Here is a 72,089-nt window from a genome sequence, read left to right as displayed (position 1 = left end):
AAAGTTGAAATTTGAGCTTGAGCTGGTCTATTAAATTAAAATTTAAATTTATAGTTATTTTAATACTTAGTTATAAGTTGATATTAAGACTAATTATGAAGATATTAGTATTCATTCAAATGGGCCTATCTGGAAGAGCGGGCTCATTTATCATATTTCGTGGGTTTATTTATACTGTATAAGAAATTTGTTTATTATAAACGCTATAATACGGCTCACATTAAACAACCAAACGACCAAGCGCCTAAGCAAGCTTACGTAGGCAGTAGGCTTGAGCTCCGTTCCTTTACAAACCGAGCTAGTTTAGCTCTGCTCACTTACAAATACGTCTATATCCAATGAGCTTCGTGGCATGGTCTTTTTGAACGGTCGTCGACCCGGTAACCACTTTGATGAAAATTATACATTTACTAGAGGTGCTTACAATTCAATTATACCGATTTGATGAAAATTATAATCCGTAGAGCTATCTACAACTTTAAGAGCGAAAAACAAGGGCGGACCTATGCTTAGGCTACGGGGGTCGGCCGACCCCTGTGAAAAAAAATGTTTAGTGTCATATATATGATAAATTCTAACTGACCCCTGTAAAATTTCAATCCCGACCCCTGTAAGATAATGAAAATAGAAGAAAGAAAGATGGTCTGAGAAAAAATGGAGTGAAAAGATTGTTCACGATCCATATGTAAATTTTTCCAACCAAAGAGTTTGTTTTGAAAAAGATGATGAATTTTGCAATTTTTAAATTTTAGTCGTTGTAGACTAGGGGTACTTTTGTAATAAAAACAACTATTAAAAAGTATTGTTACACAAACATTAAAATGTCTTACACTTTGCAATCTTTTTTCAAAAAAAAATCTTTTAATTAAACTGAAACATTTATTAGATATTAGGATAGTACCCGTGTTACACACGGGTTGAAAATAGATAAATAACAAAATCAATATAGACAACCATAAATTTTCATAAATAGAAAACCATATATTAACATTAAGATAGCCTAAACAAAATATTAGAGAGTAACATTGTTTACATAAAAAGTTAATAGTTATACAAATTTGTCTATATTAGTAAAGTTATGAAAATATTTAACCGTATTATCCTAGTATGAACTTCAAAATTTTCTGTCCAATCGAGTTTCCGATTAGTTTTTAAACTGTATTATCTAATTTCAACCAGTGTTTAACATACCAACATGATTAAGTATTAAACTAAAATGTTAATGTATGCAATAATGAGTTAACGTTAGCATTAATATCTAGAAGATTATGTAAAACTAAAAACAAAATATCTGAATGTAATTATTACCATAAAAATATAGACAATCATAAAATTTTACGAGAAAACATTTAGAAAATCATAAAATTTAATATAACTTTATAACCGCAGTCATTGAAATTCAGATGGTTTTTTAAAAAAAGCAACAAACTGGTGATTAAAATCATAATATTTTTTCACTGTCATATTAAACAAACATACATAATAAACATAACTTAGTAACAAAACTATTGATTATTCAAATTGTCATAATACAAGCTTAATACTAAAACAAACTAAATATACACATAAAAAGGAGAGACCAAAAGAAGATCTAAACATGTCGAAGTCAAATTTACCAACCATCAACTTCTTCAAAATTTCACCCAAAAAAACAAATTACCTTCACAACCTGACAAACAAAATAAACGATTATGGAAGTTTATTGTACGTTTTTGGAAGTTTCTAGTTATGAACTAAACTAATAACTTAAACAGAATAAGTGTTACTGAATAATAAAAGTAAAAATTTAGAGTAATCAACTATATAACTAAGTTACTGAATTAGTGTTACCTTAAATTTAATCTTCAGATTCCAAAGAGTTTAGAAGATCATCAAAATTTGACTCATAGTTCTCACACTCTAACAAGTATTTTACCTTCTCACTAACTTCATTTTCCAAATCCAAATGTACCCTTTCTTTTCTAACATTAGCAAGCTTCAAGTGATTCAAATCTTTTAAAAGAAACATATCATTAGATTCTAATATTGATTTAGGATAGTACTCGTGTTACACATGGTGGAACATATTTAAAACATAATATATATGTAACATCATATAAATTTAATGAAATGCAAATGTTGTACTTATAAATAGATTATACTTTTACATGAATTATAAGACATCATAACTTATTTGAATCAAATACAAAAACATACAAAGACTAAAAAAAATAAATGAAAAGTTAAAATATTGTATAACTTATACCATCAGTATAATAATAAGCAAACAAAGGAAATTAGTCTCCAAATCAATAAAAAAATTCTACAATGTTGATTCAACAAAACTTCTATCTCAATGTTGATTAAAAAGATAAACTCTATCTAAGACATTTATTACATATCAATAACTGTAATGTTTATCACTCTAAGATAATACATGTGTTTATTTACACATCAATTTTAAACATTTATTACACATAAATGTTAAAAGATGTTAAAAGATAAACAATATATAAGACATTTTTTTTTATAAGTATATTAGTTTGAGGCCTGTGTATTACACGCGTAATTGATGAAAATTTTGTACTTTAACCATTAAGTGAAATATAGTTGACAAAATGATCATATATTTTATACAGTTACAATTTACATTAAAATTATAGAAATTACATAACTAAGATTACACAAATATGTTACAAATAAGTAAAATAGTCCTTATACACTACATTTGTGATTGCCCGTGTTTATCACAAATCAAATATTTAGTTCATGCATGCTTATAACTTTTAATAAGGTAGCATATAGGTATGTTTATAACTCTTGATATAGCCACGTATAATTATCCGTGTGATCAATAAGATTCTTCAAGTACATACCAACCCTAGATAAATGATATTATATCCATGAAACTAACAAAAAAATGTTCTCACACATAAAATATCATACATGTTAATCAGTTAATATATATAATGTCATTTGAGATCGTGTGCTCATGTTTATCCCAAAACATGATTATCCAAAAAACCAGATTACCTGAACTTTGATGATATAGTCATCCTTATAATTTTTAGAATTTGAAATTGATTGATCATGATAAATTTGGTGTCATTAATAGTCTGTGTATGACAAATATTTACTTGATTTTATATTTTTACAATTAACAATTGTATAATTAAGCAACATATAAAACCAGAAATTAAAATATAGCAAAATATTTTTTTTTTCATTTCATATGAATGAAAAATGACAAAGACATACTAACCTTAAAGTCATATTCAAATAAAAGTGATTATTCTGAGTTAGTAGAATAATAAAAGATTTAAAGTTGCATAAAGTGAAGGTATTGATTCTTATTTATAATTGTTGAAAGTAACTGATAAGGAATGTTTAAATTTTGAATACTAATCCCTTGTCATTTGTTATTATTATGGTAGTTGTTGGGATATTTAATTAATCAATATATATATTTTAAAAACTTATAAAAAAAACTAAGATTTCGAATTTGTTGGAAGCATGGTAAATGACTTTTAACCGGATTAACTATTTTTTTAAAATTAATGTGAAAATATATGTTCTAAAGCATTTTGGTCTGAATTATAAAAGAAAATATTGAAAACTAAATATTGATTTCTTATTTCTAAAACTCTTTATACTACACAAAAAATCATATAAATAAATGACATATACTTCATATTGTAAATCGGTATACATATAGATTATAAATATATAATTCAACTTCAATAATTTAATGCTAAACACCAAGATATATAATAAGTATTCTCTATGTTTGCAATATTTATACAAAACGTTTGGAGAAAATTAAGAAAATACACATTTTCCCGAGTTTAAATGCATATGAGAAGATTTTAAATCCAAATTTAAAACCAATCTTATATAAAAAATTATGCTCCGTTGCTCGAATCACAGTTTAAAAAACAATTTGTAACAAACATGTAACGTCAATTTTAATATTTCCTTATTTTCTTATTTCACAATTAATGTTAATGAATGAATCAATTAGGATTTACATATAATAAAAACAAACTTGAATTCATGTATTGACATAACTTAAAAGATAAAGACCATATATTAAAATAAGTGAAAAGTATATGAGGAGGGCTATGAGAATGACAAATGACAAAAATAGGTAGGCTTTTATTAGAATAGATAGATTATAAAATAATGTTGCAAAACAAACTATTATGACAATTAAAAAAATAAATTTAGTCTTTCATAATACTATAATTAATTGATATTTACAATAAAGTTTTAATCAATTTTCAATAACATGTTAATTTTCATTCAAGTGTGTTTGACATATAGTTAATTCTAATATATATCATTTAGGAATTAGCCAAAGCTTTCTCTTCCATTTTTTATAACTCTTTTGTGGATAAATTATGTTAAATAATTATTGAATACATATAATAATAAATAAAATATTCGAGAAAACAAATATTTAACATTAGGTTGGCCTAACCAAAATATTAAAGAGTAAGATTGTATACATAAAAAATTAATAGGTACACAAACTTGTCTATATTAGCAAAGTTATGAAAATGTTTAAATCGTATTATTATCCCAGCATGAACTTTCAAAAATTTCCGTCCAAAAACAAAAGCATTTTGCTTTAGAACCTGAAAAACAAAGCAAACCATGCAACCTGATTAATTATGAAACGAAAATGTTAATATATGTCATAATGAATTTATGTTAACATTAATATCTAGAGGATTATGTAAAACTAAAAACAAAATGTGTGAATGTAAGAATTACCATATAAATATAGACAATCATAAAATTTCATAAGAAAACATTTTAGAAAGTCATAAAATTTAACATAACTTTATAACCACAATCTTAAAAATTCAGATGTTTTTTTTTAAATGCAACAAACTAATCATCAAAATCATAACATTTTTTCACTATCATATTAAACAAACACACATATTAAACATAAGTCAGGATAGTACTCGTGTTACACACGGTGGAACATAATTAAAAACATAATATATGTAACATCATATAAACTTGATTAACTAATTTAGAAATGGTTACAAAAATTAAAATCAAATTGGTTAATTTGAAAAAAATTTAAATATAGATAATTTATTTTACTAAATAATATAGATATAATTACAAAACTTAATGTCAATCCTCATTACATTTGGTGATATTTTGTCCTTTAAATGCCACATTTTGAGAAGTTGTGAATTTCTGACCGAATTATTTAGAAAACTCTTTTTCCTTATGGGAATAATATGAATAAATTAAGAAAATATTCCATGTTCATTAATAGTTATGTTACAAAAAAAAATGTATAAAAACAATAACATAAGAACTTGTAAAATATATACTTAATTTTTCCTTATGGGAATAAATAATCGTTATTATTGATATCTAGATTAGAGCCCGTGTTACACACGGTTGAAAATATAAAAACAATAACATAAGAACTTGTAAAATATATACTTAATTTTTTCAAACACGGGTCATAGTTCAATATGGTTCCAAATGAAGTATTTGAACTAACAATATATTTCAAACCCGGGTAATATTTAAAACGAAAGTACGAAATAATTCGTAGTAGTTGTAGAGATTATAATATTAGATTTAAAATCAAAATAGATTGGAAGATAATTTTGAATTTCGAATTGTTAATGTTAAAGTCTATAACTTAATTTTGTAAAGTTCATATAAAGGTTGAAAATTATAGTCAAATCATTATTCATTATCATTATTATAAAATAAAGTCTAAATCATATACCAAAGATGTATACAATTACCGGAAAGTTAATTTGAATTTGAATTGGGGGAAATAAATTGAAATTGCTTATTGTAAATATTGTAAATTATAAACCCATCTCTAACATTTGGCAACTATTGTAAATTATTGTAAATAATAACGAACTTATTAGAACATAATATTTGAATAGATATTAGAATATAATTTTATAAGATAAATATAAATAACAATGAACTTTAAAGTATAATTTTAATAATGTCTAAACTAAACATAATATGAATGAGATATTTTTGTAATTTATGAAAATACCATCCTTAACACTATAATCAAAATTTAAATGTATATAAGTTATTATTGTAATATATTCCATTTAAATGTTAGTCAAATCATTATTATGGATCATTACTTATAAATTAAAGGTTAAATTATATAAAAATTTTGACTTGCATTGCATAATAGATGTTGAAACTTTATTCTGTTTCGTGGATTTATTTTAGGAAGTAGTACTTTTAAAATATTTAGAAGGAAATTTGAATTTGTAATAGTATAAACGCTAAGTTGTAATTTTATAACAAAAATATAAATAATAACATATTTGTGAACTATAATTTTAATAATGTGTAAATTTAACATAATCTGAATTAGAATTTTTTGTTCACATAAATATAATATTGGAAAAACAGTTGGATATACAAAAATGTCGGAAATTATAAACATGACATTAATATGTTAGTCAAACATATATATTCCAAATAAAAATACGATTTATATAAACAAGACAACTTCATCAAATAAAAATACGGTTTAAATATGAAACATGTTGATATATATTCCATGTAAATGTTAATCAACCCATTATTATAGACATTATCAAAAATTCAAATTTAAATCATATACCAAAAATGTAGAGAAATACCATAGACAAATTCGAGACCTTCATTTACTTATTTATGTAAATTGTAAATTAGTCAACTTATTATTATGCATCGATTATGGACAATTAATTTTAGAGAACTTATAATTTTTGAACTTATGACTAATTAATTTCAAAATAAGTTTTTATGATATAAAAAACTATATTCAATTACGGTAAATTCATATTAAATTTGACTTTGATGAAATGATTTTAAATTAATTTATAATTCGTTAAGATTGATTAAATTTGACTTGGGTGAAATTTGACTTGTAATACAATAATTATATTATAAATAGTAGTAACAAAGTACTATAAATATGAGTTTGACCATCATAACTTATTTGAATTTGAATTTGTACCATCTATAAATCACAATCTCATCTAACAAATCAATCAATCAAATACGTTATAATATTCATGTTAATTAGGTTATTTAAACAAATTAGGAAAGTCAAACTAAATAAATTGTATTAATGAGATACCTAATTGAGTCATTTGATTTTAAGTTTAAAATATATGGTTTTTCATATACCTTTTTTAAGTAATTTTTGATATATTATTATTATCTAAATTTATGATAAAAATTTTTCAAATTAACTTATACCAAAAATAAATATAAGAATAATAGTTTTTATGATATATAGTACAAATTAGTTACTTATTTATTTAATGATAATATAAATAGAAATGATTTGAAATTAATGTAAATTATAATATGGAAAATGGATGAAGATGTAAATTTATAATTATTACCTATTTATAAAATTTTATGGTTGTCTATAAGGATTATCTATTTATGTCAATTATGAAAGTGTAGAAATAAAATGGAAATTAAGGAAAGTCAAAGAATATAAAATGTTTTAATGGGATAATTAAATTACAATATTTATGTTAATTATGAAACTTTAAAATCGGTTTGTTTATAAATTAAGGAAAGTCAAAGAATATAAAATGTTTTAATGAGATAATTAAATTACAATATTTATGTTAAGGAAGTTATTTAAAACATTAAGGAAAGTCAAACAAAATAAATGGTATTAATGAGATAATTCATATCGACCATTAAAACACGTCGGAAAAAAAAATTTAGATAAACTAATCTTGGATCTCCGATATACAATCGTATTTTATTTTTTATAAACAAAAGAAGATGAATATACATGAATATTAACAAATTAACAAAATAAAATATACATCAACATTAAAATTAAAATCTATACATACTATAAACTCATAATCATTCCGTGAAATTAAATTATATGAGTCGGCAATTGTAAGGCCCCGACACCGGTGCCTCACATTTGGGTGTTGGATTTACTCATCAACATAGCTCTAATCATCAGAGTTAATAAAAACATTCGCGGAATATAAAACTTTCACAAACATTACATATTAAATCTTAACTTGTCTTAAAACATTCCTGTTTTTCAAAACAAGAACATTTAAATATAAAACTTTATCAGTCTTCAGATGCCAGACCCTTATTCTTCTGCCATGTGTCCCCGCTCAAGCCAGCTGTCTCACTCTACTTACCCGCGTGCATACTAAAAGTCAGCTACGCTGAGTGAGTTCTAGTTAATCAGGCAACATACAATTCGTTCTCATACATCTTTACACGTATCCGAAGACACGTATTAATTCTGTAACTCTGTATAATTATCCATAAGAGGAACGCCACATAATATCAAACAAGGGAATCAGTACTACTACCCGTACTGTATATGTTTTCCATTGAAGGAACAATCTATATATATTATACATAGAAGGAACACTCTATATATTATCCATAGAAGGAACACTTTACTATCTATAGAAGGAACGCTATACTATCCATAGAAGGAACACTATACTTTCCATAGAAGGAACACAATACTTTCCATAGAAGGAACACTACACTATCCATAGAAGGAACATTATACTATCCATATAAGGAACTTTATATATTATCCATATAAGGAACACTATCTATAAGTTATTATTTAATATCCATGTAAGGAGCTAATCACTTCCCTTGGCAATACGTGCAATATCCGAAAATCGTTCACGTACTGACAAGCATTTCATTCTCATTCAAGTCATATATAAATAACATATAAATCATACATGGCATACACTTACCATTTAAGGTAAGTTTATTAATTATCACATCGAGTATGCACACAGCCCCGAAAAACATAACAAAGAATGGGGCTAGAAACTCACCTGATTGCGGTTACGTTCACTGTTAATGGTTGTCCTTCTCTTTAGCTGTGCACGACTAACTGTATAACAATTATACGTATCAATTAACTATCACTACTCATATTGTCCTTTTACTTTAGTTATTACCCACAACGAACGGGGGTCCGGGGGCAGCACCCCAGGCAGCGGGGTTCTAAGGGCGGCAGCCCCTAGCAGGGTCCAAGGGGCAGAGCCCCTGGCTGTGGTCTAGCTGCCATGTCATCTTGGAAAAATTTTATTTACATTAACTGTCTTAACACATTTTCCATTAGGATTTTAATTTATTTTCAAATTCCTTAACTCATTCTTCATAACGAATTAAGTCTGGTTCGCTATCCGATTCGTTACCGAACTTAACTTAAGCGAACTTAAGGTTCAGCGAACTTATCAAGAGGCGAAGTTAATCATTCAGCGAATTTAATCCTTCAGCGAAGTTAATCATTAAGCGAACATATAGGGCGAACTTGATTGGCGAACTTGCTGCGCGCGAACTTAGCTGCAGCGAACTTGCTTGCAAGCGAACTTGCTTGCAGGCGAAGTTGTCGCAGCGAGCTGCTGCTGCTGCTAGGGTCAGTTTACCGATCCAAAACATGCGTTTTGTCACCCTTAGTCCGCTCGTTTATGGCTCGGCTTTAGTCCCAGCCATTCCCTAGTCTGATTGCGGCCCAAACTTGACCCGTTTGTAACATAAAGCATGAAACTTTAAGGCTAAACGTTTAATACTAGGTCTATGGTCCATTTTAAATGAGCCGCACCTATTTGCAGGTCCATTAAGTTCGTTTTTAGCATCAAGTTCACAACTTTACGTTTCATTTACACCCAATCTATTCTCGTTCTAAGTTTCACGACTAAACGTTTATAAAAACGCAAACCTTAAGGTAAAATACATACCTTTACGTGTTCGTTTGGTCTCGATTAGCTAGGTTATGAACTTGAATCTTGTATCTACCTTGTGTATTGAAGATTTATCTCTATCGGGCTCGGTTTTGGTCACGGATCTCGCTCCTACCTCTCACGGCCGTATACAAGTAGTGGTGTGTGTGTGTTTTTGAGTGTGTAGAAAATAAGATGGAGAAAATGAGGATTTAGGGTTTTAGGGTGGTTTAAGGGGTATTTATATCCCTTAAGGCCCATGGACCTAAGGCCCATTACCCCTAATCCATCTTACTTAATCCAAGTCCATGATCTTTTATTAATCACTAGCTAATATTATTTAACGCTCTTCAACTTAACGAAATGTTTCTTTATTTAATATTATAATATTTGGGATGTTACATCAATTACCTGAATAATAAAAAAGAATATTAATATTGATATTTTGGATTATTTTAATTATATATAACTAATAACCGAAAAATTTAAAAGGTGTTAAAAGATAAACGAAATTTAAAGATGTTACCGGAAAAAAGATTGTATAAGCCGTGACAGTCACCGGAAAATGTTACCGAAAAATATTACCTGAAATAATAAAAAAGAATATTACTATTGATATATGGAAAATGTTATCGAAAAAACTTACCGGAAATACTAACCGAAAAAATGTAACAATGGAATATAAGATTTTGATTAACAAACTAAAATGAAATCTTCAGCAAATTAAATGGGTAAATAACCTGAAATAGTGTAAAGCAACCATTGTTATAGGTATAAAACATAGCCGGAAAAAACTTACCGGAAAAAACTTACCGGAAAATCTTACCGGAAATACTTACCGGATAAACGTAACAAAGGAATATAAGATTTTGATTAACAAACGAAAATGAAATCTTCAGCAAATTAAACGGGTAAATAACCTGAGATAATGTAAAGCAACCATTGTTATAGGTATAAAACATAACCGGAAAAAACTTAACGGAAAATCTTACCGGAAATACTTACCGAAAAAACGTAAAACGTCCACATATCACCTTTAGGCCCGTTTATGATTTACAACCTAAACTGATTTTAATAAAATCAGTTAACAATGAGAATAAACATAAAAAGGTTAGAAGAGACAATAACCGGAAAAAATAATAAGGTTTCCGGAAATAAATAGATAAACAGTAGGAAGTTTATTATAAAATACAAACTTACCGGAAAATTGATACAAATGTTGAATGATATTCGCCGGAATATATTAATAGGTGAAAGAGAGAAAATGTTGAATAGGGTAAAAAATTAAAAAATGTTATGGTTTAAATATAGGTTAGTTGATGAGTTGGCATGCTTAAGAAAGGTAATGAGTGACATGGCAATGAGGTGGCATCCTAAGTGGATACTCTAGAATGGTGACATGTGGAAATTGCTCCTTACTTTAATAGTATGTATAGATAAATAGAATGATAAAAACTTTCAATATTTTTTTTCTTTTTGAACGTCACCTTTGTTTTCCATTGATTTTTTTGTTAGGTTAGGTTATCGAATGAATGATGAGAAGTGAAACAATTGTTTTATTTGTTTAGTTGAGAAAAACTTGCTTAGAAGTTTAGTTATGTGTTTTTAAATGACGTTTCACGTACCTTTTATTATATTGTATTTTGTTTGATTTGATTTTATTTTTTTGTATGACCCGACTAGAACAACCGAATCGGATAAAAAAAATTGATACCGATTTGACCCGACCGACCAGAATCAAAAAAAGTTATATACTGATTGGTAACTGAGCACCAACCCAAAAAAATTCCGACTCCTATGAGAAAATTTTTTGAATCCGTCACTGACTACAAACCAATTTACAAAACGTAGACTTGGTCGCATGCATTGACTTTTCAAACTTGGTCCAAGTCTTGATTTTGACTTATCTAATTCTTCTTGCAACAACTAAATATTCAATATTTTGCCTTACGACCAACTACTTATAGGGGCTGTTTGTTTTTTGGACAAAACCTCTTCCAGACCACTTTTCGTTTCGCCGCGCAGAACACGCGTAGAGGTTGTGGTCTGCAGTGTGTTTGTTTTCCCGAAGTCATTTCATTAAAAAACCTCTTCCAGGCCTCTTCTCCTAGAAGTGTTGTGAATGCTACTTCTCACCTCTTCCAGACCTCTTCTCCTTTGTTTTCCGGTCGCCGCTCCAACCCATCCACCGCCGCTGCCGCGGTGGTGACCGGACGTCGGTGACGGCAGTGGTCTGTGGACGGTTCAGTGGCGGGGGTTACGACGGTGTACGGTGGTGGCTGTGGAATGGGGTAGCAATTAGGGACGGTGGTGGTAGGTGGTGGTTAGGTGGATGGCAGTGGAGATGGTTATGGCAGTGGTGGATAATGACGGTGGTGGTGTTGTGGCGGAGTGACGGTGGTAGTGACGGATTGTGGTGAGGGTTGTTTGGTGGCAGAGCGACGATGGCGGTGGTGGTGTTGGATTATGGCGATGGGTCGTCGGAGAGAAGAAGAACACAGGAGAGGAAGAAGAAAAGTGGAGAAGAAGAAGAAGAATTATTTTATATATAAAGTTATTATGAAAATAAATATACAAATATAATTATAAATATATAAAAAATTAATTAATAAATATTAAACGAACCGTTTTATATGGTCTTGTGAGATTAGATTAGAATAATTATAAGTTTTGGTAGTCTGCAGATGTTAAAAAACAAACAGTCTTCTTATTGCAGATTGCAGAGTTTTGGTCCATCTCTTCTGCTACATATGTTGGCAGATGTGGTTTCACAGACTTCTGACATTTTACCTCTGAAAAACAAACAGCACCATAATTTTTATTTTTTTAATGTCATTTCTGAAGAAATATAACAAAAAGGTAAATTATGATCGAACATTAATAACAAAGATATTACGGAAATGTTATAAAGTTTGTAACATGACACGATTTTTAATCATGAAATGATTAAATTTTTGTGACAATGAGTGTTCAAGGGACCCAACCTACAAAAAGTTAAAACCATTTTAATTGTTTTGACCAACTTATTTGACTTGTATATATTTCCATTTATAAAGCATGTACTAAATTAGCTCATACAATACTCTATTAGGCTAGGGGTATAGAATTTAGGAGATCGTTGAAACAAACATTCAATGAAAATAAAATAACAAGAATAAAAATGAAAAATGATAGAAACTGAACTTTCATTACAAAATCGTTTTGTAGTGATTATAGGTGACAATCTTGACCTAAACCTTTTCAAATATGTCTATTTGAGATGTTTTAAAATTTAAATGAGTTGGTTTGTGTAAAAGATTTTAACTAAATGGGTTAAAAAGAGTCATTTGAAATTTCATCTTGTTATTTTCAAGTCAAAATGGGTTGACAAGTTCAAAGAAATGAATCGATGTGAGTTAGTGTCCTAAATAAATGTGGCATGTTTCGGATCGGAACGAGTTTCATACAAGACAGGTTTCTGCATGTAACGGGCTTCAGATTGGAACGGGTTCGGTTCAGGTTTCAAGCCAACACAAGTTTTCACACAGGATGGGGTGGGTTTTGGTTTCTTTTGTCTCTTTTTGGTCGATTCCGGACTCGCTTTTGTCCGTCACGTTTTTGTTCGGTTTGAATTCTTTTAGTTTCGTTTTATTTGATTTTTTCGATTTCGATTGATTTGGTTCAATTTTGACTTTTTGTTTCATTTTCGTTGATTTTTTCAGTTTCGGTTTGATTATCGTTTTTTTATAGAACGAGGACAACGTAGGAAACATTTTAATGTTTTTACTTTTTTTTGTTTATGATTTATATTTTGTGTTATGATTTTTTGAGTATTATTTTTAAATATTTTTAGAGGGTTTTTTGATCTTAATAGAAAACCCATAAAAAATTATAACTCAAAATATAAATAGAAAAAAAAAATCTAAAAAACTAAAATGTTTCGGTTGTTATCCTAAAAAAAATTAAAAAAAAATCGAAACCCGTTCCGACCCTAACCTATTCCGACCCAAACCAAAACAACATTTTTTAATTGACATGTTCTAACCCAAACTTATTTTGACTCATAACTCATTTCAACCCATGACCCGTTTGACCTAAGCCAACCTATTTGTCACCTCTAGTAGTGATTATAAATGTCAACTCATTATATACCTGATGAAACGGTGTCACCATTAACTCATCACTTATACATCACGTAATTTCCACTATGCACGTTTTAAGTGCGTTATAATTTCTTTTTGGTAATCATTACAAGTGCATAACAATATAAATTTAACAGTCACTACTAAATATATATGTATAAATTATTACTCTCCTTGAGAGTTACATTTAGAAAAGAACAGTTTCAAAGCACGGGCAACAGTAAGTTACAAAAATTAACACAAGAATATAAAAGAATTTCTCTGGCACGTCACCACAAACGCAGTTTCCCTGATACGTTTCTAGCGTTCCGTCTATTTACCAAACGTCACGGAGGTACCTTCCCGACATTTGTAAATTCTTCACGTAGAGTTCTGCCTTTGACGAGTCTAGTGATCCCTGAAATCAACGAAGTTATGGTTGTTAACATTAGCTATAAAGCTAGGCGTATAGACAAGAATTTTCATTTAACATAATACTATAATAGGATACTATCTTTCGATCAAAAGTTTAAACATGTGAACTGTATGAAGTGAAGAAGAAACCCACGCACAGTGGCATATTCGTAACTCTGAGAATTAATTATTTACACTATAAGAAATGTACTAGAGTAATAATTATGCTATAAAAAAATATACTAGAACAATAACAATTACGCTATAGTTTTATGAGTAAGCTAGTTGCACTTCTCTTGTAGCATACGAAAATGCCACCGTGTAATTTTGTTTCTTCACTTTCAATAGTTTGTGCGATGAGGGTGTACATGATCCTACCCACCCACACACACATATATATATATACACACAAAAACAAACCAACTAAACAGATAAGCAAATGTAAGAGCAATCACATCCCATTCTTTATAATCTTTTAGATCTTTAAATTATGCGGAAAACATGAAAAAAAAACTCCCATCCATTATATGGATTATATACATGGGCTGAATAGTAATTTCTTATATTTATACCATATAATTCTTTTGTGAGCGCGAGAGAAAAATAAACATAAAAATTGATTAGAAGTGAATTATTTAATTAAATAAAGATAATTAAAAGGAACGAGATGTGGAGGTTTTTTTTATAAGATTAATAAAATTTTAAGGTTAAAGTCGATATTTAGTTAAATTATATAAATAAAGATAAAGAATAAAATGTGACCGTTCTAATGGGTCAAAATTGCCGCTCGTAGAACAAATGTCCAAATTGACCTCAACTAATGAAAAAGAAAGGTTTGTTGGACCAATAAAAAGGTAAATTTAATTTGGTGATACACAAAATCACTGTCATAGTTAAAAACGACACCTCAAAAGATGGTGTCCATAAAACAAGATGGTGGGCCCCAAAGTGTTTTAACACCATAAAATTATTTATATCTGTCACCATCTCAGCCAACTCCAACCATATAATAAACCTACCCATCCCATATGTATGTATATAAATAAACAATATTTAATGAACACAAAATAACTTTTATAAAAGTTAAAATATATATGTGATGATTAGTACCTGTTCTTGCACAATGGTGTGTAGGGTCCGATGTACATCTTTGGCCATGCCTTTGGCATCACCACATACATACAAATATGCTCCTTCAGAAAGAAGGTTCCAGATATCTGAAGCCTGCAGGACAAATTTGCATTGTAAACATATATTAAAAAAAAGATCTATGTGAATAAATAAAAAAAAATAAGAGAGATTATTCACCTTATCGTTCATCTTGTGTTGAACGTATTCCTTAGTCGGGCCTTCGCGGGAGAAGGCAACAATTAGCTCGGAAAGAGCACCCGTCTCGACAAAGTTGTTAAGCTCGTCTTCATATATGAAATCCTGAACGGGTCAAAAATATAAATATGAATTAGCTACAAGGAAACGGGTCAAATGGGCTGCCAGGGTTGAAAAATATAACTGTTATAATCATATTTGACCTAATTCGTTATTAAAAAAAAATGGAATGACTAAATTCAAGTAGGCTAGTAAGCAAACCGTCGCAAACCGTCCCGTAGAGTGTTTGTTTATTTAATGAATGAACAATGAGCAACCATGAAAACACGCCCCATTCGTTTATTAATGTTCGTGAGCAGTTGTTTTTGTTCACTTATTCACGTTCACCTCGTCTATATGCGTTCATTTACATATTCTTTAAATTTATTTAACTATTGAATTTAACAAATGATCGAACACATCCATTTTCTTCGTTTGCATTCATTCATTTATGTTCGTTTTGGAATATTAACAAACCGAACACGTTCATTTTCTTAAAAAGCATACAGGAACAAAGAATCTGTTTGTTTAAGTGTTGGTGTTCATTTTTTTGTTCGGTTAATGTTAAACAAATGAACAAAACCAAGCACCCCGCTTATGCTCGTTTGCATGCCTAACTTGACTGGGATAAACATACCACTTTGCGATTTCTGCAACCGAAGAACAGAACAGATGACCCGAGCTCAGTTCCAGCTTCCTTCAAAGCCAACCGTTCTTGAAGAAAACCTCTAAACGGAGCCAATCCCGTACCAGGGCCAATCATAATAACTGGAACCTTTGGGTCGGAAGGTAGTCTGAAATTAGATGTTCTAACATATATAGGGGCCCAACTGCAGTCTTCACTTTCCGTCATAGGCACCGCGTTCTGTAAACAAATCATAAATTTTAAATATACTAAGTAAAAGCTGAAAAGTGATGGCTTTGCCCCTGTGGCTTGCCCTCTTTAACCATTAAAAATCTTTTAACAAACTGGCCCTAATCCAGTTAAATTTTGCTGTTAAGCAAGCTCACGTGCCCCTCACATGAGGGGCATTTTAGTCTTTTTTTTCCACCAAGTTTTAAACACCCATTGATTTAAACCCTAGCACGGTATAGGGTGCTTATAACTTGGCAAAAAAAGGACTAAAATGCCATGTGAGGGGCAAGTGAGCATACAAGCGAAAAATCTAACTGGGTTAGGGCTAGGGGACAAAATAATTATAGAATATAAACCTCATGCCCTGATTTGTTAAAAAAAATTTCTTACTAAAATGGCTAAAGAGAGCAAACCACATGGACCAAAACCATATTTTACTCTAAATAAAAATACCTTCATCCAGGTTGAACAAACTCCTTTGTGAATACGGCCAGTTGGCGTTTTCTCATAAACTAATGCACAAGTGACATGAATCCTATTTGGTGCCATCCTGTAATACAAAACAATACAAGTGTATTGATATCAAACTGTGTCTCATTTTTTATTTATTTATTTTTTTGAATTGATGATTTACTTACTTTGGAGAGGATGAAATTGAGTAGTATCGGGGCTGTAAACGAGGGGCAACAGATGCAAAGAAAACGCCAAGTGGCGGCTTGGCTGATGGGAAGGCTTCCATTACTTCTAAAAGGCTTCTTTGGCTTGCAACTATCCATTGAGAATATTCATCCTGAAAATCATTGAATAATATCAATCTCCACATTATGAATATAGACATTGTCAAATTAATGCCTTTTAAGATAATAATTTATGAAATGAAGTCGAACCTTTCCAGCAGGAGATGCAAGAAACTTCAACCTTTCAGCTTCATCGGGATCAGTGGCATGTGCAGCTAGTGCAAGCAAAGCTGACTGAAATTGGATTAATATATTAGAAACAGGTCAAAAAAGGGTCACTTCTTCTGGCACGGGCCAAAACAAAAACGGGCGAGTGAGGTTGGATTGAGTCAGAATGACCTTTTTGTCCATTTAAAAAAAATAGCTACAACTTTTACAGAAACAATGGAATCTTTGAACAAACACTATTTTAAAAGGTAGTGTTTTCACGAGTCAAAAGAAGGAGACTCAGGTTGAGCAGCGGGTCAAAAAAAGGTCTACTTTTACACTGACCAAATCAGTGAGCCATGGTCGGTTTGATCCGCAAGCAACTTTTTTCCCCGTTTAAAAAGAGTCACATTTACAGAAACAATGTGAATCTTTGAATAAACATTGCTTAGAATGTTGTGTTTTCACGGGTCAAAACAGAGCAATTCAGGTTGGATGTGACCCCACAAACGACTTTTTAGCCCATTTAAAAGAAGTTACAAACTCAAAAAAACAATGTGAATCTTTGAGCAAACACCATTTAAGAGGTTCTGTTTGCACGGGTCAAAACAGAGGGGGTAATACCTTTTTGGGAGAACTCAAAACATCAGCATAACGAGACAACGCTTTTCTCAAAGTACATGGAGGGAAAGGAGGTGGCAAGGAGGCCCCGCCGAGTGGCGTCCCGTCATCTTTGTCAGTGTGAATAGAGAAATAAGTGTCAGGTGATACACCCACTAATCTTTCAGCCTCGTCCACAACTTCACTCAAGTTTTCACAATAAACTCCAACATGGTCCCCAGTTTCATATCTGATGCAAACAAATTCGGTCATGTGAGGGGTTGATAATAAGTTTATCATCCATTCGTAACAAATTATCAGATACCCCTCGAAGAACTTACGTTAGTTCGGTATTAGATATATCAAATTCAAGATGAATACAAGACCGGTCAGATTGAGGGCTATGAAGTTCCTTTTTGACAGCAACATTGGATCTTCGATCAAGCACAATTATGTCAGGTACTCAGGTTTGGAAGACAATCAAGTAATAATAAGATTAGATAACAAATTAAAAGTTGAAACTGTTATGATACCTGCATGGATGTTGAGCATCGTGAACAGTATGACCATTTGTCATACTATTATCTTCAGAAAACATGTCTGGTTTCTCATGAAAAACAACACGGTACTCGGAAACTGCAGCTGTGTAAGGAGTGGCAACACTTGTATCATCTTCATCACGAAGTATTTGATCCAACTCAGGCCACACTAACTCTTTCCTGAAGAAAAGTTCAATGCGATATTAAAACTCACCATTACATGCAGTCATTGTTGACTACTAGTTGAACTTTTACAATTCAATACAAACATCAAAAAATGTATTTCTTTAAATACCATGCAGTGAAGTCATCTTCAATACATTGATCATCATCTCCAAGGCCAACAGGAACAAGACGCTTAGCACCTGTAAATTGTAAAGCATATACACATTGAATTAATTAAAGCATTTAAGTAACAAAAGTTGCAGACAAATGCAAATTATCATCTCCTGTATTATAAACTGGATAAGTAATGGCATACCCTGTTCAGCAAGACCTTCATCAACCACCTTTGCAATCTACATATCACACGAAGTAAATAAAAATAAGCTAGATATAGCATATCATGTAACTGAACATTTATAATGTTAATAATAGTTCTTAGGTATAAACATACACAACATGATATTTAGCATTAACTGCTACCTTGTTAAAATGTTCATATTGTCTGTTGCCAAGGCCAAATACTCCATACTGAAGCTTATTAAGCCATTCTCCTTTCGGCTCGCCCTGCACACGTAACAAAAAATTTAAAGTCAGCATGCAAAATTCTGGTTAAATACAATAATGGATCTACAAATCGCACGATGTTTACCTCAGCAAACCATTTATAGAATCTAGCAGCGTTATCTGTTGGCTCACCATCTCCATACCTACAAAATCAAGATCATAATCCAAATTCATTTAATAAATACTCATCTACCACCTCCCCTTATTATATTATTATACAGTTATATAAATATCATAGCAATTTAATGTTAAATGTTTATTAATAAATAACTTTTGACTTAAAAGGTTCCAAAAAAATAGCTATTAAATGGCAGACTTACGTAGCCAAAAAGAAAAAAGCTAAAGATTCCTTCTTTAGTTTCTCCTCATACTCATCATCAGCAGCAGCAGCATAATCATCCTACGATTTAGAAATCAAATTCAATTTCAATTCACTAATCACGATTCAATTGGCCAATAAAAGTTCAAACTTTATGAATCAAAGTACATCTAATATCATATCTGTAAAGTCAAAAATACTCACCAAATCAATTACTTTAAACACTGCCTTTTCGTATCTAGCTTTAGCTTCCTCCACAAGTGCCTTTACACAACAGTAATAAATCATGTCAACAACACCGCTAAAATCATCTATAATTAATTTTTTAAAACTAGGATGCGATCAACACCATACCAGTACCACGCTGAAAAATAGCGATACCAAAAACGACTGAAAAAATATACCAAACACCGCACAGATTTTTTCCAGTACCACTAAAAATACCTAAACAGAAGGTACCGATACCTGAAACATGAAAAACCGACTACTGGTCCCATTGAAAATACCGACGGAAACATGAAAAACTGAATACTGGTACCACTGAAACAAAGGGCATCAATACCGAAAACATTAAAGACCAAGTACCAATACCGAAAACATTAAAACCCGAAAAACACCAAAGCCTAAGAGTACCAATACCGAAAAAAATTAAATTTGAACTGATAGTGTTCAATCAGTACCGGTACCATTGAAAATATCGAAAAATACCTAAACCAAAAGTACCGAGACCAAAAAATTAAAAACCAGTACCGGTACCTCTATATTCCCTATTAAAAACTAAGTACCTGATACCTGTACCTATATATTCGGTACAAATGCTCATCCCTAATTAGAAACGATTGTGTTCAATCTGTACCGGTACCATTAAAGTATCAAAAAATACCTAACCGGTACCGAAAACATTAAAAACCGAGTATTCGGTACCAAACGCTCATCCCTAATTATTATTATTATTATTATTATTATTATTATAAACCAAACCCTTCACCTTCGCAAAACCTTCGGCAGTTCCGGTCTGCGTCCCGAAGAAGACGGTAACCTTCTTCTTGCCATCACCCACCTCCTCTTCCTCCACGACTCTCTTCGGGACCACCACCACCGGCGGCTCAACAACCTTCTTGGTAGCCGATCTCCGCCACACCAAAACGAAGACGCATCCGATCAGCACCGCAACGGAGGTGGTGAGCACCATGAAGAGCTCACGGTTCTCCATGATGATCGATAACGGCGGCGGCGTGGAGTCCGATGCGTTGGAGGTGTCGAATACCTTGCCGTTGAGTAACGCCGTTACGAGGTCCAGTGGGGAGACCTTGACGGAGGTGGAGTCCATGGATGGATCGAGAGTAATTGAAGTTTTAGAGAGAGAAAGTGGTGATTTAAGTCTCTCTCTAGAAAGAAAGATGGATGGATGGATGGATGGATGGTGAAATGGAATTGGTGAGGTGGTTGAGGGAGGTGTTTTATTTATGGCGATGGGAAATGCAGTCTACCCAATCAGACTCGCTCACTGGTCAACTTATACCTACCTCCTCCATTACTTTCACCATATTGGTTATTTTGTTCGGTTATAAAGGTTTAGAAAAATAAATGTTTTTTTATTAGACAGAATTACAAATTTTGTTCTTTAAAATAAGACGAATTACGGTTCGTGTTCTTTTTTTAGTTTCCTTGCAGGCGGTGTACTTTAAACCTTATTTTTCCTACAAGTTTTGTCCTTTACGCTAACTGGGTTAGAAAAAGTCAGTTAAATCCCATCACGTGAGGCGCATGTGAGGGTAGTTTTGTCCTTTCATATATCTCTGCAACTAACCCCCCCCCCTTTATCAGTCTTCCCCCTCTTTTTAACCCAACCCCACCTTCAATCGATCAGGGTACGATTAGGGCTTCAATCAATTAGGGCTCGATGCGAAATTCAAATACCAGGGCTCAATTGATGATGGCTTACTGTGTTTGTGGCAAGGTAGCAGTTGTTCGAACTTCATGGACTGATAGAAATCCAGGTCGTCGGTTTTTCTCTTGTCCGGACATGGTAAGTGTGTAATTCGATTTAAGTTCCAGTCAATTGTTTATACTTCATGTTTCTCCTCTTTTCCAGACATCGGATTGCCCCTTTCTTGGATGGCGTGACCCACCAATGTGTGAACGGGCATTGGAGATTATCCCGGGCTTATTGAAGTCGAAAAACAAGGTTGAACAAAGTTTAGAGAGTCATAAAGAACAAGCAAGGAAGATGAAGAACAGATTGGTCATTAGTTGGATCATTTTCATTGCAATTGTAATTGCAATGAAAATGTAACTAGTTGACTGAATTTGAAGTTGTTGACTATTTGTATTTTGACTTTATTAGTTGATTTAGGACTTTATGCAGTTTAAGTATTATGTATTTTGACTTTATTTTGGATGTAATTTTGGATCCCTTTTAAGCAATGTATCATCAGTTTATTTTGGATTTAATTTGGATCTTTGGTTAGTTTATTTTGGACTTTTGGATGGATGCTATACACAATCTGCACATTGTGCACTATCTACACATTATGCACAATCTGCACATTGTGCACTATCTACACATCCATCTACAACATCCATAAACCATAAACCAAGAGATGAATACTGCATAATATGATCTGATCTGATCCAAGGGCAAATAAGTAAAAACTGCACAATATGCACAAAAAGATGAATGAGTCATCTGCACAAACATCCATCTGCCAAACCATTAAATTATGTAAAATCTGATCCAAGGGCAAATATGTCCAAACCCTTAAAATAAGTAACATCTGATCCATCTGCAGTTCTGCACAACCATTACCAACAACCATAAATGCAAACAACAACCAAGTTAAATAATGAACAATCATATTAAAAGCTACTTGTCATTTAACAACTACTAAACATTAATCAACCATATTAAAGTCAACAACTTAATACATCCATACCATGAAAAACTTGAAAAAAAGTCTAACAACTTAAAAATATCCATACCATAAAGTCATAAAAACTACAAAAATAGTCAAACAGTAGGCACATTAATCAGCAAGATTTTTCATGCATGATTCTTGTTGTGACCCTTTTGACCACATGTCCCACAAGTGTTTGATCCTTTTGGCTTTGTCTTTCTCACTGCCTTCACTTTCTGACCTTCACCCTCCACAGCCTTTCCCTTACCCTTTGCATCAACCTTTCCCTTGCCATTTGCATCAACCTTTGACTTTTTCCTTGAACCACCATATTCCCTTTCCACTGCTGACTTTTTCCTTGATTTCTTTGGCCTTCCAGTTTGCTTTTTGAATTTAGGAGCTGTGATCTGGATTGGGACTTGTGATGTGGGCCACATACTCATACCATTGATGGGATACACCTTGTAGCTATACACTGCCTTCCACCTATCCATTGTGTAAATTGGTTTGACAAATGTTTCTGGCCTGCCAACAGATCTGTCATGTGCACCCTTCACCCAAATACATGCCCCCACATGTCTACAAGGTATCCCAGTTATCTCCCATCTCCTACATGCACATGTACTTGTGCTCATGTTCACTACACAATGATCACCACATGGACCTGTTACCTGATAATGATCCTCACCATTCCAATGCACAAAATACCTATCATCCAAATATGTAAATCATTCACATCATTTACAAGACAAGTAAATATTCACATACAACTCACCTGCTTGCTTCCTTCTTCACTGACTCCATAATTTGTGTAGCATATGGTGTTAGTAACCCTGATGACCTATCAATTACCTTTAACACAGTAACAATCTTCCTCATCACATATTCTCTGATGTATTCCAGCAATGTGATAATAGGCTTGTCCCTTCCATCTACCAGCTTTGAATTGAAACATTCACACATGTTGTTGGTCAACACATCAGACATTGCTCTACCTATTATAACAAAACACAACAGATAAAGGACAAAACTTGAAAGTTATGAGAGAATAAAGGATACAAAATTAAAAACTTATCAGAGAAGTGTGACGTTGACCATGTTTCTGGTGGGATCTTAGATACCCAAATATGACACCTTTTGTTCAAGTTTTTTAGGTTGTTCATCTCTCTCTCATATTGTGTAGGTGATGTACATCTAGCCAGCTTCCAAAGAGCATCCCTTAAAAGCTTTCCTTTGAAGAGTGATCTTAGGTTATCTTCAATGTGCCTCACACAAAACCTATGCTCTGCAGAAGGAAACAACTTATCTACAGCCTGTATAAGACCCTTTTGCCTGTCACTCATAAAGGTAAACTTGGATCTGTTGTTTATATCCAAGTCATCACCAAGGCATTCCAAGAACCATTCCCAAGAGTTCAATGTTTCAGCTTCAACTACAGCATATGCAACAGGGTAGTATCCATTGTTTGGATCTAGAGCAACTGCTGTTAAAAGTTGACCAGGCCAAGCACTTTTAAGGAAAGCCCCATCCAGTCCCAACAGATCCCTACCTATTGCTTTGAACCCCTTTTTCAAAGACCCCAAACAGATGTATATCCTCTTGAATTGTCTTGTCTCAGATGTTGGATCTGAGCATTCTTCTAATTCAAGATTTACTGTTGTATCTGGATTAGTCCTCTTCAATTCTTCAATATAATCCCTCAATAACCCATATTGGCCTCTGAAATTTCCAATTATATGTTTCCTGGCCAACATCTTTGCCCTATAAGCTTTCATCTCAGACACATCAACTTCAAACCTCCTTTGAAACCTTTCTTTGATGGATTTAACTTTCAGCTTTGGGTCATCTTGAAGATCAGTAACCAAATGGTTTGAGAGGAACCCGGCTGTGCAAGCATAAATTTCCCTAGATTGAAGGCATTTATGTTCATTTATCAACCTTGTAATTTTCCATGAAGCTGTTCTCTTTTGGTATGACAACAACAGTACCCAAGGGCATCTAATAGCAAGTGGGTCTTTCCTTTTTCCCCTACCCCCAATACTTTTCTGGACTGGTCCCTCATCTTTATTAGCACTGCTGGATCCAACCCCCTGCATGTGGGACCCATGTTCCATATCTCCTTCACACACAGCCCTGACCCTTACCAAATCATCTTTTCTTATCCTAATTTGTCTTCTTGTTTCAACTGCATGTGCCTTGATCATATCCTTCACCTCTGCTTTTGTACCAAAAACTTGTCCCACATGGAAAAGATAATCCATGTCCCCCTCATTTCTTTGTTTCTCATTATACATCCTATCATTATCCAATATCACATCATCCATTTCTATGTCCAAACCCTCTAAACTACAATTTGCATCCTGCTGTTCAACTTCAAAATCAGTATGCAGTCTGAAATCCCTCATATCTACATCTACATCATGTGTTTCACCATCTTCATAGTTGAAGTCACTATCTGAATCACTTTCTGAATCTTCATCACCATCCCTAGTTTTCTTAACATTTTTAGATTTCTTTTTGTTCTTAGATTTCTTCACATTCTTTGGTTGGACAACCCTCTAGATGTTCATCATCATCAGAACTCTCATCTCTCATTTCATAGTTAGAATCCCTACTATCATCAGTTCCACTTTCATCTGAACTTGAAGACTCATCTCCACTTTCTTCATCTGAAATTGAAGAATCTTTACTATCTCCATCCCCACCTCCATTGTAATCCATATCCACCTCATTTGTAGGCTGCACACCATATCCACCTCCATCCCCACCTCCATCTACATCACCATTGTAATCAATCTCCACCTCATTTGTAGGTTGCACACCAAAATCATCCTCTCCAAACATAGGGTCAAATTCTGGATCCTCATGACATATATCAATCTGGTCTTGTTGTTCAACAACACCAACATTATTCTCTTCTTGAACATTCACATTTGCATCCTGTTTGTCTTGTTCCACAACTACCTTTTGAACAACAACCTCATTTATGCTATCTTGCCATTCCAACAACAACCTTTTCTTAACTGAGTTTGCTTTATCTAGTACGACCTCACTTGCAAGAAACTCCTCATCTGTTATCTCTTCAATGGTAAACTTTGAGGGTGAGCAGAAGTATGTGTGTACAGAGGTGAACTCATGCTCAACATACACATTCATTAACTGATTAAAAGCTCCAATATACTTAGCAAATCCCCTAACATCATCATCACTTCCCAAAGCTTTAAGCCCCCAATCCAATTTTGAACCCGGTACTACATAATGGTAGAATCTAACCTTATCTGTAGGATAGGATAATTCAAGCAAGATCCGATCAAGCTCGTGAACTGAAAACTTGTCAATATCTAGCATGTCAACAAAATGGACAACGGCTCTGTTATAAACCCGTCCAGGAAATTTAGTGAAACTGCCACCATGGTGCATCTTGATCGTGAACAAATGTGGATTATTTACTACACAAACAAGATTAAACAGCTGTTAGTTAAATAAACCCAATTATAAACCCTAAAGTTTTAACTTACCATAAAACGCATCAGCATTTGATTGTTCATCAGCTTCACGAATGTAGAATCGAGGAGGAGGAGGATCATCCATCTTACATTTTTAAGTTTTGAGAATGATGTGCAATTTAAGGTATTAACTGTCGGGTTGTTGAGTCGAGTCGGATACGAGGGTTTTTAATCGCCGGGAATTGAATCGATTGAAAGGGAGGGGGAAGACTGATAAAGGGGGGTTTAGTTGCAGAGATATATGAAAGGACAAAACTACCCTCACATGCGCCTCACGTGATGGGATTTAACTGACTTTTTCTAACCCGGTTAGCGTAAAGGACAAAACTTGTAGGAAAAAAAAGTTTAAAGTACACCGCCTGCAAGAAAACTAAAGAAATGACACAAACCGTAATTCGTCTTATTTTAAAAGACAAAATTTGTAATTGGGTCTTATATATATATTAAAAAGCAGATCAACTTTCTCTCACAAAATTACTGTAGAATTTACTATTCATTATTATATGATTTCATTAGTTATTATTCACGAAATTTTCAAGAAACTTTTTGTAACCTTACAAATTTAAAATGTTAGGTTTTTATTCTTTTCATTTTGCTTTTTAATTTCAACTAATTATATACTTCCTTCGTCCCATTATAAGTGTCATAGTTTGACTTTTTAAGTCTTTCTTTTGCAACCTTGATCGTAAATATTTTTGTTCGTGTCATATAATACTTGATGAAAATTATATCAATGCAAAATACATTTAAAACTCAATCCATTCATATATTTTACATCAAGTATTATATAACACAAACAAAAATATTGTCGGTCAAAGTTAAACAAGAAAGACTTGAAAAATCAAACTAGGACACTTATAATGGGACAGATGGAGTATTTAACAAACTATATTTTAAACACTAAAGTTAAACAAGTATCGGCTTTACATGTTGTTTTCCTATTTTTTATAGTTCGTCTTTACAGTGGCCAAAACATTTTTCATGATTTAAAAATATCCTATCGCCGCATGCTTTTATATTCGCGCTTCGACGTTTGGTACCGCCCTTTTAAAATATTGTTTTTGCTTACTAATTTACGTTTACCAATAGGTGTTAGCGCCTCTGATACTAACCGAATTTGCGTTGGTTCGTAGATGTAACGTGTCGGTTTTTTTGGTTCTACATATGAATATTTGTTGTATTTTAACATTGACGTTTTATTTCTTTTGTTTAGTTCCGATGTCATAACCTGATACAGACTGACTTCGCGTCGACTCGCAGGGCGTTCATGATTTTACGTTTTTAAGTATGTATTTATACAGACAGACTTCGCGTCGACTCGCAGCACGTTCATGATTTTACGATTTTACGTATGTATTTTTGTTTGATTTAGTGGTCCCGCTGCGAAGCGCAGGATCTAAATCCTAGTTATAAGGAAAAAATTCATGGTTTTGTCATTTCTCATTTGTCATAAGTTCTTTTTTTAATTGTTTTAATTTATCAAATATTTTAATTTTTTGATTTCTTAATTTGTTTTCTATATTTTTATTTTTATTTGGTTTTATTTTTATATGATTTAGTGACGGGCGTGGATCCGACACTATTCGTAATGAACCTTATTCATACCTAGCGAATGCGCGGTTGAGCGTTGACGAATGCATGCAGTTTCTTTTTTGTTTTAGTTACGATATCATCATGAACCTAACCGATACATACCAGATCCGCGATGACTTGCAACCGCAACGAGTAGGTTTTACCAACCGAAGACCCTTGGACTAAACATGAATACATTTTTTACACTAGCCTAGATTTTTGGCTATATAAAAGACCTTAAATTTTCATTTTAATTTGCTCATACAATTAAGGCTAATAAAGAGTATTCGGATTTCAATTCAAGGATTTGATGAAAATTTTAGCTAGACCTCACACTTAACATTTTTTTAATGTATATTTTTTTAAAGGACAAACTAAATTATTCGGTTGGTTGGGTAGAGTTTACATAACATAGACTTGGTCTCGTACCCCTTAGTAGACTACTTTACATGCCGTTCCAAAAATAGATAATAAATGATATTGATAATAGACATTACAAACTTGGTCCATGGCGTGCATTTATTTTTCTAATCCCTTGTACAACAATTCTTTTTTTACCAGCAAAACAGACCATTATTACTCAACAGTCAACACAATCATAGTTTACAATTTAGTGATTTTACAACTTAGCAAGTGTTGAAAAACAAGAAAATGAACTACAAAGTACAAACATTTAACCGGGACACAAACAAATATATTGGTACAAAACGACGCCATTTGACGTGCAACAATTTAATGCTATTTTTGGCCACTCGTTTTCTTATTTTTGTAATCTGATCCCTTCCACAAGTAATGGTCAACCCACTCTTTCCTCATACCTTCCTGTTTTCTTATAAATTACACACACAAGCACACACTTGATTTCAAAACATTCTTTTGGTTTCTTCAACCATTTGTCTCACACCAATCACCATCTCCGTCAACATGCCTGAAAGCAAGGTAAATTTCATTACTTTCCATTTTTCATATGGAGTTCTTTTTTTGATGGTTTTGCGGGTTTAACTAAAAAACATATGGTTTATGGTGGGCCAAATTGACCGTGAAGCGTTTTTGGGGATTCTGCTATCTGAGATAGCTGAATAGGACACGTGAAAGGTGGGATCCGTTATCTCAGATAGCCATAAAAACATGCCTTTTCTCACCCGTCACATGCTTGTTTGATGGACACGTGACAAGCTTGGGTGGGATCCACTATCTCAGATATCGGAATCACCAAATACTTGGAAACCATCAAACTTTGGCTAAATCCACCAAACAAGCCAATAACTCGTTTCGTATGAACCTCTATTTCTTTCTTGTTAGAAAAAACCATATTTTTTTATTCCTATAGTTTAAATTTTTAATCTTCATCCATATTTATCAATTTTAATGTTATTAACCGGTAACAAATTGCAGAAAACGATTCTTAAACTGGACATCCATGACGAAAATGATAGAAGGAAGGCTTTAAAGGCTGTTTCGGGGCTTTCAGGTTAAAATGAATGTTCTTATTAACACTATCCAGTTTTTTAGCAGCATAGTTTGATTTAATAAAACATAATCCTTCTAAAACTCTTTCAGGGATCGAGTCCTTGTCAATCGAATTAAAAGACAAAAAACTAACGATTGTTGGAGACGTTGATCCGGTGGATGTGGTTGGAAAACTTAAAAAGAAATGGTACACTGAAATAGTTAGTGTTGGACCCGCAAAAGAACCGGAAAAGAAACCTGAACCCGACAAGAAGCCAGCTGAAGACGACGAGACGAAGAAGAAGATCAAGGAGCAGCAGGAACGAGAGGAAGCGTTTAGAAGATATATGGAAGCTACTTGTAGAGGATACTATAATCCTTACCCGATGCAACGATACTGTCTTCACCCTGTGGAAGAAGATCCTAGGGGTTGTGTTATGTCTTGATTGTACATGAAAAATGCATTAGGTCATCTATACGGGGTTGACTTTGGATCATTGTTTGTATATCATAATAATACTTGTATTTTTATAAAGGTTGAATAATATATTTTGAGCTTTGTTTTGATTTAATGATTGATGGGTGTCGAATCCAGCAAATAAAATAAACCAACTTAACACACTAAAATAGTATGAACGAAAGTAAGGTTCGTGTTCTCAGGGATACGGATTAATTTTATTATACCAAAACATTTTAAGTTCAACACGATTGTTTTAAAAAGGGGGGTTTTGATTTAAACTTAAAATTGATGAAAACAAAATATTTTAAAAATATGAACTCAGATATATAAAAACTAGTTCCAACACTAAGGCAATTACTTGATTTAATTCTAGCTTATGATCATTAACAATTATGGTGCACTGTTTTTAGTTAAATGGTTTGTATCAATACTAGACGTCACGCCGTTCGGACATCCACTCTATCTAATGTCTAACCACACGTCGTTTGGTGATTAGAGCCAACCTGCTACTCCAAGCTCACGCCGTTCAGATCTTAGTGTGCGGGTTGCGTGATAGAAGTATCGATTACAATCAAACACACACGCCGTTCGGTATGTTTAATTCGTGTAAAAGTTACTTGTTTTATTTAAAAATATGAGAAACTAGGTAAAATTCTATAATGATTTTGGGTTCATAGACAAACACAAAATATTATTTGTTTCTTTTACCAAAACTTAAAAACTGATTAGGGTTTTAAATATTGATGAACTTTATTAGAAATATTAACAAGGTGATCAAGTTTATTAACAATCTAATATAAACCGGAGTGGAACCGGGTTTAAGCACAAGAATTAAACAAACAAACCATTCAAATAAACGAATCACATAATCGGTTCACATAAGTTTCAAATCAAATCAAACCCTAGTGTTGAAATTATATTGATTTAGCCGAACATGGTGGCTAAATCAACCAAAGTAAATACAAAGGAAATCATATACTCAAAGCTTACTAAACAAAATCCAAAAAGTCCTTGCTGCTTTCTTTCTGCTCGTCGTGCTCACCAAGAGGAAGAAAAGAGATATCCCTCAAAAAGTTGTTGACTCCTCCTTTTAAGCCTCAATGTCATTAACTTGCTTTATCTTATTACTTGCACCCATTTAAAATTCAAAATACTCCATATCCCTATTAAATGTTTCATTTTTTTTTAAAAGTCAATCGGGTATATGAAATAGCTTTGGAGCTCATGAAAATATTCTTTCAATATAGTGCTCATAACTTCAAGCTTCAAGAACATGCGGTCCGACAATAATCGATATTTTTTATAATTCCTTCCAACGTCCATCGTCATCTCTTGTGACCGCTCCGCACCTACAAAAACATTAAAAAACAATCCAAAGTAGATTCCGCTCCACCAAAATAAGTGTTTCACAAAATAATTTGATATATGTACGATAAATGCATTAAATATGGTAAAAATTGAGCGTTTAAGTGTTATAAAACATGCCAAAAAATGCAACTAACAATGATGCACACAATGACTTCACAAACTTATCCTTGTGTATCTAAATAAAAAAAATACAAGTCTTATTTAGGGCTATTAACTAAAATAATAAACAAAATGTGTAGCTTTACTTAATTAAAAGGTCTCAAAGCTATATCCAAAGACCTTGATCTATCGGTATCAAATAATTGGATAAAGATTTGTTTTTCTAAGATCTCGTGGTTATCAAAATAGACTTAATTTACGAGTAAATTTAAAAGGTTTGTAAAATGCTATTGAAAAAAAATCAAAATTCTTTCGTGTCGTCCCGCCTCGCCCTGAAAATGATGTATTTATGTTTAATTTAATTAACGGATGCTTTCAATGGATATCTTACTATAATTAAAACTTGAATTTTACTGACTTCATTTTCAACAAAAACGATTATGTGATTCTCAGTTAGTCCCCTTAATTAAAAAAATTTGATGACATAATCTTCTTAATTATTTCTATTAAATAATATATATTTGATGACATATGCTGTAGAATGTTTCTTCAATACATTTTTATGTTCTTTCAATATTCTATTCTATGATTGAAATGTTATTATATGTTCATTATTTTTAACGATTTCATATTTTTAAAAATTTTCATATTTTCAAATTCTTTCAATATTCTTTTCTGTTCTAGAAAGTTATTTATATCATATATGTATTTTTAATGATTTCATATATTTTAAAATCTCTAACTACATTATAATCAAAATGAAATGCATTTCCGGTTCAATTTGAATTTATTAATATTCGAACCAGTGATAAAAATAAAATGTTAAACTAAAGAAGTATGAAGGCAATCTGGTAATAGTTCGAGCATTGGGAGTGTGGCGTTTCCAAACCGAAGAGGCAAACAATGGTCTCTTGACAAAGTCTACTATGTGCCCAGAATCATCATCATCATCATCATCATCATCATCATCATCATCATCGTACTCAGTATATCCCACCAATAGCAATGCTATGGTAGGGTCTGAGGAGGGTAAGATGTAGACAACCTTACCTCTACCCCATAGGGATAGAGAGGCTGCTTCCGATGAGACCCCCGGCTCGATAGTAGTTTTGCATCAAGCCTTGGACATAAGGCACATAGCACTCAATCATCGGGACACCGGCTGATTGATGCATGTGCCCTTGTCTTTCGGCTATCAACGCCACCACATGATGCCTGATTAACCTTCCCCCACTTTCAACGTTATTTTCACGAGATTAGTAAAATAACGTCAAAATTAGTGCAATTTTACTTTTGCCCACCCGAGAGTTCACACATATATACATTATATGCGTGCACCGCCAGCAGGGCATACTATGTGCCCAGAATGAAGAACATTATCTCGGTCCCTCAAATAACCAAGACTTGAAAGTATGTTTTGTTCAATCCACATGAAGTTTAGGGTGTTTGAGGAATTCAAGACTAAGTCAATACCCATATTCCAGGGTAACAAAAATGAGACGGTGAATGTCCTGGCAACCGAGTCTATATACATGTAAAATGCACGTAATCTTAGCCACGCCAATTTGTGGCATGTAAAATGCACGTAATCTTAGCCACGCCGATTTGTGGCATGTAAGGCTTGGTCATGTAGCCTACGGTAAATTAAACTTAAATCTCTAAAAAAAGAAAGTAAGAGTAACTTGAAGTTACAAATGAATATATATGTATGTAGAATGTAAATTTGGGAAGGCACACGAATTTCCTTTTGATAAGTCCAAACAGTAAACGAGCCAACCACTTGAGCTCATTCACATTGACGTGTTTAACTCGGTGAGATAGAAATCGATGAGTGGCATGGAGTATATGATCACTTTGATAGATTTATGTTTTCGCTATAAAACGCCCTGAACTCAAGGTGTTTCAAAGGTAATTGGGTTTACACATGCAAGATAGTTCTTAATTAAACTTCAATTTAACATAAATCGTAGCGAAAATCATACATATAATTCAAACCCGAAGGTGACAGATCGATAGAAGAACAATGTAAATTGTTTTAACATAACGAAAATTATATAACTTGGTCTGTACAGTTCAACTGGAGAACACTGCTTCCGTTCTAGCCATTCCTTAATGAAAATCATACTTATCAATTTGATGTGCATTCAAAAATTCAGCTTATTTGAGTGAGTTCTAGATTCATAACATTCACACACAAACATACCTTATAAGGGTACAAAACATAAAACTATGTCACGCCAAAGGATTACAACCTTATAAGACTGAGTTAAAAATGTCCAAGCCTACCAGTACTCTATTTTAACAGGTAGAAGACCATCATTCAAACAATTGTACATAAAGGCGTTGCACTACTATAAAAAGAGGTATTTTCTACGGCCAAATTTGTAGCAAAACATGGTTTGCTACGGGATTTGCCACGGACTTGTTCGTAGGTACAAGTCTCGTTGCTAACTTATTTGCTACGAGTTTTTGATACGGAATCGGAATTTTGCTATGATCTTAGATACCAAACGAGATGTCATTATTTTAGTTACATTAGCTACAGATTTTGCTAAAATTTGTTGGCTACGGATTGTTAGCTACGAATTATTAGCTACAAAATTTTACTACGTTTTTAGCTACGGAATTTTGCTACGATATATAACTACATAATTTTGCTACAGAATTTTTTTAGCTACGGAATTTGCTACCGACTTTCTTTAGCAACTTTGGCTACGGGAATTGGCTATTTAAATATTAATTTTCTTTATTTTGCTACCGGTTTTTTTGGAATCATTTTTATGATACTTATTATTTCAAGTTTGCTACGGGTTTTTTTCTTGCAACAAAATATTCGTAGCAAAGTCATTGCAAAATGTGTCCCTAGCTAATCCGTAGCAAAAATTGCTATCGGTTTTTTTCGAAACAAAAAATCGATGGCAAATACCTCTTTATGTAGTAGTGTTGCCAAATTCGATAAGGGATAAGTCTGTGTGAGGAACTATTGGTAGATTTTTATGTCTTAGCATACATACTAACATGTGCGCATTAGACCCCAGAATACAACTAAGGTATACTTGTCTATTATTGTACTTCACTTCAAATATGTACAAGGTTCACATGTGAAACTATCAACTTCTATGCCATGCTACAACTACAAGTTATCACTCATTCAAAAGTTTTCGCTTGGTCAAGTATTCGCATGCTATATATAGTACTTACTCGCGCCGCAGAATTATCACTTAAACTCGGATACTTTTACAAACGCTAGAACTATGGTATGCGAAAACAACTTCTTGCGAACACTATGTTTTTATGTGAAAATTCTAGTTATATGCAAAATTATGATAATTTGCAAAAAAACTATTGTTTTGCAAAAACTATGACTTATGGAAAACTATATATATGCGAGAACCATGTGTTGTATATGTCCCCTTTTGAGTTGATTCATTGTAACGTTTTAGGCCCATGTCTTGTTCTGTCCAAATCTGGTTTCAGATACTTCTTACGTTTCGTATTATTTTCGTATTATTGCTCTAGCTGGTAACGTACGTGACACTATTTTATGAAATATCGTTTCAAAATGTTTTCCCATTTTTGCCCTTCACATGTTGAGATAAACACACAATTCAATGTTTCTATTCGAACATCTGACCATGCAAAAAATATCTTTATAAACCTTTTTAATCTTACTTTCTGAAACATGATATATTTCATAAGTCTGTGTGTAAACGGGGTCGCTAGATTTGAAGTTTTTAAATTAGTTTACTCAGTATATTTTATAACCTATTTTTTGAAGAAAATAATATTAATATGAAAACCGAGTTGAATATTAGCGACCGGAGGTGGTGGTGATAGTGATGGTTGGATGTGGTGGTGCGCGGTGGTACTGGTGGTGTTTGTGTGTGACAAGCCATGGTAGAAGGCCATGTACTAGGTTCAAATTCGATATTGAGCATTTCTCTATCTTTTGTTTTATTTAAAATGTCGTCACCATGGTCATTAGGTCTTCATCAAAGGTCGATTCATGGGGAGACGATGGAGAAGAACAAATGGGAAAGTGGGATACGTGAAGACCAGTTAACAACACATATCAGGGCGGCGTTGAGGAGAGTGTATATGTGTGTGGCTGAGAAAAGAGATTTTCATAAATATATAAAGATCGGCAAAAAAATTGGTTTTTGATATATGTAACATTTGGCGGTTTATGTCCCTTAAACTTAACAATTTGATTAGATATCCCACAAAGTAGAATTAAGTATTTAATAAGGATAATAAATAATAATTTAACTAAGAATCTTAAATAAATTAATAATAATAAATTTTAATACGTATAATAAATTATATTTATTATCCGTGGTTCTTTTTAAAAACTTTATGTGACTGTATTTTTTTTAATTTAATTAAAAATGAGACATAAAAAATGTTAGTTATAAATGTTTGGCAAAATCACAATTTTTTAAGATATCATTTCAATCATTATAAAATTTTGTTAATTGAGTTTTCTTTTTCTGTTGCTATTGCGTATGTAGCGAACCCACTGAGTGTATCATGACAAATCGATTGATATCCACCGACTTCTAATCATGTCCCCGACACACCATGCATGTTTAGTAGCCGTAGTTTATTTATAAAGTTGGTTTATTATTTTTAAACATTAAGCTTCGGGCTTAAGTTAAACGAGTCAATCACCAAGCAAGCCTACGAGCAAGCCAACTATTCAGTGAGCTTACTTTGGCTCAAGCTTAACTTGTTTAAAAGCCGAACCGGCTTGGCTTTGCTCGTTTATGAACTAAAATGATTCCGCGTGAACTTTTCAAGCTACCTAATGACAAGTTGTTTGAACTACCCTAGGCCCAACAACAAAAAGCTAACCATCTTAATAGTTTTGATCAACTCGTTTAATCCTGTAAGTTTCTACGTACCTATACTGTATGTACCAAATCGTCACATATATAATTTTCAACACTCAACTAGAGGTGTTTACGATTTGGTTCAACCAATTTAACAATATTTCTAGACCGAACACTTGACTACAACTTTTAGAAACGGACAAACCAAATTGGCCTCGTTGTTTGATTCTACATGAGATAGACTTGGTCTCATGACATTTCATGTCTTTTACATACTTGGTCCAAGTCTTGAATTTGAGTTTTCTAACTCTTTCCATCAATTGAATGTTCTTTTGGCTTTATACTAGTCAATGTTTTTCTTATATATTTTCTTCCACAAGTGATGGTTAGACCACTATTTCCTCTTCTTATAAATCTCATACACAAACACACTTAGAATTCAAAATCTTTTCTTTATTTTATTATAAATCACACACACAAACACATCTGCTTCACCATCTCCATCAACATGCCTGAAAGCAAGGTATATTTTCTGAACCTTGATATGTATCAACTTCCACCATCCATATCTCTTCATTTTACTGTTATTAATCCTTAACTAATTGCAGAAAGTGGTTATTAAAGTGGACATCCATGACAATATTAGGAAAGGATCAGAAACGATATTAGGAAAAAATGAGTACTTAATAATAAGTTCAAATGAATATTCATTTGTTGCATAAAGGATCAGAAAAATCAAAATCAAGACTTGGACCAAGTACGTAAAATCCACAAAGTAGACTTTACCCAACTGTCCCAAATAATTTGGTTTGTCCTTTTATAAAGCTACGGTTAAACTATTGTCTATAATTTTCATCAAATTGCTAGAATCGGACTGTGAACACCTTTAGTAAAGTGTTAGAATTATGAGACAATATAGTAGATACATGATAGGGGAAACATAAGTGGGTCAAACAGGTTTGTCAAAATTTTTAAGTTTATTGTAGGTTGGGTCGAGGGCGTTCAAAAGATTGTGGCTCAAAGCTCACTAAAAATCACCTTGTTTATAAATGAGCATAGTTGAGCTGGCTCGGTTTGTAAACGAGCTAAGCTCAAGCCCAAGGTATGCTAGCTCACAACCTCGCTTAGTAGCTCGCTCGTTTGGCTCGTCTAACCTAAGTTAAAATTTTAACATTCATAAGTTATAAACCAGATATAAATAAACTCATGTACAACGGAAAATGAATCTACTAGAGCCCACCTGAATGTGAGTATTTTCATTAATCTTAATGTCTAATTTTATTTAAAATATAAAAATAAATAATAGATTTTAAATTATCATAAATAAGTTGACTCAAGCTTAAATTTCTAATCGTTGAGTATAAATGAGTGAAGCCGAGTTGGCTCGTTTACCTAAGTCCGAGCTAGAGTTGGCTCAACACTCTTTGTCCTAAATTTCCAACTATCTTTTAATTAATATTTTATATCCTACTAAGATGATCTAGTAGATTTTTTTCGGCGTCAAATACACATTTTGTGAGTTTTTTTTTCTCTTTAAACTAATGACTAGTAGAATATTAAATATTTGGGCTTCAAATATTAAAAGCTAAGAAAACATACATTTAAAATCAAAAATAAAAATCAAACTATAATTAGTAGTATTATTAATTATTAACATTTAACCATATGTAGCAACCAAATATATTTGTTATTAACCATATGTAAAACTAAACATAAGTTTGTCGGTATATTTTGTTTTAATGGTAATGGTTAAAATATTATGGTTATTTCAATTTTTTGGTTATTTCGGTTCGGTTCGGTTCGGTATTTTGGGTTCTTAACAAAATACAAAACCGAACCAAAACCAATATTTTGGTTTTTTCTAAAGTTCAAAACCGAAATGTCGGTTTCTATTACGGTTTGGTTTTATCGGTTTTGATTCAGTTTTTTCGGTTTTGTGCACACCCCTGTATAAAAGTTTGTGATCAATCTAACAAGAAATTTGAGTTATTTAACTTGCTAGCAACAATATTTGTCGTCTGAACTAGGCTATGTGCTATATGAGGGGCAAAAAAGACTATCTAAACGCTTAGTTTGTAAAAATGTTTTCATCTTTCACACTCATTAGAGCGTATTGTGGGAGGTGTGAGTGAAAGGAATAATATATTCAATACCCAATGTTATTATTAATTATTAATTTTTATATTCATTACTTTGATTTCTAATTAAATAAAAACAAATATTTCAATACTGTTCAAAACATATGAAAAATAAAAATTATCTAAAGTTCTTTTAAAGTAACATGACAAATTCATTAAAAAAATACTATATATAAATTACTAAAAATTAATCATAGTCACGTGAGCAATCCTTCTAAATATGCCTTGCCAAATATGAACATAGGTGGTTGTGTGTTTCGTCATTAGGTACCCTTTGTTTCTTTACGGCATTTATCAGTTTCGAAGACTGTTCGATCTCACTTTATAACTTTGACAAGTCATTTCTCTTTGTTTTCGGAGATCATATTATCGGTGGCGAAGCTTGAGCTTAGTCACAGGAGTGACCGAAGTCACGAACTCAAAAATTTTCGGGTCGACGATTTGGTTCGGGCCGGGTCTGGTCCAGTGGTGAAGCTTGGACTGAGGCGTCGGGGGGCCGAGCTCAAAATGCATACAAAATTTCACAAACGGGGGGGGGGGGGGGGACTCAAATTTTCAACCAAAAAAGGCTAAACTTACACTACGTATAAATTTTTCGGCCGAAAACAGGTAAATTTACACTACTGCGCAAAAAAACAGGGTGGGGGGGGGGGGGGCGGGGCCACCCCTGGCCTCAATGAAGATGCGCCCCTGGTCTGGTCGGATCAAACAATATAACATCTATATATCTAATTTTTCTTCATGAACTCAAACAATTGTTCTTACAATAAAAAAACAAAATAATTTTTAACCAAAAAAGACTTAAAATACTCATGATAATGCGTAAGGAAGGGTGAATAGTGATAAGCAAATTCAGTATTGGTACCGGTACCGAAATCGGTACATATTTGGTACCGTCAGTACCGAATGGGTACCAAAGTTTTGAGTTTCGGCACCGGTATATCTCAAATTTTACCTTCAATACCGGTACCGAATCAAATCTTTTGGTTTCGGTACCAGTATCCAAATGGTATCGATCTCATCCCTATGGGTGAATACATAGAAGAAGAATTGCAAAGACCTAAAATATTTATAAAAGCAATATTTTACTATTCGACTACTATTTTGTAACTTTTGTTTATAAATACTGCGAGATTTTAGAAAAAAAACAAAAAACAAGCGATGGGGTATTATATTTATATAAAAAAATCAGTGGTGACCAGTAGCATTTTGGAAAAATACATTGGGGGTGACCGCGCTTAATACCTATAGAATTTTCAAGAAAAATCGCGAAATTTACCCTACTAACGGAGAAAACGGCAGTGGTCGGGGCCGCCCCCGGTCCCCATAGAGCTTCGCCCTTGCATATTATGTAATGTAATACAAGCATATATTATATTGCTTATGTTTTCTTTCACCTACATTTGTGCCTGAATGGTGGTGATAGCCCGTTTTTGTTATATCGCCGAATGCTCTTTCAAGATTTTTTTTTCTTGCCGATATTTGTGTTTTTTTCTAATAACACTTTTTTTTCTTCATGTGGACATGTAAATGCTTTCACGATAGTGACATACCAAGGATAAATACCATCGAAGAGATAATACTCATATATGTACTATGCGTTTTCGACAGAACATGTTTGTCCGAGTGCAACACCATCAATACAACATTGATATCGTTGTTAGAACCATAAGCTCCAAAGAACGCATTCGAGATCCAAAGGTCAGATGATGTCACAACTTCAAGCATCATGGATAGGTGTGGGTGCTCACCTTGTTGTTGTCATCGCCAACCATGACGCTTTGCCCACTTCAAAAGCATCCTATGGATAGTCGTGTATTTCTTAATGTACTTCGTACTCCTTAAACATGTCTTCCCATTATAAGTACAATAACACCTAAGCATAACTATATATAAATAAATGTTACAATAAACATGTTGTAAATAAATAGTTGAACAACAAAGTAAATAAATAAATGTACGCTGCGTTGCGGCGAGGGGACATGAATTCGGCCAGGATCAGTTATCAAGACATTTTTTTGTAAAAGAACAAAACAATATCATTACACAACTTATGATCAAAGCTACACAAATCTTCTGAACATATTCAAGGGTAAGCGCAAGCTGAATACAATAACGTTACAAATTCTCACAAAAAAAACCTCTTGCAGCATCCCTCATCACAAAAGTAATCAATTCATGTCATCTTCCACATCAATAGTTGCACCATCTTTATTTTGATGTTGCCTGTACATAAAAGGACTTATTTATAAATGTTATAAAAATACTTGTAAATGTGCAAAGTAAAAACCATTGTAGGTCAAGAACAAAATGCAAAATGTATTGAACTTATACCCGACCCGACAGGGTAACTCAAATGCTCTAATAACACAATATAAAGGCATCTTCCATCTGAGAGTCCAGCCACAGATCCTTGTGGCATGTGGGCCTGAAATTAAAAAAAAAAAACAAACTTAAAGCTATGCAGCAACTTACTATTAGTCATATCGTGTCAGGATCAAGAAAACTAAAGTTAGTTCTAAAAGCACCCAAGTTAGATAGTGAAAGTATTAATACTGAGTGAAAGTAATATTCTTATATAGTTTATTAACGTAAATTAGCTTCTAAATATATAACTTGAGAATGTAATGTAGCTTATTATTCTGAATTAGTCATCAACGCGAAAGATTAAAAAAAAGTTAGTTAATAAGAAAACCCAAGGTAGATTGCTAACAAACTAATACCGGCAGGAAGTAATACGCATATGTATATCATTATCCTAAATTAGCTTCTAATATACGATTGTTAAATATACAAATTTAACTATTACTTTATAAGCAACCCCCTGCTGCATATAATGGCAAAACCAAAAGCATAAACCTAACTTTCTAACCGGCAATTAGAAAGCTAATCGAATAAAACAATTTTTTCACCACAACTCACAAAGAAAGCCATACAAATACTTAGTACTGACTAAATTCTAATGGTAACATCATGTGATCCCCATATCACAACCATCAGAAATGTAAATAACCAAATGCGAGGAATAAAGCCACTAAAGTCAACTCCTCTACGATCAAATGGATAGCACAAATCCGTCAATATAATATAAAACTAATGGATTAACATGTAATTAACAACTAAAAATTTGAATTCCACCTGATGCGCAAGTTGAAACTGCCACTTAATACCGAATAACATATGAATTCTTGTGCAATTAGAAGGTAATGGAGCAACCAACAAATTCAAACAGTAAGAAATCAGTGGCTTGTTATTGGTCATTGATGGAGCCGATGAATGAGGTTGTACGAACAAAGTTACAAAGCCCTAATTAAACGAATAAATTCTGAACTTCCAAAACGTAAGACCTAAAATACAATTGTCCAATTTATTGTCGAAATTAACCTAATTGAATTAGGTCAACAAAATCCCAAACCCTAAAATCGAAAACCATGAGAGCCCAAATGCAGAAACAGTATACGAAAAAAAGGACCTGACAGCAAATCGATATTCTTACCTCAATAGAATCCAAACCATATTCTCCAATTTGATTTCCAGCTACATGAAAACGCCGTTATTGTATGTGTTCTCGGAGAAAAATAATAAAAGAGGTGTAAGACTGTACAGGGTTGTGACTATTAACTGCCTTAGAAACTCTGAACACATACCTGATTGACATGAGGAAGAAGAAAGTGAAAACAGGGTTATAACTACCTGCCTTGAAAGAACATAATTGGACTGTGTTATGAACAGTGGCTGTTTGTTACCAATTAATATATATATATAATTTAAACTATTGCGCGATATTTTTCCAACATCTTCATGCATTCATCCCATAAATCGTGTGAAGTTCCACACACAAGTCGACGAAAAGCCAATGTACACTTTTGTCTAAGAGTGAAACACGTTTTATCTCTACCGTTGGCCGACCTTTTTTTTGAGACAAAGGATACGCTTGCTCTAAATCGACAACTATGTGTCAAAACTCCAAACAAATTTTAAATCATACGAAACCGACACCTAAGTTATCATACCCGGGGTTGTCAAAAAAAAAGTCACATACATGACATTTGATGGCGGCCTCACGCTCCTGATCAATTGTATGTCGTCTAGTAATTGGACCTGAACTTCGGCATGATGGTTAACATATCACATATCATATTGGGGCTAGAGCGACTTTCATAAATGGTCTTCGTCAAATGAGATCGACAATAAAAAAAAATCATATATGAGTTACTATGAAAAATATACGATTTACGGTAATATAGGTATACTAAGATTGAAGAGAGGTAGAGTTGTGAAGAAGTTACCGCATTTAGTTAGTTTATATGTAGTTTATTTATTAAATTATTATTTTTGCTTATTGAAAAGAACCGTTAGAGGCACGTGCCCCCAACAATTATTAGGAGCCCATTACTAGGCTCACGGCCTCGCCTTGTCTCCCGGGTTCTTCTTGTAGCGTGAAGGACCAAGCTCTAACTTTTCGCATGGCGTGAAGACTTTTAGAGACAGAATATTAATTTCGTTCAGTTGTTTTGCATCGTTTATGTGCCAATCAACCCATGACTTCATCTTGTGCTCGTACAAATCCAAAAGAAGCATAATTAACGTCCAATGACCCGTAACACGAGTGAAGTACCATTGTTCATATCCTAAACTTGATAAAAACTACAAAATAAAACAAAATGTATATGATTTATATCTGACCATCACTTTATCACCCCCACACAATTAGCATGTGGTGTTGAAAAACAAATATATACATTAATTAAGTTTATTTTAAACTTTATTAGCAATACTAATTGCCCCTATTATGCATTAAGTTATCACCCAAACCAAATTTCAGTAACAAGCATTGGGCAATCGACTAACAAATTGAACGAATGAACAAAACACACCATTTTCTTGGTTCATTTATGTTTATTAATGGTCGTTCATTTAGAAGTATACAAATGAAAAAAAGGAAATGTAAACAAATACGAACAAAATCATTTGAGTAGAGGATTCAACAGTTGATTGAGTAGAGGGCTGACGACTTGCCATCATATTGAATATAGATTGTTTTGGGTATGAGCTATGCGAGGAATTTGGTTGGTTTGAAGTTTTAGTTTCAGTAGTGAGTTGCTTAAATAGAGATTTCTAGGTTTGCTCATCATGATTGATTAAAGCTTCTACGATACTCCTTGAGAACAGTTTCTTTACTGTGGTCAACATTAAAGTGATAAGGTTACTCTTGTAGAAATTTCTGCTATCTAACAATTAGTTTGCAATGATAGTGTTACTGTTACACGTGCTAAACCTTTAGTGGCAGAAATGTAACATCCCAATTTTTCGTTCGGATAGTAATAATAATAAAATATGATAGGATAAGTAGGCTTTTAGATGGACTTAATTATGGACCAAAAGGGAAAGATGGGCCTTAGGTCCATGGGCTTAAGGGAGTATAAATACCCCTTAAACCCTAATCCTTTACATTTTTTTCCTAATCTACACACTAGCCTATACCTTAGAAAACACGCACAACACCATCTTATAACCCGAACCAAGATCCGAAGGCGAAAACCCGAGCTTGTTGGTGCTGGAACGTCGTGACAGACCAAAACAACATCAAGGCTTAACCGTGTTCGTAGTTCGACTCGTTCAAGGTACGTTTATAGTTAGAAATCGTTCGTATAGGTTCGGTTTGATTTGGTAAATCATAGATCTGTGTTAGTTTGTTATAAACGAACCCAAAACAATAAATATTACTGGAATTGATTAGCATTTGATAGGTTAATTGTTAACCTAAAAGAACCCGTAACCTATATGCCTAAATCGCACCCCTTAAACATCGATGTTAGGCCGATTTGATGGTTGGGGTTTGTAGGCGCTGGTCAGACGATTCCGTTGATACCAAAATCGTGATATTTGGTTAAGAAACGAAGGTCTAATTGCAAATCTAAGATCTGTTGACTATTTGCTGTTCTTGACGATCAAAGTCTGGATAAGAACTATGGGTGATTCTTTATGGGTGATTCTTTAGCTAGTTCGTTATGGGAGCTTAGCGAATCAGAGGGTGATTCGTTAGCTAGTTCATTATGGGAGCTTAGCGAATCAGAGGGTGATTCGTTGGCTAGTTCGTTATGGGAGCTTAGCGAATCAGAGGGTGATTGGTTAGCTAGTTCGTTATGGGAGCTTGGCGAATCAGAGGGTGATTCGTAGCTAGTTCGTTATGGGAGCTTGGCGAATCAGAGGGTGATTCGTTAGCTAGTTCGTTATGGGAGCTTAGCGAATCAGAGAATGATTCTTTACCCAATTCCTTAAGGGCAAAGTAACGAACTAGGAGTTTAATATAAAGACAGAATGGTCCCTGGACTTAGAAAAGAATGATTTAATTACATATTAGCCCTTGGACTTTGATAAATTATGAAAGATACCTTTAAAAGGTTAACGAGTAACGATTCACTAACCGGTAATGATTCAATGAAGTAAAACCGGCTTAGACGCGTAAGACTGATTAAGTAGCAATGAGAGTGGCTAGAGTAGTATTTGATATTCAATTATTAAACAGTTAGACGCGCACAGCTCGAGAAGGAGTAACCGTTAACAGAAGAAGTAGCTGAGATCAGGTGAGTTTCTAGCCCCATTCCTTGTTATGTTTTCGGGGCTGTGTGCATACTCGATGTGTTTGTTAATACATTTATCCTAAGTGATAAGTGTATGCCATATGTGATATATGTGATAGATATGAATGATTGCTTGTTGGTACGCAAACGATCTTCGGATATTGTGCGTACTGTCAGGTTATAAATATAGATATAAATATTATATATGGATGATGTATGATTGTTATGAATGAATGATTGTCGGGGCGTGAACGATCTTCGGATATTGCACGTGCCGACAAGGAGTATGATTGTTAATAGAATGATGTGAAGAACGCCTAGAGTGTTCTTATGCTATAAACTGTATATGTGAAGAATGTGTATGCAGGTACAGGAACAGTATGGTAGTTCTACGTTCGATGTAGCGAGTTAGGATGGCAAATCCCTCTAACGCCCGTTAGACATGGACTTGGCAGGTGATGGCGTAGTTAAGGACTGTGGGCCTTATACGTGATATAGATGATAGATGTAAACGTAGATAGGGACAGTGGGCCTTATACGTGTTATAGGTATAGACGTCAACGTAGATAAGGACTGCGGACCTCATACGTACTGTAGATAGGCGTCAGCACAGGAAAGGACTGTGGACCTTATACGTGCTATATTTGTGTTGTGGCAGCAGGAAAGGACCGTGGACCTTACACGTGCTGTATTTGTGTTGTGGTAGCATAAGGGAGGACTGCGGACTTCGTACGTGCTATGGTTAGGTTGCAACATAGGGAAGGACTGAGGACCTTATACATGTTGTTAATATAGGATGGTATAGGGAAGGACTGCGGACCTTGCACGTACCATAATCGGTGAACATAGGTAAGGACTGCGGACCTTTTACATGTTCACGACCTTGAGTGCAGGTATAGACGGTGAACTATGAACATACTCTCGGTAGACTGAGGATTGTGATTGTAGATATGTATGGTAGTAAGTATGTATGTAGAACAGAAGGGTAACTAGTTAAGTATGAGTATGTATCTTCGGATACGTAAGTATGTATGATATGTGTATGCAATGTATGATTACCTGATTAACTAGAACTCACTCAGCGTAGCTGACTTTTAGTATGCATGCAGGTGATCAGACTGAAGAGTTAGCATGAGGATGGCACGTGGCATGGACTGAACGACTGGCATCTGAAGATGAAAGAAGTGATGTTTTAAAAGTAATGTTTTAAGTTGGTTTTAAGGAAAAGATTAAATGTTTTGTAATAAACGGTTAAGTTTTATATTCCGCGAAAGTTTTAAATAACTCTAATTTGTAAGAACTGCGTTTATGAGTAAATCTGACGCTAAAGTAGAGCTACCGGGAACGGGGCCTTACAAGAAAACGTCGAAGTAATCAGTCACCTTTTCTGTAAAGTGTTTGGAATCTTGATAACAGTCAAAATACTTTAGATAAGGCTAGATATCATAGGCAGCATCATGTTGTCCTACTATCGATTCTTTTATCATATAATTTTCTTTACAGGCATTTTGTTGTATTAGATGTATTGGAAAGTATTCCAATGGTTTATTTATACGATTATAATTAAGGTCTAAGCCTTGAAATATGTATGTTCTGTATTCACACGTCGTGTATATATATATCTATTTATATTTTTAACATGATTCTTAAACCCAATTATTCTATAACGACATAAACAACGACACTACGGGAACAATTTAGTACAAGATTAATAAGATGTTGGTTAACAACAATGGCCAGTTGTGGTTAACTAGACAAAATACCTTTCTTGTCCTAACTACTTCCGTTCATGACTTTATTTATGTTAGTATTTAAGCAATTATACACATATTTGCACATACACCTATTTTATTATTCGTATCCCTAGAAATTTAGCTAGCATATATATTCTTTTCCATACTTTACATATAGTAACCTACATAACTTTACTTACGTTAGTTGAGAAATATACATACATATATATATATATATATATATATATATATTTCAAGGTAAGGATACTCCCTTTTAATATAAATAATCAAGTAAATAATTTCATAATAACAATACTTATTCACTTGGATCGAAGCCTAGGTATTATCAAATGACTAAATAATTTAAAGTTACCTCTTTGCGTGCAGCTACTCGCGTTGGGCATACTGGTCTCTTTTCTTACAGTTCGAGTCCAAGCATTCGAGGATGGTCGGATCCCTCGAACCACGTCTATGATACCAACTTGTAAGACCCCGTCTCCCGGTGATCCCACAGTTGGTATTCATTCAATGATGCTTACAAAAATACCTAAACTTAAAACAGCTCATTCCATTAAAATAACCAATTCAGAGTATATGTTCAGCGGAAAACATAATTTATAACACAAATTCCCAAAATCAGATTAAAATGTATTTAATAAAACATTAAAAGAGGATGTTTAATATTAGCTTCCGACTAAGTATGCCTTCAACCGACTGAGTAGTCTCGAGCACGTCCAAGCGGTAAGCATCCTCCCCTTACCTGAAACTCACACTAACATGTACACAAAGTCAGCTTAAGCTGAGTGAGTTCAAGTTTAAATAAATGACATCTTTAAATATAATAAAAAAAATCTTGTATTCCCATCATTAGAGGCCACCGTAGGCTACGGTAGCTTCTGCAGAAAAAACCATGTCAGCGGTAATAATAGGTAATCATCCTTATGTGAAAACATCTCTATACAAGCTTTCCTATATATATATATATAACATTCAATAATAACATTCAGGGCCGAGAAAACGTACAACCCCAACACGTAACATTCCATCAACGCGTGTAAACACGAAGTAGGCATACGTAACATCCGTAATCGATAACGACTACACCATTCGCCAATTATTGGCCATTCAATAATATATATACATACACATCCATACATCATTCAATATTATCATTTCAAGGCCTATCCTATATAAATAAGCCTATGCAAGATAATTTAAACGATTCTTCAAGCAAAATCGTTTAAGTGTACATGCTAGCCCAAAAACTTAAAAAGGGTTAAAAGGGGCATCATGAAACTCACCTGAGACAAGACACGAATTCACCATGATCTAGATGATTCCTAGGTAATCCCAAAATTCAAACACCTGTCGGTTTACATTCAATCAATACTAATGACATCGAGATGACTCGTTTATCCTACGAGATATTCTAACATAGTTCGAGTTACCTAAACCCTCGACCTCATCAAACTAAATCACAACAGCCCCCGAGGCCTCACGTTCACCAAAAATACCCTTAGGTACTCCCGGGAATAAAGATTTCCCAATTTGCCCCCGGAAGCACTAGGTGACACTAATACGCGTGTTTAAGAGTCGTTTAGGCATCTAACATCCAACTCAGCCCCGTGTGGACCCAAATTTGATAAATTCACATCCAACAAGTCCACACGACGCTACACGAGTCAAATGGGTCGGTAACTCTCAAGTTCAACGCACCAACTATTCAATAAACGCAAATACGCGTTGTACCGACCCGTTTGAGTAACCGACAACCAATTCAGCCCCAATAATTATAAAAATCATTTTCCAACAGCCCGTACATTAAACCAAAGCAATACGAACTGAATTGGTCATCACTTATTTCATCCCTCGCGTTAAACGCAACCAAACACCATTCTAGACAACCGAAAACTAGTTTTTAATCTACAACTAGTTGACCAATCTAACGAACACCAATGAACATAATTTTAAAGTATGTTATACTAGACATACCTAGGAAGATTTTGGTGCAAGACAACTCAACCAAAACAGTCCCGGAATTGATAAATTGGACAGCCACCCGGTAAGCCTAAAACAAGTGATTTAACAATCAATAGGCGAGTTATAATGACCAATTAAGGTGTAAAGACTTGGGGAAACATGGGACTAGCCTTCACTTGAAGTTTTACACCCTAATATTGGCTGCACAAAAGAAAATAAGCAGGTGGGGGCTGCTCTAATTCTGATCGGACACAAAGAAGAAAGAAAAAAACATTGTAAGTGGGGGACAAGGAAACAAAGGTAAGTGGGGAATGGTTGAATGATTCCACTTGAATTATTTCTTGATGAGCTGCTCCTTCTTGCTGGCCGATCAATTAAAGGAGGAAAAAGGGGACCAAGAGCAGGTGAGGAAACAAAGGTAAGTGGGGAAGTGGTTGAATGATTCACCTACTCATTTCTCATTTGTGATATAATATCAAATTTTCACCATGACCCCTTCTATTTGAAGAATATGACACTTAAGAGGAAAGTTAAATGATTTAACGAACCGGGATAACGAGAAGGTTTCCGAGGAATGTCGGATCAATCCCGAGAGATGTACATCCTCTACAAACTTTAAGTCTTTGAACTGAAAATTAACGAGTGTTACAATAAATGAACAATGAAGCTTCAGATGCTCTTTCTGTCCAGGTTCAGGTATCTTCAGTTCTTCACAGACATGTCTATTCATGTTTGGGATTGAGTTTAAAAAATGATTATTGGTTTATTGGTGTTTTCAAAAAGCCAATAAGTTAAAATGTGTTTGACAATCATAAAAAACTTTTTTATGTTTAACTTTTTGAGAGGGTTAAAAAACAGGTTTTCAAAAACATCAAATTCTAGCTTTTTGGAAAAGCCAATAAGTCAATAAGCATTTTTCAAACTCAATCCTAAACATGCCCTCATCGAGCCTCTCTCCGAGACAGGGCCTAGATCGTTGCGCCTTTCGTGTGGGTTAGAAATTACCTGACAACGAATTTCGCTACCTTAGGACAACCTTCATGCTTGGTCTTACGACTTTGTGATTTCAAGTCTTAATTATCACCTCATATTGCTAAACCAGAACGCCAATTGTATGCCTTACCTACTTGGTTTGTAAAATTTGTTTATTTTGAAATATGAATTCAGGATTGTATAGTTGAAATACGAGGAAATTGAATATCATGAATTGTACCTTTTAATCCATCGACTACATCGACGCAACCACCACATCAGTTGTCACTTAGGGTCTGTTTGGTACGTGGTAATGGAATGAAGGAGAAATGGAATGAAGTAAGGAATGGAATGGAGGATAGAATGAAGTGAATTATAACCATTCTATTGTCATGTTTAGTAACCATGTGAGATTGAAATGAATCATTTCCATGTGTTGTTTGATATATGGAAACAATGAAAAATTGAAATATTTTTTTTAATGACAAAAATACTCCGTTTTAAAATACTTTTTTTTTTATCAATTTTCACAACATTTTCCAATTGTAATTTATTAAATTTGTATCATACTATCAAGAAAATAGATATATATTTAACTCATAAAATTTTAAATTGACTCAAAGTTCTGAACTAAAATAAATTTAAATTTATTCAAACATTTGATTTTAATCAAGTCCTTGTTTAGATGATAGAAAATCACAACTATTAAAATGGATTGTGTAGTTTAATTGTATATTTTTTTGGTTTTACAAGAAAATTACAATGAATTGAAGATAATTGCTAAAATAGAGGAGTCAAAATGGAAAAACCAAAAATAGAATAGCATGGAATCAAAGACAGAATTACAAATTTTGTCCTTTAAAAAAAGCCAAAAACCGGTTCGTGTCCTTTTCTAAGTTTCCTTGCAGGCGGTGTACTTTAAACTTTTTTTTTTCTACACGTTATGTCCTTTACGCTAACTGGGTTAGAAAAACTCAGTTAAATGCCCTCACGTGAGACGCATGTGAGGGCATTTTTGTCTTTTCACCACCTGCAACTCCTTCCTTCTCTTCCTCTTCCTCCCTCGACGCTTAACCCCCTCAGGCTCCATTTCCCCCAACCGATTCAGATCCAAATTCAATCAAAACCTAATCCAATCAACAATGACATCACTTATACATTTTTAGCAGATCCCAAACATAAATCAATGGTTCATAAACAACAAGAAACACTCAAAATCCAACCTTTAACAAAAATCAAAAACACCCAGATTGCAAACGACCCAGAACAAACGACCCAGAAACAATAAAGATCCAAGCTTTAACAAAAATCAAGAACACCCGTAAAGATCCAAGCTTTAACAAACAAAAATCAATAACACCCGTAAAGATCCAAGCTTTAACAAACAAAAATCAATAACACCCAGATGAAATTGACCCACAAAGATTAAATCGAATGGTAACCTAAAACGATGCATAAATCGATCGATGTAGAAATTGAATCGTACCTTGTGAAGAACAGTTAGCCGCCGGTAATAGATATACGGCGGTTGTATGGCGGTGGTGATGATGGAATGGGAGGTACAGGCGGAGCGTTTTTCCGGTGGGCTCTCCGGCTGCCGGAAAACGGCGCCGACTCGGAAGCTGAGGTTGTATGGCGGCGGACGTTGAAGCGGCGTTGAGGGAGGTTGGTGTGGTACTGGCGGTGGAGGCGGCTGTTGGAGGTTGGTGGTGGGAGGAGGCGGCGGGAGAGGAAGAGGAGAGGTGGCCGGAATTTATGGCTTAGAGAGAAAGAAGAGAGAAAGAAAAGAAAATATATATAATATATTCCCCTGTTAAAATTACAATTATGCCCATCACATGTCTGGCACATGTCATACTTAACTGACTTTTTCTAACCCAGTTAGCGTAAAGGACAAAACTTGTAGGAAAAAAAAGTTTAAAGGACACCGCCTGCAAGGAAAGGACACGAACCGTAATTTGGCTTTTTTTAAAGGACAAAATTTGTAATTGGGTCGGAATCAAAATGAAAGAAGAGGGTGTGGGAGGAATGAAATGGAAGGAATGACATTTCTTTTGTAATGGATGATTTCTTTCCATTCTTCAACCAAACATACTAATTTCATTCCCTTTGAATGTGCTATTCCATTCTTTGTCCCATTACCACATACCAAACACTACCTTATTGCTTCACCGTCACTTTTCAACTTCTTAAATTACGAACCATACATGAAATTTTTGTCAACCATGATTTTCAAGTCATTGATATATTTAGAACCTTCAATAATTAGACTTTAGAGCCCAATTACTTTGAATTTTGATTATTTTGACGATTTATAAATTCTTAAAAAGTAATGTGAACCAAGGACCCTAGGATTGTATGTTAGCGGTCTTTTAAAGATTTTTAAATTTCGATTGTGTCATTAGTCTGGTTCGTCTCATTGGTCCCATCTTTAAATGTGATATTTTGATACCCAATAATCTACCAAAGTATATCCTATTGATTGATAAATGATATATTATAACATTTGTAAGCATAGTGACATCATATTAATTTAAAATACAGTTAAAAATTACTAATTAGTATAAAAGAGAACTTTGGTGCCACAAAGGGGGCTATTTTTGTTTTTGTATATGTAGTAATGATTTTGATATTCAGCATATGTGTTGGTGTTGGTGGGATGGTTCTTTTGGTTATGAAATGTGTTTATATCTGGTTGGCAACCAGGGTTCGAATCTTGCTTGGCACCAATGGTTGGTTTCTTTTATTTAATTGTCTTATTTATTTTTTTTATGCTTTTTTGTTGTATGGCTTTCTAAAACATATATGGTGGAACAAATAAATGTAGGATTCGATCTTTTGAATGAAACATAGGATAGCTAAGTGATTGCTTAACCTTTTGGTTTTTGACTTTTTTTTGTTACGTAAAGGCATCATTTCTTGAAAATATTTTATTTGTCCGTTTCTTTCATTTATTTTGTGTTTTTTCTATTTATATACGCTAATATAAATAAGAGTTTTGGTGCAATAAGTACATAATTGAGTCATTGGTGACACATGTTAATATAAATAAGAGTCCAGTGACACCTTATTAGTGAAGATATTTTTTTCATTATGTTTTAGTTCCGATTTGTAACAAACGTAACAAAAACTAACAGAATGCCAAATTTGTTTAGTATAGTTTTTATTGTTTTGTTTTAGTTCCAACACCTTAACAAATGTGACGAAAAATGACCGAATTTGCGTAGCCTCACGCATTTTGTATTAGTTTCGGCACCGTAACAAACATTCCGAAAACCGATCAAATTTGCGTAGACTCGACGCCTCATCGCCCGAGATTGACAACGGTCGAGTTTTACCAACCGACGCCACCCCATCGGTCCACCTCAAATTTCATTTTTTTTTGTTTTAGTTTCTACACAATAACGCACGTAATCGAAACCGACCTAATTCACGTTGACTTACCGCCTCAACGTTTGGGTTTTACCAACCTGTCCGGCGCAACGCGCCGGGTAAATCCCTTGTTTAGAACAAAGATCATTCGACTTGACTCGTTTATTCTTAACGAACCGAAATTTAAGGGCGTGCTCGACTCGTGAAAAACTTGAGCCAACTAGATTAAATTAAAATTAAATCTTAATATTTATTTTCATATTAAGGAGAAATGAAATGAAAAAAAGGAATAGAATAGGCAAATGATTGAAATATATCATTACTCTTCATTTATCTTATTTAGTTAACATAGAGGGGAATGTAATAAGTTATTACTTTATGTTTGTTATCCAAAAAAAATTAGAAATGATAAGAATACACCAATCTTAAAATATATATTTTTTTACAAAATAAAAAAATATTGACGTGGTTGGTGATCAGTAGCAGCAGTGACAATGGATGTGGTTGGTACGACAACAACGGTGGTGACGCTGGTGGCAAGGTGGTGGTGGCGACAGTAGTGGCGGAGGTGGTGGTTAGGTGATGGCGGTGGTGGTGGCGGCGATTAGGTGGTGGTCAAGATGGTGGTGGCAGTTGTTGTCAGGTGGTGTTGTTGAGCAAATATTGTGAAAGAGGAATGAAACGAAAAAAAATTGGTTGAAATGAATGGTTTTGATGGAATGAGATTCCATTTGTAATCGTTGATTTCTTTTTATTGAGCAACCAAACACCACTTTTTTTCATTCTCTAACAATGAATAATTCCATTACTTATATCATTGTTGCATACCAAACGCTACCTTATATTTAACGGATATGATTTTTTGTCGGCTCTAGACCATATCATGTGTGCTTGTTGATAGTTTTTTTTTAAGAATTGTTTTGTACCTTGGAACATTTTTAATGGTGTGGAGAAGTTTAAAATAAAAACACTTTTTCTCTCTCCTACACACCACCAATCACCTAACACTTTCTTTCCTCTTTCGGTGCTTTGTGGGAAGTGTTCCCCCTTCTAAACTTCAAAAGCGTCCCTTGGGAGGCAGTGTTCTCGGGCGCTTTAGGGCATTTGAGGTGAACAAAGCGTCCCACTACACCTGGTCTTATAAACCTTGAAATTTGGCCTCAAATCTAAACGAGAGAAACAAGCACGATCACTATTCGTCTTTTCTACACCTATTTTTCTAAACACCAATAGATAAATTTCAACCCACTATCACTAACGTCATTCCCATCATTTTGGTGACGAAGAATGGTCAATAACTCAATGTACATCCTGGGTCGAGCTTTCCTATATCTAAATTGCAGGGCGTACCAAGTTACGGTTCATATTCCATATTTCACTTTTGGGACATCCCTTTCCTCAACGAAACCCAATGACCAGTGGCAAACACAAAAAAATTAAATAAATAAATAAATTATAGGTGTTGGAAATTTTCTAGGTTGGTTGACTATCATTATATACTTTTTTTCTATCGTCTTTGGGTCGAATCTGATTGTCATACGATTTTAAAAACCTACTCAAATAAACTAAAATCTAAAACCATACTCAAATTCATTAACTAAATCAAAGGAAACTTATCAAGTTTAACATTAAATAAACTAGAATTGAATAATTAATAACTAAATAACTAATAAAACCAAACATTCAATTTTCAAACTAAGGTTACCTGAGAGAATTGTCGTTCTTATTTATTTCGAGTCGTCGAAAATCGTCAAATCAAATGAATTGTCCCTCCCTTTTCTTTAAACATCATTCATTTATGGCTTCCTGCATTACCTACTTATCCAGACCTAACTTTTGATTTTTAATGACACATATATGATTTGTACCCGAGTGTTTTATAGGCGGGTGCACTACGCAAGTCTGACTCTTAAACTGATTGATTTGTACCCTTGTGGTTCTCTGGCACGCAAAAATATGCTTTTCCATCAGTTAACCGTGTGATAACCGGCTAACGGGCAAGCGAAATTTGGTAATTCTCTCTTAATAATAATAATAGTGGTGGTGGTGCCGTGGTGGTAATAATAATAATACTAATAATAATAATAATAATAATAATAGTAAACATACTACATACAACATCACCAACCATTAACCCCACCGTCGTCTTCCCAACCATTCACCCCATTCTCCTTGCTTCTGTCACTTTCGGCCATCGACCACCACCTCGCCTCTGTCAATTTTGACCAACACCGCATTAAAATCCGGTTAATATCTTGTTTCTAACCCTTATATGCTTTATTTGAAAAAAAAGAAGGACGCCCATTCTTCTTCATTTTTAATAATTTTACCAAACGAAAGTTTTTGTTACTTATTTTTGAACCTTCTTTACCCCATAGAGATATTGAATCCAAGGGGGGTATTCCTTTTTCCACTGTAATTTTGAAAATGAACGTTTAAATGTCCTTCAAAAGTAAGTAAATAGATCCGACACATATAAAATGCGGTTAATCCCGCCGTGGACCAAGCTATTATTGCAAAAATAGGTGAATACAACCAACTATCCTTAAGAATTTCATTTTTGGACCAAAAACAAGCAAGGGGTAGAATACCACAAAGAGAAAGTGTACCTAATAAAAAAGAATTTTTAGTAATTGGTACATGTTTTGTTAAACCTCTCATAAGCACCATATTCTGACTTTTTATTGGACAATATCCAACAAGAGTTTCCATTGAGTGAATAACGGATCCCGATCCTAAAAACAATAATGCTTTAGAGTAAGCATGGGTAATAAAATGAAATAAAGCACTGCGATAAGACCCATACCTAAAGCTAACATCATATACCATAACTATGTAACTTGATTTCTAATAGATTGACCCCAAAATAGCATATCCAAATTATAAGAAAGCCTAGAGTTGCCACAATTACGGAATTTGCTCCTTGCAAATTTTGATTTGTTCGAGTATGCAAATAAATTGCGAATACGATCCAAGTAATAAAGGCCTAAATTTCCTTTGGATCCCAACTCCAATATGATCCCCATGCTTCATTAGCCCATACTGCTCCTGAAAGAATACCTATGGTTAAAAAGACAAATCCTAGGTAGTAGTGGCGGTGGACATAAATCACCACCATCATCTAAAAGCATCATTGTAATTCCTCATGCATGGTTTCCGAAAACTGGATCACAAATTGTTTGAATTACTCCGTGATTCTAACTTATTGGAATTATACTAAGATATATCCTAGATCCATAACCTAGTGGCAAGGCTTGGTGCAGGATGACGGATCTGTTACTAAACTATCAACAGATGGAGAAACAACTTGTTAGAGATATCTTCAGCCCGTCGGAAATCACATACAAGTCCTGCTCCATTTTTGGATCAACTGCCGTTGATTTGAAACTTGAAGGTCGATTACGTAGTCCCTATCAATCGGATTTTGAATCTCAAATCGAAGTCTAATACTTTTTGATGATGATAATGGTTTCATTTGGATTTGAGAATAGGAAACCCTAACTGAAAATTTGGGAAGATGAAGTGATGAAGATTATATATATTTCATATTTTATAACTATACAAAGAGTAACCCAGTTCACGTGGTGGTCTTTGTGGTTGTTAAACGTGAGGCCTAGGGTTCAAATCCATGTATTATTAAAGATTAATAGAAGGCTTAAGGGTAAAAGGATTATTTACACCCTTCTTGAAGGGTCAAAAAACAGTCAACTGATAAAAAGGCACACTTTTGCACGCTCGAGTAACACAAAGATACAAATCAATCAACTTAAGAATCATACTTGTAAAGTGCGCCAACCCATAAACACATGGGCACATATCATATTTTTTTTCTCTTTTTTAATTAGGTTAAAATGTCAAAACTTAAACTGTAAACAAATTGATTCAAACAAGTTAATATGGGTTAGAGTTAGATGTGGGTTTTCATTGGGCTGGATTCTTTTCATTTGCTGACTAAAATAATTGACTTCTAAATCATGGTGCATTACATGTTTAGTGTTTTAATTGGAATACATTATTTATATTAGATTTATATTTGTAAATACCTAAATTTCTATATTAATTTTCATTAGGGGTCCTCAATTTCACTACAAGATTTTAGAATGAATGTTGGGCTGGGCCACCTCGAATGGCGTGAGCCACATGCGTGGAGACCCGCACGTACGGTCTCAAAGATTCATGTTGGTCGTTCTCAAAATTCTTAAAGGGTCGGTATCAAAATTTCATGAGTCAATCGAGATTTTAACATACACATACAACTAAAAAATCACATGGTGCAGACCCCGTACCTAGGAGAATAGGATGAGGACTTTTAATCTAACATGGACGTCATAGTTCTCTAATGGATATATATACGATATCCAATGACTTGCTCCATACAGTTATGAAACTGGACTTTAAAGCCGCTCAGGCATGGAAAGCCTAGGTCAAGACAAGCGGAATTCCGGTGCACGTTACCTTGAGCCGGCTTGAGGACAAATTCAATAACACCAAACTTGACTTATTTCCAGACGTTAATGCCAATTGTCAAGTTCTCAAGGTTCTATCTGTTCAATTAACTAATGTTGATGCCCAATTTCAAATCAGTGTTTAGTTCGCAACCCATCGCCGTACTCAATGAACTATTTGACGGGGTAGCCATGCTACTTCAACAAATCAGCCCACTTCCATATCTTTACGAAGGCTTGTTCATTAGAAGAGACGAGAAAGACAAACCAATACGCTACTACAGCTCTAGTCTTTGGCACTTGCTAAGTGTATGATCATATAATTAGGAAAACAGTTAGGAACTATATATAGTGTTTTATAAATAGTTCCTATATATATATTTTAGCATATTTTACTTCATGGGCATTGTTGAACTCCACCTTTTTTTTACAGAATCATAATTAGATAATTTAAACTTGCAATTTTTAAATTTAGATCCTAAAGGCATAAGCGGCGTCAAACTCATGAACTATGCGTGGAATTAAGTTTTCAAAAATAAAATATAACGTTTGTAACCATACCTTGGGTCTTGGCACAATATTTAATAAAAAGATAAACTTGAAATTTAGGACGAAGAGTGTTTTTGGGTGGTCAACCTACAAAAGTTACCCATTTAATAGTTTTGAGCAACCTGGAGTGTTTGTGGTTCGAGTAATTTGACGTAAATTCTAGACCGAACAGTTAACTATAATTTTAAAGAATGACAAATCAAACTAACTGCGTTGGTCGGATAGACTTGGTCTCATTAAAATCTTAGAATTTGATTTTCTTCCTTTTTAAAACTATTGAATGTTGTTTTATACCTTCCTCTTATTATTATAAATCACAGCCACAAGCACACACTAGAACTCAAAACTTTCTCTTGATCTTCTCAACTAGCTAGCTAGTCATCACATTTGGTTCACCATCTCCATCAACATGCCTGAAAGCAAGGTCAAATTTCTGCACTTTCTTATAAACCTCTTTATTTTATTTTATTCTATCCACATGCATATCTCTTCATTTTAGTGTTAAAATTAACTTCAAAAATTGCAGAAGGTGGTTATTAAGGTGGATATCCATGATGATGATGAGAAAAGGAAAGCTTTAAAGGCGGTTTCCGGTCTTTCAGGTTAAAATCACTATATATTCTTATCATCCAAGTTTTGTTTTAGCATCATAATTTGATTAATTAACATTAACTAATAGAAATCCTTCTTCTAAAACAATCTTAGGGATCGAGTCTTTAGCTATGGACATGAAAGACAAGAAACTGACGATTATCGGAGACGTTGATCCAGTGGACATCGTTGGAAAACTTAAGAAATGGCACACTGAGATACTCACCGTCGGTCCGAAAGAAGAAAAGAAAGCTGAAGCAGAGAAGAAAAAAGAAGATGGTGATGAGAATAAGAAGAAAGCTGGAGAAGAAGCCATTAAAGAATGGGTGGAAGCTTATAGGGCTTACAATCCTTATATGACACAACGATACTGTGTTCGTTCTGTGGAAGATGATCCCAGGGGCTGTGTTATTTGTTGAATCAATGTACAAGAAGATATGCAAGATTGGCTTTGATTGTTGGTGAATCAGTTTCATAGTTTTCTGTAAGAGTTGAATAATACATTTTAGAACTTTATTTTAATTCTCCAATCTCCATGCATGGTCATGCTTAATATAATATCAAAAAATTAAATACATAAAATAAAATCGTATAATTATTGCATACAATATAGAAATTACTAAATTAGATAGGAAAATTGGATTTAAATAATTCCACCTTTAATGGATTGACCAATAATAATCTCACCTCCGGATTTCCCGCTGGCAGTCCCACCTTTTCAATGTTTTCTGTTTTATAAACCAGCGTTAAAAAAAACTTAACGGGGTTAAGTATTTACTTATGTGGCGAGTGACTAGGCTTTTTAATATCCACCTGGCTTTTCCCTTTATATTCCCCCCCCCTCGACATCGACCTCTAGATACACAATTTCAAACGGGGTATTATGTCTCGACCACCACACCTACAAAATCCAAACTCACAATCATGTTGCAGATATGAACTACAACACACCTAAATTAAATCCTTGTCATTCACCGACCAAGAAAAACTCCCCGTTGTTCACTAGTTCGCAGATCTAAACGAAAACCGAGCTTCAAGAAGCAACCGACTCAACTACTCAACACCATCGCTGCCGCCGTAGCTGTATAACAAAGGAGTTTGGTGGTCTGTGGTCGAAGATTTGCTATAGGCGTGGTGGCGGCTAGGGTTTAGCCTCAGCAACGGCAACTAGTGAAGGTATCAAGATCTGACGGCCGCGGCTAGGGTCTAGCCTCAGCCGGATTTTCCGGTGACTGGAGAACTAACTCGTTTTTCCGGCGGTGCTTTAGTCGGTTGGTTCAGGGGTTCAAAGGCTGATGATTGTTGTGATCGTTTCAGGTGATGGTGGCAATGGCAGGCCGGGATTGGTGATGGTGGTGGCATATATATATATAGAGAGAGAGATGGTGGTGGAAATATAAAGGGAAAGGCCAGGTGAATATTAAAAAGCCTAGTCACTCGCCACATAAGCAAATACTTAACCCCGTTAAGTTTTTTTTAATGCTGGTTTATAAAACAAAAAACATTGAAAAGGTGGGACTGCCAGCGGGAAATACCGGAGGTGGGATTATTATTGGTCAATCCATTAAAAGTGGGATTATTTAAATCCAATACGGAGAAAGAATTGAAAGAGAGAGATACGGTTATAAAAAGTACTATATATAATACTAGTTTTTATTCCTTTAAATACGGAGTTGTTTTACATTAGTTGTTTGTTTCTAATATTTATATATTCGTTCTAAGTTAAATGTCTTGATTAATTTCATGGTGCGTTTTGGTGACAACAATTTCACAAAATTTATTTTATGGAAAATGCACTTTTATTGGATTGATCATATATTTTGATCTATCATAAGTTAATTATATACCCATATACATCCTATGTTGCATAATTAGTTTAAACGTTATATTACAAGTATTAAGAGCCAAGCTAAAACATTTAATTATGTTTTTAAAATATATTGAAAATCAAATAACAATGCGTATGCAAATATAGAATTTATAACTTTCTCCCCTAAATATATATTTTCAATCCGAATTTTGGTATGATTCTCTAAACAAAATTTATAAAAGAGGTGTTTTATTGATTTTGATGTTTAAAGTTTTCTTTTTGATTTTGAAACTTGTTAATACAAATAAATAAATTAACACTCAGTGGTATGGCTACATAGAAAAAAGTTTACAATATATTAGTTAACATGCTGATATATATGAGTTATTTAGTTGTTTATTATTATTATTATTATTATTATTATTATTATTATTATTAAAAGCGTTTAGATATATATAATGTCAACTTCGTAGTTGGTTCAATATCCAACTAATCATTTGTTTATTAAAGCAAATGGTAATACAATAAACCTACAATAATCATGTGTTTAAGTTTGATGTCAATTCATGGTTTATATATAACTTATAGTTTATATGATTCTAATTAAATGATTTTAACTCTTTTATTTTGTTTGTTACAAGAGAACAAGAAATGCCTATAAGGCTATAATTAGGGTTTGTTTAGTATTAGGTAATGAAATAAACGAGTGAATAGAATTGACGAGGTACTTGAACGAACAAAAATATGAAATAGATCATTATCATTCCACTGTCTTGTTTGGTTACTATAAACCTAATTATTCATCACTTTATTATTATTTTGTTTAAATAGTAACAACCTACATATATATGTTATTTTCGTCGACTAGTAAAGGTGAAATAAACGTAATAACGATATAATAATAAACACAAAATAATAAAATAAGTATATAATAGTAGTTTAATTCATTTCACTCCTTTAAGGAAGAAAAAAAAAACATTTTCTCAAATAATGAAAAAAATAAAACTAAAAGTGGAACGGAGCCCAGACCCACATAGTCGTATATACCATTCCACGACCCACGGCCCACCATTCCTCCCTTTCTTAAGTCCAAAATATCCATCACCGATAAGTTTTTTTTTTCTGTATTTTCTTAAATTTCTTTTCCATAATTAATTAAAAAAACATTATGTATGCTCACAAGTTAAAAGTCATATACTTTTATACCACCTTACAAACAATTAACCATATTTTTTCTCTTTCTTTATTCCAATTAATTAAACCCTTAGGAGATATCTTACATGAATTTACTAAACCTAGTTAAACGAGAGGGTTGAGTAATTAGTTAAAATGGTTCAAGTCAAAACAAGTTTGAGTTAAAATTAGTGACGAAGTTTGAACCAAAACGCCTGCAAGGGTCGGGGTCAAAATGTATGGGAAAAAAACAAAAATGAGAAGGGAGGGGATCAATTTTCTGGTCGAAAATGAGTAAATTCACACTACATATAAAATTTTCGGGCTAAAAACGACTAAAATTACACATCCACACGAAAAAACAGGGGCCCGAGCACCGCTAACTCTAACTATGCCTCGCCCCTGGTTAAAATAAACCATTATGAATGAATAATTTAGAAAAAGTTTGATCACCTACTGTAGTGTTTATGACTGGTTACGCCGACAACGAAGGTGGTGACGATGGAATCACAAGACGATACTAGCGGCATTGTGGGTAATACATGTGGTGTTGGTGGTGACAATGACGACAAGGTGGTGGGCTAATTGTCGTAGTGGCAGTAACAACAATGACACTATTAGTGCTAGTGTTGTCATGATAGAGGAGGGGTGATAATGTTGGCAGAGGTGATGGTGGTGATAGTGTTGATGATGACAAATAAGTGGTGAAAAGAAATAATGACCATATTTGACGTGAAGTGCACATGGATGTGTTTTTAGTTAGCGAATTTTATAACAGTTATGTGAAGTCATTGATTACTTCAATAAAACAAAACCGACACGTTTTAAAGTTTAAGTAATCCAAGCTAACACGTGCACTTTTTTTAACAACTAATTCCCACTCCAACTTTTACACCAATTTTATACTACACACATTTGCCCATGTTTTAAACATGGAACATCCTTTTTAAGAGACATGTGCCTCTACCAAATCAATCATCAATTTTTTAAAACCATGACACTTTATTGGGTCACTTTGCGGCACATTATTTGTCCATAACAATTTTTTTGTTTTTCTTTTTAGTATCGTAACAAACATAACGAAAGCCAATCAAACGACAATTTCTTTTGTTTGTTTTAATTCCAATAACCTACCGAATTCGCATAGACTTACTACCTCAATGTCTGAGACCGACAATGCTCGGCTTTTACCAATGTTCGTGTTCACTAACCAACACCACCCTTTGCTCCACTCGATTTTTATATTTTTCCTTTTGTAGCTTTGATACCATAATAAAAACGTCATCAAAACCGGCCGAATCAATGTCCAGTTACTGTCTCAATGCTTGGGACAGACAACGCTTGGGTTTACCACCGTCTAGGTTTACCGACCAAACAAACGTTGTGTTAAATAATTTATTTTTTTATACGTTAATTTGACGAATATATTTTTTGGGTTTAATACTATGTGGTTTTACCAATGGTGTCTATACCATAACGAATGTAAACGATACCAACTGAATCCGCGTCGACTCACCGATGTAATACTCGAACTTTACCAACATTCGGGTTTTACCACACCTGATTTCAACGTTGAGGTTTTACAATTGTCTAGGTATAATACTAGTTATATATGAATCGACATTCACATTTTTTGAAGGTAAATTTATTGTGCATCATTCATAGGATTTGAACCAACACTTTTTTAGGTGCTCCGAGACATAAAGAGGTAAGAGTGAAAGAATTTGTGAGTTGTGTATCTTCAAAACGACGCCGTATCAAGCACCCATTTTATCACACGTATTTTAAAACAGAAAGAAACCCACATCTAAAACCCTTTCTCCTTGCCGCCGCCGTCATCCTCGAGCAGACAACCAGTTGACGGCGGAGCAACCATGGCAGCTCCGGAAGCTCCTCTCTGCAACGTCGGCGTTGCCAGAAAGTCCGCCGCTTTCCGCCTCATGAAACAAATGGTTACTTTACATCAATTTCACACTCTTCTCTCTAGATCTCCAAATTGCAATATTATTTACAGTTAATTACACAAACATGTTTAATTGATTAATTGAATTTGAATTGTGTAGGGATGGGAAGAAGGTGAAGGCCTTGGGAAGGAGAAACAAGGGATCAAAGGTCATGTTAGGGTTTCCAATAAACAAGACACTGTTGGTATTATTATTATTATTATTATTATTATTATTAATCTCTCTCTTTCTATTTTTTGATTGATTGTTTAAAATTTTAGGTTAAGAATATTATTACTGAATTAATCTCCAACATAAAGTTTTTATCTTTAATTACAATGCAGGTATTGGTTTGGACAAGCCGAATGCGTAGGCATTTGATACAACACAGTTTGATGGTATCCTTAAAAAACTGAAAGTGGTGAGTATAAGTTTTTTCACTCTTTTTTTTTTGATTTTATATATTTTGTGGATGCCAGTTAAATCCTAAATGTTTACAGCAAGCAACAGTTATTGAACAAGATGATACTGATGATGATGATGATGATAACGAAGTAAAGGTGGAATTGCCGAAAAAGGATATTAAAGTAACCGTCAAGGCGACCCGACCCCAAGGGAGGTCTGTAATAGTTGCATTTTAATATTAAGTACTGTTTGTAGTTTTAAGTTTATAAAATTTTTACATGTTACTAGATACAAGAGAAGAGAGAAAGGGAAGAGTGTCCGTGCTTATTCTGCTAAGGATCTTGAAGGAATTCTTGTATGTTTTTTGGCAATTGTCTTTTAGTAATACTATTTGTATTTATTTTAATTTGGGTATATCAGTTAGTATCCTGATTATGCTTTTATGTATTGATTTTTTTGCAGGTCAAAAAGGTTGAGGATAATTCAGAACCCGATACCGACCCTTTCTCTTATCAAGATGGAGATATGGAAACAGTAGAAGCATCTGAAAGCATCATTGTTAATGTGAAAGGTAAATTATACATGTTCTTTTATTAATACCGCTTTCCAAAATATCTAAAATACCTGAGGAATAGTTCGCGCCAAAATCTGTGATCTCACCAGGGGGGGCAGGGGTATATACAAGTCTAGCTGAACTCAAGCTCGACTTGTTTTACTTAAGAGAGCTTGAGCTTGGCTTAGGAACAGTTTATAATACTGATCTTGGATCATTTGTTATTTATCAATTATGTTGAGAATAAAAAAATGTCGAGACCTGCGATAACCACACAATGCAATTGTACTTTTTGCGTTAAGTGTTATACAGAAGGCAATTACATTACAGTTGTCAATAGTGAACATAGGGCTCGCTATAGCGCGCAATGTTACGATGCGTTGATTCAACGCCATACCAGGTTTAGCAATCATTTAGTGTGAGAATAGCGATATTTAGGGTTTTTTCTTTTATCTTTTTTAATATTAAAAGTTTTAAAAACCTATTTTTAGGCCTTTTTTTTGACCAAATAGCTTCAGCTTCCCCCAATTCAACTATAAAAGCTTAACTTCCTGACTAAAAGCCTTAATTATTTTTTTTTAAAAAAAATCTACTACCTTATCGCTAAGCACAAAATAGCCGTCGCTATTTCATCGTTATCACTACATAGCATATAAGTAGGTTGTCACTATTGACCGCAATTCACTATTGAAAACTATGAGTTACGTAAACGCTTACTCCACTATCTTGTTAAATCATTAATCATTAATGTGTTAGGTACAAGTGCTTTACGTGGTTCTTGTAGTTTTCCATATAAAATTGGTTTTAAAAGAATGTGTCTCTATTTAATTGTTCTACATGTGTGCATATGTTATTAGTTTTGAACAGATTTATAACTTTATTTTGTATACATTATGATTATATTTTAGTTATACCTTTCATACTTATATGTACCATAATATTTATTAGTTTAATTGTATATTTATTAATGAATAAAAAATATTTTATTTTGTAAATGGTAGGCATGTGATTCATGAGATTACTCAAGCTCGTTTAAGCTTGGCTTGATTTGAGCGTTTAGCGAGTCAATCTTGAGTAGCTCATGAGCTGCTCTACTCATTCACGCCTCTAGTTATTACTACCTGTCTACTTTCATCAAATTACTAAAGGGCAAAGAGACATATTGAAATAAAAATTTGCCATAAAGTGTGTTGTTTACGTTTTATAGTATATTATGGGTACTAAAACGTCTCAACAATGTTTTAACAGTTAAAGATGGACCATCCCCGGATTGGTGGGGTTATAAATTTGGATTTGTTTCCGGAGGTTTCCTTGGTGCTCGATCAAGGAAAAGGAAATCTAGCACAACCGAAGATGCAGAGAATTGTAATAATAAGAGGACCATGTTTCATGAAGAGGATCAAGAAAATCTTTACAAACTTGTGCAAGTATGTTCCTCATATTACCGTCTCTTTATATGTGTTTCCCCTTTTCTTCACATATTTGTTTGGTGGAACTCGTAATATTCTGATAATGACGCTTTTTTACAGGACAAGGCAACTTCTGGGAAACAGGGACTCGGGATCAAGGACCAACCAAGGAAAGTGGCGGGTGTGCGGTTTCAAGGGAAAAGAACATCTTTTAGTGATGATGAGGAAGATGAATCCGAACCTGTAGATTGTGATCTTTCACCAAAACGGAAGTTTGATGACGTACAAGAATTGAAAAAGAATGAGTCGAAACCAAGGCTTAGGAAGTTGTGCAAAAAGCTTCTTGGTCAAGTATGAAATATCTTTTAAGAAAATTTTAAAATGGTTCGCTTGTTTGGTGTTCATTTTCATGCTGATTATTAAATTATTGTTGTAGGTGCCTGAGAAGACGTTGAAATTTAAACGGCTCAAAGTTCTTGTGGATGAACAGTGTTCTGTTCTTTCCGACTTTTCTTCAAAAAAGGATGCTCTTGCATTTTTGAAAAAGAAGGTAAGGCCATATGCATTTATCCCATTTTTTTTTACAAATTTAATTGTTCCTGTTTATTTTAATACTTATGTTATTTTACTTCAAATGTTGATTATAACAAGGTTCATTCTGATTTTGTGACTGCAGCTTGAAGGCAGTGAAACATTTACTGTAGACGGAAAGAAAGTCAGCCTGTCATCAAAATGAGGATACATTTTTGCTGCACGTCGAGGGTTAAGTCTGCTTCACTGCAGATTATATTGTTATATGTATTTGATATTATGATAAAAGCGACAGATTATTATTTTTTGAGGTGTTTTAACATATTTTCATGAGGGTTGTATTTAAAGGCCATGTTGGTGTGACTTTTCTTCTAAAATTTACAGTTTGAAATGGTAATTTTACAATTTAGGTCTCTTTTTTCCTGAAAGTTTTTTCAAACATATTATCCCCAAGTCCCAAACTATATGCACAATAAGCACTCAATGCATACGCCCTGCAAACCACTAAAACCATTAGAGAGTTATTGCTCGCAATGATAATCTAGTGAATGCAACATCTGGCTTTTGAGAATGACTTGTGAAAACCACGATCTTTATTAGTAAGTGTAAGATCCATTGATCTGAATGTCATATACAGAATCATAATTTGTTCTTATTTGCAATTTACTAGAATCTAAGTTCTCCATTACATCTTATATTTGTGAACAAAGAAAACTGCATGCATCTGTAATGACACATGTATATCAAACTTGAAACGGATAGGATTGTGTTTTCATTCGTTAAAGTTAATATGTTTTAAAATCCTGTTAAGCTACATGTATTTTCAAACTTTTGAGCTCTAAATCAGTAAACAATAACACTCCTTGTGAGATCGCATCTGAGTTAAAGATGCTGATTTGAATGACAAGAAATAGAACGATGAAATTATAACGCAACATTAGCAGAAGTTATATTTCCGTCGAATTTTTTATTCTTGCTTTTGGGAAACCGGTTTTCATCTTCTGCTATGCGTGGTTTTCGTTTCAGGAAGATGGTCAAATTTTATATGGTGGTCAAACGATTCACAAAATCAGTAGTTTTCGTTTATTATTTTGCTTACATTTGTTTCCTCAGCAACAAACTGGTACCATTTCTAATTTTCTATAGCCTTTACAAAATAAAAAAACGTTCGATCATGAATAACGGTTAGCATTATGTAAGTCATCGCAAAGGGGATGTAGCTCAGATGGTAGAGCGCTCGCTTAGCATGCGAGAGGTACGGGGATCGATACCCCGCATCTCCATATTTTTTGCGTTTTTTCCAACTTTTTTAACAAGATGAAACAAGTAGTTTACGCATTTAATATCTTCTAATCGTCGTCTTAATATGTAAAAATTATATTGGATATTTTGTTTTAAAATTTGAAAATTTTTGTATAAAAAGTAGTTATTACTAATGGAATCAAGTAAGGAAATGTTGCAAAATCTATGATTATAAAATAATTTTGACTTGCTAGCTGACATTTGGTTTTCTGGAAGTATAGAAATGTACAAAAGTACCCTCCAGTACATTAGTTGAGGCAGCCGCAGTTGAAGAGCAGCTAGTAGTTGATACTAAATATAATTGACCTGCACAATTTTATTTGCTAAATATTTCCCTAAGAAATCATATCCATAGAAATATAGAGCTTCAAGTTCTGCTTTCTTGCCACTCTGAACCATTATTTCTAACTCTTCTTTATAGTTATCCTATCAAAAATGAGTTTCTACTTAAAACTTCATCTTTTATTTATTTACAAAATTTCATGGTAATGCAATGTTATGATGAGTTGTAGAAGCATACCTGCAATATTTCAGAAGAAATTAAGCTTTTGGCAATTTGCATATCTTTTGGCTTCAGTGGAATGAAAGATTCTTCTGGTATTTCATCCAAATCATCTTTCCTTAATCCCAACCACTTGACATTGCAAGCTGATCAAAAGTTTAGATTCACTGATGACTGATTTGCATCGTTCAACAATTTGCTTAAACTCACATTTATCTTGGGTGATGAATGAAGTTACCAAATGTTTAAATGTGACTCAATATTTAACAGAAAACAAGAAATAAAAATATTATTACCGTATTTGTATGCTTCTAATCCCATTCGAATGCTTCCATATTTGAAGGTGCATAAAATAGCCAATCCAGTGGGATTCCTGAATAGCATACAATAAACAAATACAGGTGGGCATCTAATAAGTGGTTATGTTTCTAAACTCCCAAAAGTCAACCAAAAGTTTGTGCACTTTACCAGTCAACCAGCCCTAAGATTTTAATTTCAGGAAATGCTCGACTCATATGATGAAGAAGAAACCTATGTGAGATAAATCAAGAACTTGAGTTAGGAAAAGCTATTATTTTACTACTTGAACTTTTGCAAGTAATATTTACCTAGTAGCAAGATCAGGGTATCCTTTTGCAGTGATAAGAATACATGGAATTTTATTGAACACGCGATCCTCAGCTAACCGCTGAAATATCGCATGCTAAGCATAAACAAAGTCAGTAACTGATACTCCTACGATAAAAAAAAATTGAATTCAAACAAGCAAATACCTTTTCAATAACAAAGATATAACGAGCATCTGTCTTCATGATCAGTTTTTCTAACAAGTTCAAGTCACCAGAAATAGCATATCCAGAAGATCCACATGTGGTGCAGTCAACAATCTCTTGACCAGGCTCCTAATCATCAAAATTAGTATTTATTAAAAATAATATTATCCTATAAACCATCTAATTTTATACCTGTAATAATAAACGGCCTGCTACGGCTCCTCTACTAGACGCCATGATTCCAAGACTAAAACGGCTGCATCTAAGCAATGCTACAATGTCTAATTGGTGGATCAGAAAAACAAGCATATGTTAATTACTTATGCAGAGATGATAATGTTATGTGACATGGAAAGAAGATTCGACCTTGGATTGTTTGATTGACCTGTAGTTGAGTAGGGAAATAATCCAGTGATACACAAAGCAACTTGTAAAATAATTCTCTCTGAGTCACTCTCTTTTCCTGGTTTAAAATCTCATAACACATCTCCATCATCTGCCACACTAATTTACATAAAAATAGATAATAAGCAACTTTTTCGAGTGATATTGTGTGGATCTAGTTATTGACGGATGCTTTAAATAATACCTCTTATGAAGGATTTAGTAGTTTTCTCTCTCAACAAAGATCTTGTGCAGAACGAACGCGACAGAAAAATCCATGAATCTTCAGTTAACAGTCCATGATTCACTCTGCGATTAATAGCCTTACGGTTGATCTGTTTCATTCACATCAAGAAACAATCAACTAAACTAGTTTCCTCAATAAAAACTGCAAATATCATAATAGTAAACCTTACATCAGTTTTGCCTAAATAGCAGTAAAAATCAAATCCATAATCTACAACTAGTTTCATTGCCACTCATATGTTAGGATCATCACACACACACACATGAACCAAACACAAATACAAAAGCAATAAATGAACACGAGGATGTAGGTCAGTTTAAACTGAACCACGCTAAATCTTCCTGTTCATTTATTGCTTTCGTATATGTACAGTTTGTGTGTGTGCTGCGTGCATATCCTAACATAATACATATAAACCTCATGATAATAAGAGCATCAAACTCAAAGTAAATTCACTTGTAACATTCTAATCAAATCCACAATCTACAAATAGTTTCATTGCTACTCAGATGTTAGGATCCGCACACACACAATTACTCGAACCAAACACAAATACGAAAGCAATAAATGAGCACAAGGATGTAGGTCAGTTTAGACCGAACCACGTAAAATCACCTCACCGTATTCATTTATTGCTTTCGTATTTACATTCGGCTTCGTGTGAGTGCAGAAGATCCTAACATCATCATACACATAAACCTCATGATAATAAGAACACTATTCAATCTATACACGATTCTAGGTCAAATTCACTTGAATTGCAGCTTATTAGTAACGATATAACAGATCGTACTAGTTTACAGAAAGTAATGAAACAGATCAGCGTTAATTGTTAATAATTAGGTTTAAAATGTGAGGAATTCGAACCACAGGGAGGATTGAGATGGCAGGAGTTGGAGAATTCAAAGCCTTGAGGAAATTAAGTACGGCTACTTCGATTCTAGCTCGAACCTGATCATACGATTTCGGATATTATTGAATAGTTAATTGAACTGGAAGAAGAATGAATACTACTTACTTCAATAGGAGGAATGATATCGGCGTAGGTGAGGTGTTGCTCCGTGAAGAAGATGGTGGATCTGCGTACGTCCGCCATTGTTGTACTTGCACAACTGCTTATTGGTTGAAGGCGCGATAATTTGATTCTCTAGATATTTTAATATCTTTCGGTTGGTTACCTTTCAAATATTTATTTTAGAGTAAACGGCTATTTTTGTTCTATGGTTCGTTCAAATCTGCGGTTTTCATTCGGTAGTTTCAAGTTTGCCATTTTCGTTTATGTGGTTTCATTTCACTTGTAATTACCCCGAATTTATTAACCTCGTTAAGTTTAGTCGTTAAACCCATCAGCGTGCACCTACAATAGGAGCAGTTTTGTCCTTTTTTTCTCCCTGAATAAACCCCAATCCTAATTCGCAAGCCTCTCACGTGAGGGGCTGTGGTGTATTTGGGGGAAAAAGGATAAAACTGCCCCTAACGTGAAGGGCACGCTGATGGGTTTAAAGACCAGACTTAACGGAGTTAATAAATTCGGGTTTAATTGCAAGTGAAATGAAACCACATGGATGAAAATCACAAATTTGAAACTATTGGATTAAAATCGCAGATTTGGACAAACCATAGAGACAAAACCGCAATTCACTCCTTATTTTACGAGAACATAAATTGATTTAACTTACAAAAAACTAATGGTGGTTATTTTAACTTTTAAGGTCACAACAAGTAGGTTTTATAACCAATGTTTTACGGGGGTTTATGTCTAGAATTTCAACTTTGGTTAGAAAAAACCCTATTAGAGAGAGAGAGACTAAAACCACTTTGACTCGAATATACAAATCATCAAAGTCATTTCAAAACAAACAGGCTCAAATACATAATTCCTCATTGTTATTGCCAACGAAGCACGACAAAATAACGTCATGGCAACTTTGGTTGCCATGTCAAGTAACAAGGCACCATCACCGCCAGTTAAAACCGTCAGCAAAAAGAGAAAGGAACCGAAAAAGCTTAATCACAAACGACGATATCATCATAGTCATTACAAATACAAAGAGACTCAATACACGATTCTTCATTGTCACCGCCAACAAAAAAAGGGCTTAGTGGTGCCACGACTGCAACCAAAGCAGTTGGCCACCATCATCGCCAACTAAGAGAGACAGACAAACTGTCCAAACCTTGCCACCCTACTATATTAATCTGATGGGTGTGGCTAAACGTACCCCCTTGGTTGCTTGTCATACCCCCCCCTGGAAAAACCAACTTTCACATTACTCCTTTAAATCATATAATTACAAAATTAGCATAAAAATAAGGATTTTATATTATTTTTTTACAAGTTGTGTTTTTATGATTTCGATTTTAGGGATTAGGGTTTAGGGTTTAGGGTTTAGGGTTTGGGTTTGGGGTTTAGGGTTCGAGTTTAGGGTTTAGGTTTTCGGGTTTAGGGTTTCAGGTTTAGTTTTTCGGGTTTAGGGTTTAGGGTTTTAGGTTTTCGAGTTTCGGGTTTATTTTGTAAAAGATAAAGATGTAAAATAAGGATATTATAAATATATATACTATTAAAATTAAAAAAAATTATAAATATTTACAATATTAATACTAAAAAAATAAATTAATAGTAATACTTGATAGTTTTTAATTTGATATATGTAGTGGAGATTATTAAGTGAAAAAAATGTTGTAGGGACTAATATGTATATAATTAATGTTAAGAGGTAATAGTAATTTATTTCAGAAGTTAAGGAGGGATGTATATTTAGTAAAAATGGTGTAAGGGGTACGTTTAGCAACACCCGTTTCAGTATTTGTTGTCCCAAAAAATGAAGATGCAGCTGTATTATGAATGTGAAAATCGATTTCCATTTTTGTATTAAATGCCTAATTCGGTTTGTAGTTACCAAAACTCAAAAAGTATTATAATTTACACTAAAAATATTCCAACGGCATAGTGATGTGCATATGAAAGGC

At 33.7% G+C, this 72,089-nt stretch overlaps 4 protein-coding genes, 1 long non-coding RNA gene, 1 other non-coding gene and 1 pseudogene across 8 annotated transcripts; 4 read left to right on the top strand and 3 right to left on the bottom strand.

Moving 5' to 3' along the window:
• Positions 1-14,054: 14,054 nt before the first annotated feature.
• Positions 14,055-20,900, bottom strand: LOC143537384 (NADPH--cytochrome P450 reductase 1-like). The gene is made up of 17 exons (XM_077031167.1): positions 20,529-20,900; positions 19,745-19,804; positions 19,542-19,621; positions 19,307-19,364; positions 19,138-19,221; positions 18,974-19,010; positions 18,788-18,857; positions 18,487-18,672; positions 18,295-18,387; positions 17,978-18,203; positions 17,357-17,440; positions 17,108-17,259; positions 16,923-17,019; positions 16,251-16,478; positions 15,557-15,679; positions 15,359-15,472; positions 14,055-14,252 (listed from the first exon to the last, which is right to left on the bottom strand). Exons 1-17 carry the CDS (start codon positions 20,868-20,870, stop codon positions 14,172-14,174), a joined length of 2,115 nt encoding a protein of 704 aa, XP_076887282.1. The 5' UTR covers positions 20,871-20,900; the 3' UTR covers positions 14,055-14,171.
• A 7,362-nt stretch (positions 20,901-28,262) lies between these two features.
• LOC143537364 (heavy metal-associated isoprenylated plant protein 39-like) lies at positions 28,263-29,531 on the top strand. Its single transcript, XM_077031148.1, has 3 exons — positions 28,263-28,454; positions 28,911-28,986; positions 29,076-29,531. The coding sequence occupies exons 1-3, from the start codon at positions 28,440-28,442 to the stop codon at positions 29,408-29,410; spliced, it is 426 nt and encodes a 141-aa protein (XP_076887263.1). The 5' UTR covers positions 28,263-28,439; the 3' UTR covers positions 29,411-29,531.
• A 6,218-nt stretch (positions 29,532-35,749) lies between these two features.
• LOC143537363 (heavy metal-associated isoprenylated plant protein 39-like) lies at positions 35,750-58,723 on the top strand. 2 transcript variants are annotated; one of them, XM_077031147.1, is made up of 4 exons: positions 35,750-36,246; positions 36,332-36,346; positions 58,038-58,098; positions 58,202-58,723. In XM_077031147.1, exons 1-4 carry the CDS (start codon positions 36,232-36,234, stop codon positions 58,504-58,506), a joined length of 396 nt encoding a protein of 131 aa, XP_076887262.1. In that variant the 5' UTR covers positions 35,750-36,231; the 3' UTR covers positions 58,507-58,723. The 2 variants fall into 2 exon arrangements, with proteins under 2 accessions (XP_076887262.1, XP_076887261.1); XM_077031146.1 differs by lacking the exons at positions 35,750-36,246; positions 36,332-36,346 and adding an exon at positions 57,841-57,920 and having other exon boundaries at positions 58,023-58,098.
• On the bottom strand, positions 40,184-41,500 carry LOC143537362 (uncharacterized). Its single transcript, XR_013136044.1, has 2 exons — positions 41,358-41,500; positions 40,184-40,289 (listed from the first exon to the last, which is right to left on the bottom strand). It is a non-coding gene; the product is annotated as an uncharacterized LOC143537362 (long non-coding RNA).
• Positions 58,724-62,824: 4,101 nt separating the features above from the next.
• Positions 62,825-66,318, top strand: LOC143537383 (G-patch domain-containing protein 1-like; annotated as a pseudogene). Its single transcript, XR_013136048.1, has 10 exons — positions 62,825-63,022; positions 63,134-63,218; positions 63,358-63,434; positions 63,514-63,632; positions 63,707-63,773; positions 63,881-63,989; positions 65,220-65,398; positions 65,501-65,731; positions 65,817-65,930; positions 66,057-66,318. The product of XR_013136048.1 is annotated as a G-patch domain-containing protein 1-like (transcript).
• An 803-nt stretch (positions 66,319-67,121) lies between these two features.
• On the top strand, positions 67,122-67,194 carry TRNAA-AGC (transfer RNA alanine (anticodon AGC)). Its single transcript has one exon. It is a non-coding gene; the product is annotated as a tRNA-Ala (tRNA).
• Positions 67,195-67,504: 310 nt separating this feature from the next.
• LOC143537361 (meiotic recombination protein SPO11-2-like) lies at positions 67,505-70,257 on the bottom strand. Its single transcript, XM_077031145.1, has 11 exons — positions 70,138-70,257; positions 69,987-70,070; positions 69,078-69,207; positions 68,855-68,992; positions 68,681-68,769; positions 68,489-68,617; positions 68,324-68,418; positions 68,184-68,246; positions 68,012-68,088; positions 67,734-67,861; positions 67,505-67,639 (listed from the first exon to the last, which is right to left on the bottom strand). Exons 1-11 carry the CDS (start codon positions 70,213-70,215, stop codon positions 67,505-67,507), a joined length of 1,146 nt encoding a protein of 381 aa, XP_076887260.1. The 5' UTR covers positions 70,216-70,257.
• Between the last annotated feature and the right edge of the window lie 1,832 nt (positions 70,258-72,089).

This window comes from Bidens hawaiensis, unplaced genomic scaffold (genome assembly GCF_021521415.1).
Source record: "Bidens hawaiensis isolate Kalapana, Puna unplaced genomic scaffold, B.hawaiensis_p1.1 tig00011186_1, whole genome shotgun sequence".
Classification (NCBI taxonomy): domain Eukaryota; kingdom Viridiplantae; phylum Streptophyta; class Magnoliopsida; order Asterales; family Asteraceae; genus Bidens; species Bidens hawaiensis.
Note: the sequence above shows the minus strand (reverse complement) of the source record. Positions and strands in the feature narration are given on the sequence as shown.

What these genes read in the sequence shown, in the direction of transcription:
- LOC143537384 (XM_077031167.1), bottom strand. Translation starts at nt 20,870, where the DNA reads ATGGACTCCACCTCCGTCAAGGTCTCCCCACTGGACCTCGTAACGGCG. An exon ending in TTTGTTCAACCTGGATGAAG is followed by an intron (nt 16,479 to 16,922) that starts GTATTTTTATTT and finishes ATTTGTTTACAG; the next exon opens with AACGCGGTGCCTATGACGGA. An exon ending in GTTGCAGAAATCGCAAAGTG is followed by an intron (nt 15,680 to 16,250) that starts GTATGTTTATCC and finishes TGACCCGTTCAG; the next exon opens with GATTTCATATATGAAGACGA.
- LOC143537361 (XM_077031145.1), bottom strand. Translation starts at nt 70,215, where the DNA reads ATGGCGGACGTACGCAGATCCACCATCTTCTTCACGGAGCAACACCTC. An exon ending in ATATCATTCCTCCTATTGAA is followed by an intron (nt 70,071 to 70,137) that starts GTAAGTAGTATT and finishes TCGTATGATCAG; the next exon opens with GTTCGAGCTAGAATCGAAGT. An exon ending in GGTCAATCAAACAATCCAAG is followed by an intron (nt 68,770 to 68,854) that starts GTCGAATCTTCT and finishes TCCACCAATTAG; the next exon opens with ACATTGTAGCATTGCTTAGA.
- LOC143537364 (XM_077031148.1), top strand. An exon ending in GGCTGTTTCGGGGCTTTCAG is followed by an intron (nt 28,987 to 29,075) that starts GTTAAAATGAAT and finishes AAACTCTTTCAG; the next exon opens with GGATCGAGTCCTTGTCAATC.
- LOC143537363 (XM_077031147.1), top strand. An exon ending in GGCGGTTTCCGGTCTTTCAG is followed by an intron (nt 58,099 to 58,201) that starts GTTAAAATCACT and finishes AAACAATCTTAG; the next exon opens with GGATCGAGTCTTTAGCTATG.